This window comes from Musa acuminata, chromosome BXJ3-6 (assembly GCF_036884655.1).
Source record: "Musa acuminata AAA Group cultivar baxijiao chromosome BXJ3-6, Cavendish_Baxijiao_AAA, whole genome shotgun sequence".
NCBI classification, from domain to species: domain Eukaryota; kingdom Viridiplantae; phylum Streptophyta; class Magnoliopsida; order Zingiberales; family Musaceae; genus Musa; species Musa acuminata.
In genome coordinates, this window is record NC_088354.1 from 41,232,201 (window position 1) to 41,293,148 (window position 60,948).

The 60,948-nt window shown below is 38.3% G+C and overlaps 8 protein-coding genes across 17 annotated transcripts; 4 read left to right on the top strand and 4 right to left on the bottom strand.

The window, feature by feature from the left end:
* Positions 1 to 5,775: 5,775 nt before the first annotated feature.
* Positions 5,776 to 8,190, bottom strand: LOC135641535 (RING-H2 finger protein ATL46-like). Of its 2 annotated transcripts, XR_010497744.1 has the most exons (3): positions 7,872 to 8,190; positions 6,213 to 7,746; positions 5,776 to 6,087 (listed from the first exon to the last, which is right to left on the bottom strand). XR_010497744.1 is itself a non-coding variant. In XM_065156931.1 (2 exons), exon 2 carries the CDS (start codon positions 7,728 to 7,730, stop codon positions 6,582 to 6,584), a length of 1,149 nt encoding a protein of 382 aa, XP_065013003.1. In that variant the 5' UTR covers positions 7,731 to 7,746; positions 7,872 to 8,190; the 3' UTR covers positions 5,776 to 6,581. The 2 variants fall into 2 exon arrangements, 1 of the variants encoding a protein (XP_065013003.1); XM_065156931.1 differs by having other exon boundaries at positions 5,776 to 7,746.
* A 3,369-nt stretch (positions 8,191 to 11,559) lies between these two features.
* LOC103989983 (uncharacterized) lies at positions 11,560 to 15,515 on the top strand. Its single transcript, XM_009408969.3, has 4 exons — positions 11,560 to 11,987; positions 12,293 to 12,373; positions 13,241 to 13,380; positions 14,867 to 15,515. The coding sequence occupies exons 1-4, from the start codon at positions 11,661 to 11,663 to the stop codon at positions 15,120 to 15,122; spliced, it is 804 nt and encodes a 267-aa protein (XP_009407244.1). The 5' UTR covers positions 11,560 to 11,660; the 3' UTR covers positions 15,123 to 15,515.
* A 757-nt stretch (positions 15,516 to 16,272) lies between these two features.
* LOC103989982 (probable acyl-activating enzyme 17, peroxisomal) lies at positions 16,273 to 23,947 on the top strand. The gene is made up of 14 exons (XM_009408968.3): positions 16,273 to 16,585; positions 16,787 to 16,916; positions 17,022 to 17,272; positions 18,151 to 18,355; positions 19,243 to 19,283; positions 19,373 to 19,498; positions 19,988 to 20,061; positions 20,279 to 20,499; positions 22,138 to 22,232; positions 22,314 to 22,530; positions 22,978 to 23,103; positions 23,173 to 23,271; positions 23,348 to 23,560; positions 23,655 to 23,947. Exons 1-14 carry the CDS (start codon positions 16,329 to 16,331, stop codon positions 23,754 to 23,756), a joined length of 2,157 nt encoding a protein of 718 aa, XP_009407243.2. The 5' UTR covers positions 16,273 to 16,328; the 3' UTR covers positions 23,757 to 23,947.
* Positions 23,948 to 25,811: 1,864 nt separating this feature from the next.
* Positions 25,812 to 28,307, bottom strand: LOC135640469 (pentatricopeptide repeat-containing protein At3g24000, mitochondrial-like). Its single transcript, XM_065154931.1, has one exon. The coding sequence runs from the start codon at positions 28,286 to 28,288 to the stop codon at positions 26,303 to 26,305; it is 1,986 nt and encodes a 661-aa protein (XP_065011003.1). The 5' UTR covers positions 28,289 to 28,307; the 3' UTR covers positions 25,812 to 26,302.
* Positions 28,308 to 28,506: 199 nt separating this feature from the next.
* Positions 28,507 to 29,594, top strand: LOC103990238 (NDR1/HIN1-like protein 6). The gene has a single exon (XM_009409315.3). The coding sequence runs from the start codon at positions 28,633 to 28,635 to the stop codon at positions 29,404 to 29,406; it is 774 nt and encodes a 257-aa protein (XP_009407590.2). The 5' UTR covers positions 28,507 to 28,632; the 3' UTR covers positions 29,407 to 29,594.
* Positions 29,595 to 31,743: 2,149 nt separating this feature from the next.
* LOC135581645 (uncharacterized) lies at positions 31,744 to 37,336 on the top strand. Of its 4 annotated transcripts, none has more exons than XM_065154979.1 (4): positions 31,744 to 32,923; positions 34,400 to 35,118; positions 35,402 to 35,871; positions 36,932 to 37,336. In XM_065154979.1, exons 2-4 carry the CDS (start codon positions 34,483 to 34,485, stop codon positions 37,038 to 37,040), a joined length of 1,215 nt encoding a protein of 404 aa, XP_065011051.1. In that variant the 5' UTR covers positions 31,744 to 32,923; positions 34,400 to 34,482; the 3' UTR covers positions 37,041 to 37,336. The 4 variants fall into 4 exon arrangements, with proteins under 4 accessions (XP_065011051.1, XP_065011052.1, XP_065011053.1 ...); XM_065154980.1 differs by having other exon boundaries at positions 31,744 to 31,978; XM_065154981.1 differs by having other exon boundaries at positions 31,744 to 31,974.
* A 639-nt stretch (positions 37,337 to 37,975) lies between these two features.
* LOC103989978 (transcription factor BIM2) lies at positions 37,976 to 46,519 on the bottom strand. Of its 3 annotated transcripts, XM_065155413.1 has the most exons (12): positions 46,382 to 46,519; positions 45,851 to 46,280; positions 45,460 to 45,707; positions 45,249 to 45,376; positions 44,829 to 44,940; positions 42,563 to 42,632; positions 42,370 to 42,465; positions 40,447 to 40,485; positions 40,090 to 40,303; positions 39,847 to 39,991; positions 39,087 to 39,225; positions 37,976 to 38,362 (listed from the first exon to the last, which is right to left on the bottom strand). In XM_065155413.1, exons 4-12 carry the CDS (start codon positions 45,343 to 45,345, stop codon positions 38,255 to 38,257), a joined length of 1,020 nt encoding a protein of 339 aa, XP_065011485.1. In that variant the 5' UTR covers positions 45,346 to 45,376; positions 45,460 to 45,707; positions 45,851 to 46,280; positions 46,382 to 46,519; the 3' UTR covers positions 37,976 to 38,254. The 3 variants fall into 3 exon arrangements, with proteins under 3 accessions (XP_065011485.1, XP_065011487.1, XP_065011486.1); XM_065155415.1 differs by lacking the exon at positions 40,447 to 40,485; XM_065155414.1 differs by having other exon boundaries at positions 45,249 to 45,380; positions 45,460 to 46,280.
* Positions 46,520 to 46,605: 86 nt separating this feature from the next.
* LOC135640711 (arginine--tRNA ligase, chloroplastic/mitochondrial-like) lies at positions 46,606 to 60,127 on the bottom strand. Of its 4 annotated transcripts, XM_065155410.1 has the most exons (19): positions 60,006 to 60,127; positions 59,347 to 59,468; positions 58,218 to 58,348; positions 57,886 to 57,961; positions 57,611 to 57,712; positions 57,313 to 57,528; positions 54,922 to 55,002; positions 54,097 to 54,180; positions 53,789 to 53,893; positions 52,866 to 53,044; positions 50,392 to 50,476; positions 50,002 to 50,203; positions 49,775 to 49,844; positions 49,313 to 49,382; positions 48,612 to 48,701; positions 48,431 to 48,499; positions 47,228 to 47,326; positions 46,739 to 46,891; positions 46,606 to 46,643 (listed from the first exon to the last, which is right to left on the bottom strand). In XM_065155410.1, the coding sequence occupies exons 1-18, from the start codon at positions 60,097 to 60,099 to the stop codon at positions 46,781 to 46,783; spliced, it is 1,986 nt and encodes a 661-aa protein (XP_065011482.1). In that variant the 5' UTR covers positions 60,100 to 60,127; the 3' UTR covers positions 46,606 to 46,643; positions 46,739 to 46,780. The 4 variants fall into 4 exon arrangements, with proteins under 4 accessions (XP_065011482.1, XP_065011481.1, XP_065011483.1 ...); XM_065155409.1 differs by having other exon boundaries at positions 46,606 to 46,891; XM_065155411.1 differs by having other exon boundaries at positions 46,606 to 46,891; positions 59,347 to 59,472; positions 60,006 to 60,117.
* Positions 60,128 to 60,948: the final 821 nt, after the last annotated feature.

Here is a 60,948-nt window from a genome sequence, read left to right on the forward strand (position 1 = left end):
ATCATCAGAACATGGCTGATTGTGATTGTAGAGCTAACAATATTCATGTTGTTTTGTAGAGTTATCTCCCAAGGATGGATAACCTTACCTACTAATTTTGCTAGAATTATGAGGATTTTTTGGTACATGTAATAATGGAAAACTCTTTTAATACATATTAGAAATAGATATCGATTTGATCCGATCCACTTTTTGAATATTATTATATCACGAGTAAAATCTTTGAAATTGTTGGACGATATTTTGAAATAATTCTTTCCTCGAGTGAGTTATGAGTATCTCTTATAAAATTAATATCAAAGGCATGTGAAACGGGACATCGGTGTGTAAGGCATATAAAATTAAGTAGTTTTTACGTATGTAAGATAATAATTATATCACATATGTCCTTTTTTTTCTCAAAACAAAAAACTCCAAAAAAAATACATACATATAAACATATCAATCAAATCATCAACATATCATGTCGATATCATATTTTATTATATTAAATGAGACCTCTTGGTTTAGATAAAATAATATCAAATAATTACATGAAAAACATTATAGAGGTCGCCAAGTGATTCAATTAAAATCTGCTGTGATTGGACTCATAAAATTATCATTATACTATAAATGACTAAGATTAGTAATGACTAAAATTCTCAGTATATTAACTCGTTGAATTTGACTCACCGAGTTGCATTACACATATCATATAGTTCAGATCACAATGTCGGTCAAATCTAAGTCAAATATGGGTTTAGATTTTGGTCCGATGATCTAATTGGTGATTCGATCTTATTATTACTCAATTAGATTTCATATAACCTCGAATTGGGGTAATCATTGCATTATCACCAAATAATACCTATAAATATTCGATACTTTTCATCGTAAATAATGTTTAGGATGCGAAACAAATACAATTAGATTTTGGACCGGATCGGACTTTGGGAACGTTTCGGGTTGTCGGATCGAATCGTTGCCAATTGGATCCGGGTCTAGCAGGGTCAAATATCCGAATCTAGCGCGTCCATGGCTCTGCGGACGGGAAAGGAGGAGGCGCGAGCGAGCGACGAAGCGATCGAGGGGTTCATCGCCTCATCACCGTCATCGGATCTCTTCGGTTCATGCGTGGAGAAGATGGGCGCCGCTGATGCGGAGATCGAGGAGTTGTTGGACCGGAAGAAGTCGGTCAAGAACCCTCTCGTCCCCGTTGGTACATCTTCCCCCTTTTTATTTCCTTTCTCGAGTCCAAATCCTCCATCTTGTCTTAGCGTCAAAGGATCTGGTTTGAGGGTCGCGTCGATTGTTTCTATTAAAGGATTAACACAAATTGTGGACGATTCATGGTCAAGGACAGGTTCTTTTGGTGGTTTAGTTGGGTATAGCTTTCTTTTGGGGAAGAAGAGAACCTCTTTTTCGAACTAGAAAGTAATGCGCTAATGCTGCTGCGAAATCGTGACGGTATATGTTTCTCTATTATATTTCTGGGATTGATTGAGTGGTATAGAGTTATTGGTGCAGCTTGGGGCTCAAAATTTAGGTTTTGCTGTCATGAACGGATTGGATTGGGAATTTGACGTTTAAGCCTAGTTCTTTGACGTTTAGTGAAACGTGTCATTGGTTTTGTTTTGATATTTTTCTTTTTGGTTCAAATTTGCAGAGGACTTTATGTATGATTGTCAATTTGGTTCAAATTTTGAGTGCTGCTAGTGTGTGAATGGTTGCCCTGTTGGACTAATTCGGTTAGTAAATCAGTCATACTGGTGCCGCGAAATTAGAATGACAGTTTTGTTGAAAGAGGAGGTGAATTGTTATCAGTCGCTACCAATTTTGTTGAAATGGGAAATGAATTGTTATCAGCTGCCCTTATTACTGAATTGGTGATTGCAAAAGTACTATTCGATTGAGTGAGCCTTCAAGCAAATTGATGTCTATATGATCTCAGAGAATGTAATTGCTTTTTGAGATATATCTTCTATACATCCCGAAACACCCATTGTCGTTCTTTCCCAACGAGTGAGGTTTGTGTCAGACCGTTTTCATTCTCATTTGTGCAGCTTTTATATTATTCTCTCCCAATTTTGGCTCTTAGATTTTTTTATGTGCCGGCTTACTAGACTAGTAATCCCAAAAGGAAATGTTCATCAACTTTTGATCTGTTACCGTTCAGCCCCCGCTCATATTATAATTCATTTCTGAATCTCTTGTGTCCAAAGCAGACAACCATCTGAAGTCTAATTAAGATTCTGCTCAAAGTGATCACATGTTAAGAAAACTATTTCAAGTAATTCTTGCCTAACTAGAAAAAAGGCCTTCGAATCAACTGCAGTCATTTTATGTTTCCAACTTTCCATAAGTTTCCATTATCGATAATGCTGCAATTTTTTCCAGGGATAACTCTTTAATATCAGAGACAAAACCTTTTAACATTTATCAGAGAAAGAAGTACTTCATGTATGTCTGAATTGTTTTCGTGATATTCGTATTTCATCATTTAATATCACCAGAAAACATAAGAGTATATTCTCATAAATTTTCATTTATGGACATCGTTGCTTCAGATAGAACAATCAGAATCAAGGCAAATTGTATTATCAATATGGTATATCTTCAAACTGAGAACATGTACTAAAAAAGAAAGGTCTATCAGTTGATGGATGATTTTCAGGCCTGGTGTTGGAAATGTTTCCTAGGGGCTAGCCTCGTGTCCTATTATAATCTCTTACTTTAAATCTTGCATCTGATTTTCTGAGCTTACTACCCTATGCACTATGTGATAATAAAAAATTGTCTTATATCAGATATAGACTACGACATGAGAATATGTAATCATTAATTATCTACAGAATGTACCTCTTGATTATTCCTAACCTGGGGCTTGGCCTATAGTTTATATTTGTGTTATGACAAAAATTGTATCAGATGATTAATTATTTATGGCATGTGGCTCACATTAGGATTTACTGAATTTTCAATATGATGAAGATAGGTACCATGAAAGGACGGCGTTTCATAATGCCTCTGGATGTGGCAGTTTTTGCTGGCCTCCAACTTACATGAAAAAAATTTCTGGTTATATGAGGGCTTAATTCTAGGTACACCTCAATGAAGCATGCACTTGACAGTTAATCTGAAGATTTACTATTTTTTATTATATTGTGTAGCAAATCATATGATGTCTTATTCAGATCAAACCAGACAATATATCAACTTTAATTGGGTTTTTAGCATAGGCAAATCAATTGAGAAGGTTGATTTAGTTTCCCAAGTTTTGTACTTTGGTAACGAATTTGTTTAAACTATGTGGTGGATTCTTATAAAGAGACAATTTTGTAAGGTTTTATGAGCATATTTATGGATCACAACATTTCACTATTTTTTTAACTCAATTTTGGACAAGTATCAAATTTCTTGGTCTGAATAACTTATTCTCTTAGGATATCTTTATTAGTGGTTATGCAGAACATGATTCATAACGGTTCACAAGATAGTTAAAAGGTTCGAGTGAGCTCTACCTGATCTAATAATATCAAGTAGAACAAGGCATTAAATTATTTGGAAGGTTGTCACCTTTAAGATATGTCTACTACTCCATCCCGATGGTTCCATCCGTCAATTTCCCTATTTGCAGTTTTCTGACACTGGAACTTGGTAATGGCTGTTAAAATATGTAAGTAGATTTGCCTACTTTCTTTTGGTAACAGTGTTGCATTAATTTTAAGTACCAAATAGGAGTTAATAATGTTAATGCTCTCAGTATTTCCTTACATTCAAATTGATCGATGAAGTTCTCAGGTGCACTTATTACTGCTGGTGTACTTACGGCGGGTCTAATTAGCTTCAGGCAAGGAAATTCCCAGCTGGGTCAGAAGCTGATGAGGGCTCGTGTTGTAGTTCAAGGTGCAACAGTTGCATTGATGGTTGGCAGTGCTTACTACTATGGCGAACACTTTAGGGGCTCTAAGAATGAAAAATAGATGATCTTGCATATTCACCCCCAAATATTTGTTCCCGGAGCATTATCTCTAGCTAAGAATATTATTTTGCGTGAGACGTCCCGTTAACCAGGCCAACTGCAATAGTTAATCGCCAACGAAAATCAGTAGTCCTTTAGTTTTTGCCAAGTTTCTTTGTATTTGAATTAATAAATATTCTTCCAGCAATTTTACATAGGATTTTCCAATGTGCTCATCAAATTTGCTGTTCTCTAACATACGTTGCACAAAGAAGGAATCAATCCATGCTATTTTTTGTTTTGTCCACTGCTTTTTTGTTGGATCATGCCAAAGAAAATTGAAGATTCTGCAAAATAGGCAAAGGAAGTGATAAAGTAGAAAGGATGGAAAAGGACTTGTCCATTAAATGAAATGGAGTCACACCTTGGTCGTGGCCAAATCCATGTTGGGTGGTCCTCCAATTTCTCTGCTCATTTCTTTGGAGTTGACTACAAGTAGCAGGATAGGCAGTGTCCTTTCAGCTGGGTAACAACTCTTCTTTTGGTGTAAAGTGATCAGTTCCAGTTTTTGTTGTGGCAATCTTGTGAAGCCTTGAGTCAGAAATAAAAGATAAAGCTAGTCCCTTGTTGCTTGATTTGTCTCATCCATCATGATTTTTATTCTCCAATTTCCATCTTTCTCTCCTTACTGTTCCCAATTTTCCCCTGCAAATTCTTTGTTTTCATGTGGTTTCATGACACTTTCTTTTGACTAAGATTAGCATCATCATGTACAGACTTTTTATTCATACTCAAACAAGAAATTGAAACTAAAGTCATCATGTCTCATCCATCATGATTTTTATTCTCCAATTTCCATCTTTCTCTCCTTACTGTTCCCAAATTCCCCTGCAAATTCTTGGTTTTTCTGTGGTTTCATGACTCTTTCTTTTGACTAAGATTAGCATCATCATGTACAGACTTTTTATTCATTCTCAAACAAGAAATTGAAACTAAAGTCATCTCAAGGACTTGAACATTTTCTGTGAATCTTTATCATGCAACTTCTGAGATCAGGGGTCTTTCTTCCTTTCATGGTTGCCATTTGCTCTCTAGAATTGCACACAGATGTGGACATTTTACTGTATCTTCTCTTCCACATTACCAACTTAAATTATGGTTTGATAATATTGAAACAAGTCAAAGATTTATAGATATTATGTTAGATGATCTTAGGCTACAAATTGGAAAACTAATTCTTTCAGCCATCTAATGGCTACAATGTCTCCTGTAAGTCTGAGGTTGAAGACCTGCATCAGTTGTACAAAATCTGTATAATTTGGTGGAAAATCTTGTACCAAATGTGTTTGCTTATTTCCAAGTTATGCTATGGTGCTGGTTAATTGAAGTTGGGTAATGAATAGGAATAAAGACTAAATTCCAAGGGAGCACCATGTCATCCTCAGTACAAAACCACATGGTCATTCATTAGAATTAATGCATTCACTGGCTTGTATAATGATTTTGCCTCTCTGCCACTGTGACAGTAAACTAACTTAGCAAGTTGTACAGATCCAAGTTCAAAAAAACTTGGTCTTTCTTTTCTCTCACAGTGTGACCCATGATGGGCAGTCCTTTAGACATACTACTGCCACAGATAACAATGTGTATTTCTGCAGATCATGATGAAAGCTGTATTCATAGAAATTAAATGTTTGCTGTTATACTACATCTTCATTTTCTTTGATGGAATAGATGTTATTATTCTTCTGATGTCAAGCACAATCATTTTTGTTTAACTTTTTGAAAGAACTAGAGGGGAACACCCCCTGAAAGCTAGATGTTAAGCACAATTGATGTAGAATTCATGTTTGCCAGTAGAAATCAAACCATAGAACTTAGTCTTTCAAGCCTTATACAAGAAATGTTTTGCTTAGAGATACAAAGTACCAAAACAATATATATATATATATATATATATATATATATAATACTCAGAGTGTGGCTTTGCTCCATGTGACCTTTTCCACACAGCAGAGGTTATTGACAGGAACAGCTGTTTTCAGTGTCTTCCAAAGCCTGTACTCAACACAAAGCCAGAGGGCTATAACAGTGGCCAAATGCGCAGATGCTGCTCTCATCAACAGAATCCACTCCCCATCATCCTATAAGCAGAGACAACAAGAACTATCTCATAAATGACCAACTTACAGTAGAAGACCTTTGGATAATCCTAAGCTGAGGTTTATGACTAAGCATCTTTGGAACTTTCAGGGGATTGGGAACCTACAGGATCACAAGATGACATCAAGTTTTCTCCACAGGTTGGGCCCTGTCAGTGCTCTCTGACTTCCTAGTTGAAGCTTGAAACATAGGAAAGCTCAAGGCAAGTAGATGATAATTTTCTTGTTCTCTTCTGAGCTGAAACTGTAGGCAATGCCCATCTAAATCTTCATCAGAACATGTGAAAGCACAACACAGGGCAAGTAGATGCTTGATGTGTGTTTCTTGGATCTTCTACTCGTCAACTATCTCCCGAACGTACCTTCTAACATCAGCAGTGGAATGAATCAGGTGCATGTCGAAGGAGCACGCCAAGATTTGCAGTAGATGAAATGGAAGAGAAGCAAGAGAGAGATGGTCTTGAAGGAGCCATGCTTCATGCATCCTCCAAATCTGGCCATAGCCATGGCAAGCCCCCATCAAAAGCAGCAGCAGCATCTGCACATGTAGGAGGAAACTTGCCCCTCCTCTCAGACCATTGCCAGATCTTTGACACAGAGAAGCTCTCATCTCTGTAGCCAACGCCCAACCTCATCCCCTCATTGCTCACAGCTTCCCCACTGTACCCTGTTCCTCTGTCGTCTCCGTTCCTTGCGGTGCCAGAAAGAGTCACTTGGAGGTTGGAGTCAGCGACCACATACTGATACGAGCCCATGGAGAAGCAGCGCCTGGCATCCAAATTGCTGCTGCTGGTCTCCCCCACTTCTCTCCTCACGCTCTCGACGTCGATGCCGATGCCATCATCATTGACGTCGATGTCGACATCGACGCTGAGGTCTCCATCACTCAGGTTCTTGAACTTACCCAGCCTCACAGGGAACACCCTCTTCTCCGCCGCAATGTCATCTCCGTCGGCATCCCGGGGAGCCGAGAATCCCTCCTCCTCCCCCTCTTCCTCCCTCGGGTCGTCGAGATCAAACATGGGATTCTCCACCGTCAGCCCCTGCAGGAATATGGCTCCCCGGCAGAGCGGGCAGGTGGAGTTGGAGAGCAGCCACGCGTCGATGCAGTTGAGGTGGAATGCGTGGCCGCACCCCGGCAACAGTCGAAGCTTGTCTTCCGGGGCGAACTCGGATAAGCAGACAGCGCAGTCGAACGGGTCCTTGGAGCCAAGGATCTCCTTGTAGAGGAACAGCGGTAGCGCGTCGATGAAGGCCTGGTCCAGGCCGGAGTCATGGAGGTGGAACAGCTGCTGGAGCTGGCGTTGGAGGGAACCGGAGCCACCGGAGAGATCGGCGGCGCGGCGGCGCGCATTGGAGTGCGGGGAAGATGAGGTGGCGGCGGAGGAAGGGCGCTTCCTGATGAGGAACCTCACCAAGAGATGGAGGAGGCCGGAGACGAAGAAGATGAGTGCGAGAATGACTATGGTGAAGAGGGCTGCTGGGCTTATCCTGCTGCTTGCGGAGGATGCTGTTGGCGGAGCTTGGGATGACGGGAATGGGAATGAGTCCCTTCTCAAGATGCTAAGACCAGGAGGAGGATGAGCTCCGTGCCTGTTCTTGCCATGGGAGAGAAGCCAAGCCATCTCCTTCCTTGGTGATCTGAGACAAAAACCCAAGTCATCTGAAGACAAAATCACGACTAGTCCAATTCCAGATCACTTGCAAGTCATCAACGAGGAAGGGAGAGCATCTCCAAGGTTCAAGCTCACAACAAGATCACATACCAGAAACCGAAGAGGAAAGCTTGGGAGCTCACAACTACACACCCAATCCCTCACCATGCGTGCCTCCCTTCCCCAGGAGCAGCATGGAAGAGGAACGAAGACCTCCACTTGCCTGTTCTCGGGAGTGTTCTCCACCTCAGCGGTGGATATTCCTTGGATTTGATGGGTTTGGTGTTAGCTCTCTGGATCTACTCTCAGCTACCCTTCTTCTTCTTCTTCTTGTTCATGTGCCAACACAGACGTACCATTTGTTAAAGAAAGAAAGAAAGAATGTGCACACCCATGGCCATGGCCATGGTGGTGGGTTTTGTAGTTGAAATTAGATGAGAACAAAAAGCAGTCTTGTCCACTAAAAAGCCTTCGGTTCTACACCTCATAACCCCTGCGCTACTTATCAGACTACCCTTGTCCCATTAGCTTCACCCTTCTCTCTAGCTTCCAAAACACTCTCTGGTGCAAATCATTTTTGTGGACATCATCAAATGCTGATCCACCATTATTCTCATGTTCTTGACCCATCTGCTGGAGAGGTAAAATGTCTGCAAGCTGATGCCACCATGGATGGAATAGAATTTAGATTCACCAGTTTCAAAACCATCTCATCTCAGCTGCCTAAGGAAGAAAGTAGGATTTGTGGCTGAAGGTACAGTTGTTGGCCAAGTAATTGAGAAGCATTTTCTACAAGTAAAATTATCTACCTATCACTTATATCGATCGGATTGATATCCTCTCCTCAGTTCAGAAGAAAAGAAAAAGAAATCTAACTGATCAATTATTTAGACATCAAATCTTACTGATAAAAGTAAAATCTAGCATAAGATGTTCTAAAAAGAAATGAGGAAAATACTTGCAGTCTATTTCTTTTGGAATTCTGATATTAAGAACTGAAAAATCAAAATAAATGCATGAAAATGTACCACAAACAGTACCTTAAAGATGTCAGAGATTTTAATTTGCCAGCAATTAGTTTAGCACTACAGGTACACATAAATGTGGAAAATGCCAACACAGAAATCTGGCACACAAGTCTCGAAATAGATGTTGGGGAATTAATCCATCATATAGCTCGATCGTCGATTGCTAATAGGAGATGGATGATATGCCTTTGCTCCAGAAAGAAGCTGAAAAGACAAGGGTTCCTTTTTCTGTGCAAGGAATAGTTAGCTACAGTGGTGACCTGAAAAGAAGAGAGGCTTTGTCTCTACGAGAAATACTCCAAAGTTAGCAGTGCCCTTTTGCTACAGTAATATTTTGTATTATATATATATATATATATGAGCGATTTTTTTAATACATATATATTAAATATTGCCTAATCGATATTTTTAATTTTTTCTTAAATATTATCTCTAATTTAAAAAATATTTAAACTGTCTCTCAAAACTTTTTTACTTGTTGCAGTATTTTGGTCTGCTATAATGTTTTTAATATGTTATAATATTTTAAAATTTATTTTAAAAATATTATAAATAATCTAAATAATTTTTAATCTCAATCAAACTATCTATATACTTAAAAAATATAATATTACAATGATCTATGAGTAATGATAATCAAAGAGGGTGTCATTTTTTGATAACATTTATATTTTTTTTAATGTATTAGTAAAATACCATAAATACTATTGAAAAATATTATAAACTTGTAAAATGACTGAAAACTAGTAAAAAAACAGGCGAAATTCTTTTAGAGGTATTTTATTTTTTTTAATTAAATGTATTGCTTAGAAAAAAAATAAAAGATAGAGTATCATACCTAAAATATGGATATTTTCTGAAAAAAATCACTCTATATATTTCAATACTTACTCCAAAATAACTTTTGAATATTTTATTTGAGAAAAAGTAGGTTTGTGAAGACAAATAACAGATTTAGCTATAAGATATAATAAGATAATTGATATATTAATTTTGTTTGGTTCAAATCATTAACTAAAATGTTAAAGTTGAAATTAATAATATTATATACATTAGATTTTTATAAGTCAATGATAGTCTTACTCTACTTCTAATCTATGATTGAATTAATGAATTATAATCTTTTCCACTTAGAGCTTAATCTTATATGAAGGCTCAACAGAATTCAGATCATAATACATGTGAGATATAACCTAACGATGATTGAACGTTATGATGTATCCTATAATTTTATATGTCATTTCTTTCTCGTCCTATAACGATTCGATCATATGGGAGATGGGATAACGATTCGATCTATATCATCAATCAAAATACTTAAGTTAATATTCATCCTAACTCATTTCTATTATAGAATTAAATTGAAGTGTCACAGTAACTCTTAATAACAAAATGTTTAAAAAAATCATCTAAATGAAATTGATGTTATATTACCGCTACTGGTTGAACAACTACAAATTACCAAGAAGTGCACACTTTCAGGTTGAGTATAAAATTATGGAAGAACTCTGTTTTAAATATGATTGTTTTACTGACAAATCCAAATGGTGGTATTTAAGGGTCTCCATCATCACTTCTGTCACAAATATGTAACAAGGTCAATAGGTTCAGCTTCTCAATGCATCAACTCATCGACAACAAAGTATAACATTTATAATCCTATAATCATTTAGAGAAGAGTAGAGATGTGCAGTAAATATTTTTATGAAGGAGGACAAGATGGAAACAGATTGACTGTGACCAAAGAACAAACATGAGCTGGATATGCATATTATATTACATAGGCATGTCCCATTTGACAGACACTGAAGAAAAAGTAAGAGTTGCTGTAAGTTTTGGCATGCAAATAGCAAGGAGCAGAAGTTTTAGTCTCATGAACACAATGTCCTGCATAAATTTGTGTTTTATCTGACTGTTGGAGAAACATGCATGTATAATATGAGCTTTGAAGTCTACTTTTTGTTGTCTTCAAACTCTATACAGGGATGAATCTTGAACAGGGACATGATGTGATCTACTCCAGGCATCAATAGCAAGTGTGTTACTGGATAACATGTGGTGCTTAAGCTTGACCTCCATTACTAAGAGTTAACTGGGGGCTCTACTCTTGAACTAGCACTCAGAGGCTGTATGCATGTTGTAAGCATATTCTCTTCTGTTCTTTAATTTGCTATTTTTTATATGTTATCATCATATGTATTATCTTAAATGTATATTCTTTATTTTTTTAATTTGTCTTGATTTTATATTTATATTTTCTCTATAATTGCCACTATCATAATATTTGATTTTAAATGTCTGTGTTTTTTATGTTATACATTCTGACATCTCTATTGTTCTAGTTTTACATGAGTTATATTTGAATCAAACTATAGAATAAATAAAAAATTTAATGATTATTGTCCAAATAAATTTATTTGTATGGATTGATATCAAACATCTGTAATTTAAACTATGGTTTTTTTTACAACTTATCCCCAAAAAAAATCAATTTTCAATCCACAAATTTTAATACATCAGTTTTAGGCTAATGGGTGTTGGTCAACAATATCAACTTCTTTTTTTTCCCATTTATATGACTTGAATACCTTAAATAAAAATGCTTCTTTCTAGCCCTGTTCTTACCTTCCTTTTCATTACCCTGCAGATGTGGCCCCAAAAACGCTGTCGTAGGCCATGTTAATATATCCAATCACAAGGCAGGTAGGTTATTCGAGTGCCAGTCAAACAGGTAAGAAGAGTGTTTCTCTGTCTTTAAAGCCATAGCCATCGCGGCCGTCGGCACCGAGGGAGAGGGGGAGAGAGAGGGAGACAGGCGCGGAGGGGCGAAAGTGAAGGAGGAGGGCGAGAGAGAGAGAGAGAGAGAGAGAGGATGCCGGGGCCGGGGGCGCACACGATGTACGCGTTGGGGGTTGGGGCAGGGCTGATGCGCCTCTCCCGAGGCCGCTTCGGGCCCCACCACTGCGTTGTCTACGCCGCCAACGCCTTCCTCGGCCCCGACCTTGGCTCCTTCGCCGAATGGCTCGCCTCCTGCATCTCCTCCTCTTCCGGCCTCGGCCACTCCCTCGGGTCCCTTGCGATGGACCTTGTCCACCACCCCTTCTACTACCCCATGCTGCTCGGTCTCCCCCTCTCCTTCTTCTATGCCTGGCTCTCCGCTCTCCTCCTTCGCAAAGGCATCCTCGATCCCGCCTCCGGGGTCAGTTCTCTTGTCACTTCTCCGACTTCGCTCCTGCTGCGTCGTTTTCTTTCTTTCTTTTTTCTCCCCCAAAAAACACTCGATTTTGTGCATCTATCAAGACTTCGTGGAGCTTAAATCTTGAGAAAACATGCTTCTTGTTTAGATTTGTTGTTCTGATCAGATGAGTTCGATCTGGTAGTTTTCTTCCTTTATTTTGTTTTTTCTTGCGGGAGTTTTTGATGGGGTTGCAACTTGTGCTTGCCAACAATTACTTGCTTCGTCAATTATTAGGATCGAATTGAATTGGATTTGGATGAACTCAGGTCTCGTTGAGCAAGATGCAGTGCTTCTTGTTGTTATCGGCTGGTTCCCTGTCGCATTTCTTCTTGGATCACTTGTTCGAGGTGAGCATTATACTTCTTTCGAATTTAGCGTAGTGCTTCCTATTTGGATCTTTAATTAGTGGGACGATCTCGAGAAATACATGATCTTGCAGGTATAAATCGATCTCATGCTACATATTTTAGGTCGATAGTTTTCCTTTACTCAGAGGATTTTTTCTCCAGATTCTTTATAGTATATGATCATTTCAGCACTGCATTTGAGTCAGCGTAAGAAAGAAAATATTCCAGCAAAACTGCCTAGTGATTGCATTATTGATGGTGTAAACATTTAGAGCCACCTTACAGTAATTAGTAATGGAGTACTTTACACTCGTTTGGATCAGAGACATTGTTATGTTCTGGATCAGCTGATTTTGGCAGTCAATGCTTTACTGTACAAAATTTGAGTTCAACTATTATTGTTTACAGAATCCATTATATAATTTGCCCACAACTATTGTTGACATATAAGTCAAATGATGTTCAATATTATACACTTTTAGACTGATCACATTTGTGCCTCCTCCTGTAAATAGAACTTTGAGTGTTACTTTGCACTCTTGCATCTTCAGATGTATTTAGTTATCTTCATCAAAATCTTGTGGTCCCATGTGCATGTAGAGTTGTTGTCAAGAACCATTTTGAAGGGGCATGAACAACACAAACTTAAACTGACGCTTTCTAAATCGATTTGTGCTTGGAATGCTCAATCAATTGTACTGGCAAAAACAAAAAGCTACATCTCTGGAAAATCTATATTTGAAAGAATTTGAGTCTGAAATAAGCTTTATCATTCTTATAAGTTTTGTTTACTTTCCCCTATACAAGTGACAACCTTTAAATTATTTAAACTAGGTTTGCTGACTGTGTTACTTATCATCTTCACAGGAGAATGGCCATTCAACAATGTATACCTGGATATTGAGCACAGGCTGGTGGAAGAACTCTGCTCCTATCAATCCAGATGCTGTAGTCGTGGTTGGACTTTTATGCACTTCTTTGTTTGTGGGCTTTGTGTATATCAACAGGTAATTATTAAGAGGACTATATATATGAAGTCATAGAACTTATACCTAGATCAAAGGACTGCATTCTAAGTTAATTTTAGGATTGTAATTGGATGATTGTTTGTGCAATTATTTGTTTCTGCACTTCATGAAACCAGTGATGGTGGTTCACAGCAATTTTCAGGTAATCCAGTAGGCCCATCATCCTTTGACTGATTGCTAAGGCATCTTGAACTCTAGTAGCAAATTGGACGTGGCCAGTTGGAAGTTTGGCTTGATGAGTTTGTCCGACAACATTTCATGGTAGCATTTTATTCATCATGCAGAATAAAGCAAAATACATGAGCACGTGCAATACACTACCATGTTAGCACTTTCTCCCTGTCGTTTTGTTGCTTATTCATAGTCAAGAAGACGCCCCGATAGAACCATGAATCACTTGCATAGAAAAGTTAGTCCAAGATTTCAAGATCTAGCACTAAGGAAATTAAAAGGTAGCTTGGCGTGAAATGGACGAGCATTGATATGGTACGTTCTTGACATTTGATGTGTTCTCAAGAGTACAAAAAATAAGCAATAAATTCCTGCAATTCTACACATTGTCACATTCAAAAATTTCAAACAACAAAGGCAACACTTTATGTTTGCATTAATGTCATGAAAAAGAAATTGCCACTTCACATACCAAATTTGGACAGTGTATATGCAAAGTTTTAAACACAAGTACCTCTGAAGAATACTTAACATTTGTGATTAAGTTTAGAGTTATTAGACCACTAAAAAACAATATTGCTCTCTGCACATTCACTTTGTCTTTTTGATGTAAACTCTATGTATCTGTTTCGTGATCCTTATGAATCTGGCTTACTAGGTGCCACTGCTAGTTTCAGAATTCAGATGACACTCTATTTTTTGGTTTGTTTGAGCAACTAATGCTTCTGAATTGAATAATCTCAGTTTGTCTCCTTTCTTTATTGGTCCTACGGGCTTGACAAAAATCTTCAAGGCATCTAGGGCCTTTACAGAAGAGATTAGGATTATGTTGAATGTATGAAATGATTCTCCTGTGGTTACTTCTGACTTTATTAGTTTCTATTGAAGAAAATTCAATGCCATTTGCAGATAACTAATAACTGGAATTTCCAGTCTGTTACATTTTCTTGAACATACTGGCGGCTATTGGTTGACCATGATGCAATACTGTTATCTATCCATCCAGCTTCATGGTCAAGCATAATGTCCAATCCTCTGTGACCACGAACACATTCCACGGCCTTCAGCTTTCCATTTGAATCTGTCAAATGCGAGAAATGAATAGTGTACTATAAGATACAAAGACAATGAGTAAACAAAAGAATCTGAGTTGAGAAAATCCTTTTTCCAGTAAATGGGAATTCTCTCCTGGATTGTTGATTGTTATTGTTACTGAATTAAGTCCCTTTTACTTTGTTTCTTGTACAATTATTCATCATTGACACCACAATGGGTCTTGTTGTTTGCTTTGCAGACTGAAAAATGGAAAATCCATCATCAAGAGATCAGATCAATCCTTGAGACTTGTCCTGATCATCGCGACCTTGTACTGCACTTGGTGTGTCAGTCAAATATACTGGCGAAACCCTCCCCAACCAGCGGTAGGGGAAGAAGCAGATCTCGGGGTTCTTGTTTTCCTGGCTCTCTACTTCTTTCTCCCACATGCCTTGTGTTTACTGTCAATGAACCAGAGAGACTACATCGACACAGCAGATCAACTGCCACTCTAGTGGCCGCATCAGCTCAACATTCACAACCAGGAAGAAGCCATGAGGATTTTGAAAGCATCAAAACTAGAACTATACAGGATATATCTTGTTCTGCTGCAACTGTATAATAAATAAGATTGATGGTGGAGGATTGGAAGGTTGGTTGATCTCAGGAATAAGATTGTCCTTTTTTCACATCGTAGCAGGAGGTGGCACTTGGCAATTATTAGCATAGTTATCCTTTGTAATTGATTTTTTACAGAGCTAATGGTGGATCCAAATGGTCCGGACATTACAACGTCGGTAGTATCGTTGTTGATTTTTGTAATTGGACTTGTATCTTTTCGTACATTTATGTTGTGAACAGAAGCTCTTCCCAATGATCAGTGATAGATGTTTGAATTTCCCATTCCACATTGAAAAGATGTTGGTAGAAATCATTGAATCTGAAAATAAAATCGAAGTCAGAAGTAGTCCTGATTATGGTTCTAGAAATCAATAACCTTCGATGTTGATTTTGGTTTTGCAAAAATTGAAATTGAAATTAAATCGATTTCAGGTGGTTTTGATCGGGTTCTAGAATTGGATTCCAACAATTCCAATATTTGATTCTAGTTTTGATTTTCGATTGATAAAAATAATTACTTCATTAACATTCAAACACATCATTAGATTGTATATATATATATATATATATATATATATATATATATATATATATATATATATATATCATTCAAAATCATTGATTTGGATTTGATGGTCAAGGTTAATCATCAAAGTAAAAAAATATAATTATTTTTTAAAAATATAGAAAGAACAAAACCTATAAATAAAATATAAAACCTTAAAAAACATTATTTTGTATTAACATATAATAAGACAGAAAAAAAACAAGTATTCGTCCGGACCCCACCAGCAGGAGTGGTGTTTTACATATGAGGGTGAGGGTGAGGGTGAGGGTGAGGGTGAGAAGCGGGCTGGCGTGCGGGAGTTATCGCCCAACACTTACCAACCCGTCTCATCGACTCACTGGGTTCGTAGGTAACGTGTTCCTCCTCATCCAAGTAACTAATGCAGTCCCCTAAACTGTAGCCACCGACGCGTCGACACACCAAACGGTGGGACAGGTTACACCGGAAAAAGATATGTTCCCTTCTTTCGATGCAGCCCACCGCCCTCCGGAATAAAAACTCGAATGGGGGGAGGAGAGCAGATCGGCAGACGATGGCATACCGGGCGTTGGAGGACATCACGGTCGAGGAGATCGGGGCCGCCGGTGTGCCTCCGGACGAGGCGGAGAGGCTCCACGCATGCCTCCGGCGGATTCTCCTGGAGAGCGGGAGCTCCGGCCCGGAGGCGTGGGACGCCATCTCCAAGCGCCTCTTGAGTCCTGATCTCCCGTTTCCTCTTCATCAGATGATGTACTATGGGTGCTACGTGGGCTTCGATTCCGAACCCCCTCCTGCTTGGATTCCGAACGAGTAACGTGTCTTCCACTCTTTTCTTGAATCGCAGTCTTTTTGGTCCCGATTTATAGGAGAATTTGTCTTTTATTCTGGGGATGGCATTACATCATTTGAGTCAAAGCTTAAGAAAAAGTTCTCGTTGATATAAATCCTGGTCGATTCCTGTGCAGTTATTGTCATGGGAGTACTGACGAATTATTGAATTTGGATTACCAGAGAGTGTGCAGCTTCAACAAATACTGGACGGCTGTTACAGAGGCGTGGAAAGGAGTTACTTGGATCGAGATACAAGGATCCAATATCAAGTTTTACAGACTTTCAGGAATTTTCCGTGGAAAATCCAGAGGTATTGCTGAAAGGAACTGCTGGTGTTCATTGCGTGCTTTATTACTTAAGTGGATTCTAAGTTTGTTTTGAATTAGTTGTTTCTGTATGTTGTTTGGATTCATAGGCTTATTGGAAGATGATTTTCGAAGAGATGGGTATTTCGTTTTCGGTGCCACCATCATGTATTTTACGTGACCATGACTCTTATCCTGGGGGCCAGTGGATGCCAGGGGCTCATCTAAATGCTGCCAGCTTATGCTTGAGCTTGAATGATAAGAGAGGCCTTGATGATGTTGTGATTTTGTGGAGAGATGAAGGAGATGATTCTTTGCCTGTTCATACCATGACACTAAAGGAACTGAGAACTCAAGTCTGGTACAAATTTTGTTGTTATTATTATTTTTCACTTTTGTATGGAGTTGTAATTAACCTCAGGATAATGGCGCATTGGCACATATGCATAATAATAATGTTCAAGTTTTACCTGATAGCGTTCTTTTTACTGCAGGTTGTTTAGTTTTCCTACAAAAATAATGTTCTCTTGTTTGGTAAAGTCCATCCGAAAGGCCTATTACTTTGTTAAGGGAAAGGAATGTTGAGTTGTTTTGAAGTTCTGATCACCCCTTAGAACTCGGAATCCATCATGACATTGTACAAGTTCGTTGTGTGGTTCTGACACCAAAGTAAGTTGTTTGTAACAATATAACTATTGACATATGTGGAATAGAATGGACAAAAAAATATCTAGATCCAGATATCCTTGTGCTGGGCCACCCTTCTTGTTCTTGGATTGTTTTTGTGCTTATCCAGATCTAAGATCAAAGTTATTATGAAAAAGATCTTGCTAGATCCATCTTCATTGGTTGATTGGAAAAGACTAATTACTATGTTCTAATCATTTTTGAAAAGGACATCTATACTTGTTGCTGTTTGTACGTGTACAGAAGCATACTTCTCTTTTACTAGTTGATTTTTGGATGATTTCATAATCACATAATGATGTGATTTTCATGGCCTAGCTGCCGCCTAGATCCTAGTGGTTGTAAACACAACCGTCTAATTTTATTTTGAGCATTTGTTGCCTGCTTTTCTTTTGGTATATTGTTATGGATTATGTGTTTAAAGTTAAAATTGTCATAAAAAATGAGGGTGGAAATACACCTAAGCTGTCACTTCTAGATGAAATTGCAATTTTATGTTCTTATGAAAATATCTTTTTTGTGTCAAGTGATAAGTTGATTTTCATTTTGCAGGCTGGTAGCGAATGCACTTGATACGTTGAGTTTGCCCAAAGGATCTGCCATTGCAATAGATATGCAGATGACTGTAACTGCTGTTATCATCTACCTTGCTATTATTCTAGCAGGCTACGTGGTTGTGTCCATAGCAGATAGCTTTGCTCCTAATGAAATAGCAACAAGGCTCAAGATAGCAAATGCAAAAGCAATTTTCACCCAGGTTAAAATTTTATGTTTGTGAAATTTTCACCTGTATGTTTAATTTAACATTTGGGGGATTGGGTTGGTATTGTGTTTCATATTAGAATTCCGGATGTAGGTTTAGTGGGATTGGAACATTATTTACACACTTCAGTCAAAAATAACTAAGAAATGGAAAGAATAATAAAAAATAAAACTTCAAACAAAACCAAAAAGCTAATAAAAGGTAAAGTACAATTAAGAACCCTACTGGTAAATGATTAGGTTTAAGAACTAACTTTTGCACATCTCTTCTTTATCATCCTCATCTCTTCCCTGTTCTTTTCTTACTTTGGCAATTATTCATGCCTGACTGTAAAAGATAGGTTCGAACAATGAGCTTGTGGGAATTGTACAGTCACCTTTAACTATGGCAAATTCTGATCGGTTTTGGGACCCTGCACTACTAGACTCTGACAAATTGCACACTTGAGCAGAGTGTCCAACCAGACACAAACTGGAAAATTTTAGAGTTGGATCAACCGATTTATGAATCATGCTGGCTTTATTTTTGTTCCACAGAGTTACATAGTAGATAATAGTAGTATGTTGTCAGAACTCAGAACCACCTCAAAACTCGGAGAGATGATACATCTTTCAGAGTTTTCATTCAATCAGATTTACATACCAATATCTACAGAAAATATGTGTTAACTTCTAGTCTTGGACATAGGACAATGTCATATTTCCTTTTGCTTTCACAGTTATTTTTTAGCTTTATTTTTGTTCTTTTTTGACTTCTGAACAAAAGCGCTATTTCTGATTGCGCCATTGAATCAAAGTCATGCATCTAGTGAAATTCAGCTAGTAACATTCTAACTCTGCAGTGTTGAAAAAATCTTATTGAATTTGTAATTTTGGATTTAGGATTCTATTATTCGTGGTGAAAAGGAACTACCTCTATACAGGTGATGCTCACGATTCTTTTCAGAAGCAGTGTTGAGTACATGTAATAAGTCCTTAAGCCTTTCTAATTTTATAACATTGGCTCTTATAGTAAAGTTGTTGAGGCTCTTGCTCCGTTAGCGATCATCATCCCTACACAAGGTTCTACTATCATTAAGGGATTGCGTGCAAATGATATTTCTTGGCATGACTTCCTGGGAAGAGTTGAATATACTAAGTATGTGAACTTTTATATGTGCATTTTCTTCTCCGTTTGCTTACATGATTAGTTTGAGTTCTTTGATCTGTAATATCCAGAAGTGGATGCCTTATTCTTAGGAGTTAGGACAATGCATGATGCTCACGGATACATTATAGAAGCACGATGATCATAGGCATCTAACTGCACCAAGGTTATGGACTTGATTGACAAATTTCATATAAGCAAAGTTACAATTTAGAACTATATGTTTAACATAATGATACGTTTATTAGGAAAGAAAAGCATAGAGGAAAAATAATAGTATTTATGGAGTGTCATCAGTCACATTTTACCACATTCAGTTTGCTGGATTCTATTGTTTCTAATTGGAAAAAAGTTAGTGGATTTTTTTCCTTTTAGCTACCAAATAAAGTTGTAGTAAAATTACTATTGAAATTATTAGACCATAAAGTCAAAGCTTTTTGTTTTGTCAAACTATTATTTTATGTTTTTTCTTAATTGTAGAGACATTCCTTATGCTGCAGTCGAACAACCTATCGAGGCATTCACAAATATCCTCTTTTCATCAGGAACTACAGGTAATAATTTTGAACCTAAACATCTTGAACACCTAGTGCCTCTTTAACAAATTATCTTGTATTTGTCTTCAATTTTTTACAATGTTCGTAGTCACAATTCTTAAATAATTAAGCAAAGGTACTAAAAGGAGACACCCTTTTTTAATTGGACTGCTGTTTCTCAAAGAACTATATATAACTCAATATAACAGATATGTTAATTGTTGGTTTTGTTTAGGGGAGCCAAAAGCAATTCCATGGAGACATGCAACTCCTCTGAAGGCTGCTGCGGATGCATGGGCACATATGGATATACGTAAAGGTGATGTTGTTGCATGGCCTACTAATCTTGGTTGGATGATGGGTCCATGGCTTGTGTATGCCAGTTTAATTAATGGAGCTTCCATGGCTCTATATAATGGCATCCCTCTTGGCTCCGGATTTGCAAAATTTGTACAGGTATGATGAGCTTCATTTAAGTAGTTTTTTGTAGTAATATAAGTTAAAACTCCATCTAAGATACTTTGTTGAACCTGTTTTTAACTTGTAGGTATATTAAGTTAGTGTTATATAATTTCTCACAGTACACTGGATTTATTTGGGGAATAAAATCATGATATTCTTGTTCTATAAGAGTGATGAACAAATTGATCAGTAATTATGCATTCTTTTGTCATAACAGTTTGATGTAAATTGTCATTTTTTCATTTTCGGTGCACTTGAAAGAGCCATCTCTCAATTGACTTCAGAATGTTGGCTAGCACATTTTCATCTTCTAAGATCTTTCATATTTTCCTTTTACGAAATTATATATAAGGACTGACAGGACATGCTTTATCTTTTTCATCTTTGTTTATCCTGTAATAACTAAATTTGACAAGAAACAAGAAGAAAAAAATCTTTGGTAACTCTTTCATTAATATCTGAAGGATTACTATCATTAATTATTTTGTCTTATATCAAATTTCTTATAGTCCATCCCATGAAAGAAAAAACCTCTTTTATTTCTCCCTCATTTTTGCAAAGAGGAAAACAATGAAAAAATGTTTATTTTTTCGATGCTTTATAAATATCTTTTAACAAGGAAGACCAGAACATGTTTTTGTTTTGATAATAGTAGATGCAGATGAAAGTATGACAATGGGAGCAAGATGATTATAACTAAACCTAAATGTGGGATTAGGCACCTGTATATGCAGCAGTTGTTACTGTAGCCCCGGTAGTTGTTATTCTGGCAGTTTGATGATGTGATGCGTGGCTTGGTGGTTGACCAAAGTACTTTGCAGACTCTTGGAAGTCACTGGGTGGAGGTTTCAGGTGACCTGCAAGGGTGCCGCTCTTATGGAGGTGGTTGGCAGTATTGAAGAACAAATTTTTTTTTTCTACCTTGTCTCAAAGGATGTGCTGAAAATGTGCATTACCTTGGGGCAACAATTTCAAATGATAAAAATCTTCCAACCATTTGCAACTTCTGCACTGGATTTTTCTTTAGTTTCTAAAAAGCTATACGTATCAAAGTCTGTTACTTCCCATGAGATTTTAGTTTATCATCTAATTATTGCTCATAAACTGGATCATTGATCTTCTTTTGTGCTTGTATTGAAGTGCAATAAAACATGTTGATTTGAACAATAACAGTTCAAACTTTCATTTTTGACCTTTGTATCATGTCAAAAACTAAATCATACTTACCTTGATGTATCAAAATGCCACATGTTGCTGATGTTTATGCGGTCAAAGGATGAGAAAAAACTTATTTGTCCTAGTATACTTTTGTGCTAGATTAACAAAATCTCTGAATGGTGCGAGTTTATGTTTGCTTAATAGTCACAGGTTGGTTTGAGGATCTGTTTACTCGTTTGTCGCATGCTTGTAAGTATTCTTGTGATTTATCCATGGCGTGATTAATCGATGGTGGATACTATAAACAATTCACTAGAAGGAAACCAATAACTTGTTGCATTCTTTTAGTAGGCATGATTACTTTCTTTGATCTGTTTAATTGCCCAGTAATAATTTTATTTCATGAAATATGGAGCTTCAATAATTTCTTCCATAGTTCAGAAATGTAGACTAACAGTTCTCCAACCCGTCTAGGATGCCAGGGTAACAATGCTTGGTGTCGTTCCAAGTATTGTGCGAGCATGGAAGAACACAAATTGTACCATGGGTCTCAATTGGTCAGAGATTCGGTAATAATATCAATTTTGGAAGGTTGTTTTACTGCATCCTTTTGACTCTGGGAGTGATAAATATAATTTACTTGTGTGTAGTTGCTTTAGCTCCACTGGAGAGGCATCCAGTGTGGATGATTACCTATGGCTCATGGGAAGAGCTTACTACAAGCCAGTGATCGAATATTGTGGTGGTACAGAAATTGGAGGTGGATTTGTTACTGGGTCACTGTTGCAGCCTCAGGCATTGGCTGCATTCAGCACACCTGCAATGGGTTGCAAGTTATTTATCCTTGACAGTGATGGAAATCCACTTGTAAGTACTCTGCTCCAACTATTTTTTGCAAGGTCATATTATCACAATATGCCATCTAAAATTTTAAGCAAAAAATTCTATGTGAAACACAGTCCATAAAGATTTGATGCCATGCAGTAAGTCGTGCAAAGTGGGTTCCATCATCTCATTTGTTGTAGAAACAATATTCAACATGTATCCTGAGATACTTGGTAGCGAAAAGCTTCATCTGCTCAACTCTTTGCATCTGAAGTATCATCAAAGTTATAGATGTCTATTGGAATATCTTAGTGGGGATAATGAATTGTAATATATATATATATTGTAATATATATATATATATATATATATATATATATATATATATATATATATATATATATATATATATAAAGCGACTAGCAAAGTTCATCCATCGAACTTGTCGAGAATATATGTAATGGATTGTTTTCGCTTTTTGAATCACAGCCGGAAACTGCTGCTGGGATTGGTGAGTTAGCTCTCAATCCAACAATGTTCGGAGCATCAGTAACATTATTAAATGCTGATCATTACGATGTCTACTTTAAGGGCATGCCAGTTCTCAATGGAAAGGTAAGCCTTTTACCTACACTCAGTGGTCTTCCATTGAGTTCATAGGTCTAATCAGGCTTGGACATGCAGCTACTTCGAAGACATGGAGATGAATTCGAGCGGACTGCTAGTGGATATTACAAGGCACATGGTCGTACAGACGACACAATGAATCTTGGTGGCATTAAGGTACACATCAGCAACGACACATTTCGGTCTTAAGACAAACAAACTAATCCATGTTAGTTAATCCATCAATGCTCAGGTAAGTTCTGTCGAGATCGAACGGATCTGTAACAGCGTCAGTAGTTCTATCCTTGAGACAGCTGCAATCGGGGTCCCTCCATCTACCGGTGGCCCTGAGCAATTAGTCATGGCTGTCATTTTTAAAGATCAAAGCTTTTCGGAAGAAAATTTGGAAAAGTTAAGGTTGGCCTTCAATTCTGCACTACAGAAGAGACTGAATCCTCTATTCAAGGTACTTGCTTTCTTTTGTCTACATCATTTTTTTCTGAAGCATATTTATTCACCACTGCTGTAAGGCATGTATATATATTTTTACTTCATACAAGGTTTCATCTGTTGTGCCTGTGCCATCTCTTCCACGGACTGCTTCAAACAAGGTTATGAGAAGAGTTCTGCGGCAGCAATTCTCTAAACGTTCCAAGTTCTAGTATCATCAAACCCCTTTTGTTTTGTTTTAATACTAAATCCCTGAGAGCATGATTAGTGATTGATCTTTCTATTGAGTGGCTCTAGTAAGGGAGAATAAAGTAATGTTGGTGGATGTGAAAGACAAATATTGTCAACTGGACCACGTTATGAAGCAAACTTTTTCTCAGCTTATAAATCTATTTTGCCATCCTGTACTACACTAGTTAGTATCCATGGACGACTAGTGTACAACCCTGCTGCATATTCTTTGGTAATTGCTCAGCACATGTTAACAGGGATTCTCAAGTTTCCAATCCACAGCCTGTGTTACTATGACAAATCAACTGTGAGTCTCCATCCTCCCCATTCTTGGTCCTTGTTTAAAGCTGTCTCGCATATTTACTTGCCCTCTCTTGTCAAGCCTCCATCATCTGCAAAGATTAGAAGATAGCTGTCCTACATGCTATCAGACCATCCTGGCATTATGGTTTCTACCCCTTTCTCGGTGAGAGCTATCTACCGATGGCATGGTTTGTGGATTATAGTAGTCATGATGATATCCACATTTCTTTGGGATTGAACTAACTATATATTTAGCTAAAAATTAATGGACAACCATAATCATCCTCGTAACAAAAGGTCAACCAAGTCTAGAAGCATGAGGCTCAATTTCATTTAGAATTCACAGCAATTTCATTCATAAATAAAAGGGGATAAACTAGGATTTTATATATGTAAATAATGGAATCCGTCAGACTGAATTGACGGATAAAGACTCTCAAAGAAACTGTACTTGTTTTCAAATCACTCCGTTTCTAAAACTTACAAGACATGATATATATATATGTGACAGGCTTAAGAACAATCCTCAAGACAGTAATCTTAGAATTATGTGAAACGAATCTAAAATTCCCAACTTACTGAAAAACTAAGGGACCATCGTAAATACCTTAACTTCTCTTGATTAAAGGCATGGAGCCGCTCCTATGTCACTTTATTGCAGCATCTCGTTGCCACAATGGGACAGAGAAAAAGAAAACCTCAAAACTAAACAGCTAATTTGCTCGGATTAGCATATGACTCGGCCTTGATTCTTGGCCAGTAATCCAATGGCTCAACAGGGACACCGAATGATGCCAATATATAACCATGAAAATATATAACCATGAAAAAATATATAACCATGAAAAAATTGTTGAGAGCGACACAAAATCATGGAAATGTCAGCACGCAGCGTGTTCAACTCTAGCATTTTATCTCAGTGATAATTCATCAGATCTTTAACTATATGGCTTTCTTTTTTCTCCGGTGCCAACTTAAGTTACGATATCTACTACGTATTTGCATAAACCTCTGAATACTAACATTACGTAGACTTGAATAATCCAAAGGCTTTTCAGATCAAAGGACTATTAGACCTAAACTCCTGCAAGTTCAAAATGACTAAGAAGAAGAAAAGCAGTTAAAGAACAATATAGAGGAAAAGGAAGCAAAAAAAGGGAAGAAACCAAGGATGACAAAATAATGGTCAACTTCAAGGAAATAATTAATCCCATCACTAAATTTTGTCACACATCTTACCGAGGAACAGCCCTTAAATCACAAGATATGCTCGGATGCAAATTTCTAAGAAGATGAGGAACCTGGGTTTATTTCTACAGGAAGACAGAAGAAGGAATGAATTTGCGAAATACCTGGATGTAGTAATATTCATGCACAGTTCTACCTTGGTTCTTGCTCATGGAAAACATGACATCGACAAGTATGCGTGCAGGCCTGTATTAGTCTTTCTTCTCAAAACCTTTACAAGTTGAAGCTGATCCCAGCATGCACTGAGATTTCATTGTTTTCCTAAAACCTTGCATGAGAGATTGAAAGAACTAATTGTTCTATACTTGTCATCAATGTTAAGCAACTGAAATAGCATCTTCTTAGAGAAAGTTTGTAACACATTCGAAACCTGATGGGCTAAAGAGTGATACACACGCCACATGCGAATCACTGTGATATTGACAGCCAACAAGATTGTTCCTCTAAAATGGAGTTTTTTGTGCATAAACTCTCGGGTAATCACATGAAGAATTGTTGAACAGACTATCTGGAAAGCCATGTAACAACTACGAAGTATACAAGAAAACAACCCAACCATATATCGACTGTATACAGGGCATGCACAATAAATCGTAAATATATGAGCTTAAGTAGCCTATCACATTGAGTTAAAAGGAGAACCAGTTGCTTACCCAATGTAAAATTTGGAGTAGTTTGGCACCTTCGGGCTGTACAACTCTAAGCTCCTCCTGGGGAGTGAAATTATGAGATTTTAATCTCCACATTTTGCTTGATAACTCCACTAAATTTATAGCCAGTTCAATCTTGCAAGCTGGAACAGGAAATAAGATCCCAAAGAACTTAAAACTCAATCGTCCTTGTTTCCTTGTTGCTTATGCATCATGTTGACCAAACCATGAGTCAAATGATAGTACTTTCTTCTAACTATTGAAGAGTACAAGATCCTTCTGTACTCCTCAACAATTTGATGCTTTGCACAGTAGTAGCTTTTGTATCACCAGTAATCACCACATGAACATGAACCTCCACTAAAATGATGAAACCGGTTTGTGTCTCTCACGATGATCTCCCTCTCCATTATCTTGGAAACATGTTTAATTGCAGAGTGACAATCTCCACACATCCTGATATTTTTCATGATACGGATGGGTGCCCCCGGAGGCATCTTGAGCAGTGCAAATGCAAGAGCAAGCTTCTCGCTATGGTACTGCAATTTTGCCTCCCTCTCATGTTCATCCACATATAAGAGCACGTAATTCGTATCTGGAACATATCCTGCCTCTTTAATCATTGCATCAATTTTCTCCCACATCTTATGTATCTCTTTTATTTGTGGATGGGAATCATCATTTGCTACAAACATGTGGACTGAGTTTTCCATCTCCACCCAGCTACAAGCAGGCTCTTTCTTCACTCCACCGTCTTTCATCATTTTCCTCACTTTGGCTGCATCAGTCCATCTACCAGTGGATGCATAGATGTTGTAAAGCAACACATGAGGGCCAGCATCATATGGGTCAAGTTCAAATACCCTTTCTGCAGCAAATTTCCCTAATTCTGCGTTCTTGTGCATCCTACAAGCACCAAGCAAAGCTCCCCAAACAGCAGCACTTGGTTGAACAGGCATTTCATTTATGAACTTCTGTGCCCGATCAAGAAGACCAGCTCGGCCAAGGAGATCGACAATTGTAACATAATGCTCAATCTCCGGTTCCACCTTGTATCTCTTCATCATGTCAAAGTAGTACTGCCCTTCCTTCAATAACCCTCCATGACTGCAGGCATTGAGGATGCAAAGGAAAGTAATCTGGTTCGGCTGAACTCCAAGCTTCCGCATCTCTTCAAACCAGTGAATTGCTTCACTAACAAGCCCATGCTGCGCATATGCAGTAAGCATCGAATTCCAAGAAACAAGATCTTTCTTATCCACTCGATCAAATATTTTTCTGGCATCCCGAATGCTTCCTGACTTTGCATACATATCAAGAAGAGTATTACCCACGAAAGCAGTAAGCACCTGCCCACATTTGATCATTTGAGCATGAACCCATTTTCCTTGCTCTAGTGCACCAATACTAGCACAAGCACTAAAAATACTCGAGTAGGTGAAATGCGTGGCCTCAAACCCACTCCTCTGCATTTCCCAAAACATTTTCATAGCTGTCTTGCAATCTTCTCTCCTCGCATATCCTGCTATCAATGCATTCCATGACACCTCATTCTTTGAGTCCAGCTGATCAAACACCAAGCAGGCTTCTTCCATCCTTCCATGACGAGCGTACATGTCCAGTATTGCGCTTCCTACATAGACATCCGGACTACAACCGCATTTCACACTCAAAGCATGGACCTCTTCACAATGTCCGTTCCTGGAAGCAGCTCCGCAAGCCTTGAAGAGGCTGCCGAAGGTGAATGCATTAGGTACCAACCTGAGCCGAAGCATCCTCGGAAGCATCTCCACAGCTTCATTTGGTCTATCATTCTGGGCGTAGCCCGTGATGAGGGCGGTCCATGTAACCATGTCCCTTGCGGGCATTTCGTCGAACGCCTTCCGCGCGTCATCCAAGCTGCCGCATTTACAGTACATGTTGACGATCGAATTCTGGAGGAAGATATCAGACTTGAATTCAGATCGCATTAAGTGGGCATGTACGAGTCTGCCCTCCTTGAGTTTCTTGAATTGGGTGCATCTCTTGACAAGGTCGGAGTAGAGGTCGGCGGAGGGCTCGAGGGAGCCGGCGTCGATGAGGTCGAGCACGAGGAGGCCGGACTCGGCGGTCGGGCTTTTGAGAAGCAGATCTTTGTCCCGAATGACGGAAGGGAAACGGAGGCGACCGGCTTCGGGTTCGGAAGAGTCGGCGGAGTCATCGACGAGGGAGGCGGCTGCGGTGGTGAAGTGAGAGGAGACGAAACGAAGAAGGATTGGTCTCCTAACCAAAGCGGCAGAGATCGAATCGAGAGGGGAGAGAAGCTTCTTCATGGATTCCAAGTTGGATGAAGTTGTGAGCGTTGGAGAAAGGAGAGCCTATATATATATATATATATATATATATATATATATATAAATAAATATATATATATATATATATATATCCCAAACAATAAAAAGGGTTCAATTTGTAACCGTCCCGATTCAAAGTGAACTATGGTCGGGTTTCCTCGGGAGCTCCTCCCTCTTTATCCAATCCCTTCCTCTCCAGACAAGTGTAGAGCCCCTCTTTTTCTTAGTTCCTTCCTACTAAATTAACCTCCCAAAGACGACTCTTCCCTTCTCCCTCGCTACCTCCTTTCCTCCTCTTCCATGGAGTTGCACCACAAGGCACCATGACCCACACCTTGGACATCCCACCCCCACCTTTCGTCGGCCATCGAGATCCCCTCGATGGCCCCAAGTACGTCATGCTCTCCGAGAACAACTCCGTCCCCGGCGGTCCCCAGCACCCGCCCCTCCGTCCTCCCCCCTACCGCCGCTCCCTCCACGCTTACCTCTCCCAACGTCGCTCCACCAAGACAGGCAACTGCTGCCGCAGCTGTCTCTGCTGTTTCTGCTGCTTCCTCCTCGTCTTCATCGTCCTCGTCGCTGCACTGTTGCTCTACCTACGCTTCACCTTCGATCCCCAAGTCCCCTCCTACAAGGTCGAACACTTCGACGTCGAGGCTTTCGACATTCAACCCGGCAACTCGATTGTCTCGATGAAGTTCGCGATCACGGTGCGCGCCGTGAACCCGAACAAGAAGATCGGGATACGGTACCGGGAGGGGAGCTCGGTGCTGATAGGCTACAAAGGGGCGAGGCTGGGCTCCGGGCGGCTGCCCATTTTCTACCAGCGGCCACGGAACACGACGAAGATGGTGGTGGCTATCAAGGGGCGGAGTAAGGTCGGGGCTGCGCGGCAATCGGCGCTTTTCGGCAATGAGCAGGCGGGGGATGTGCCGCTGCATGTGTCCGTGAAGGCTCCGCTGGGGCTTGCCGTTGGGCAGACGGAGCTCGTCAAGGTGAAGGTGCACATCGACTGCACGTTGGTGGTGGACAGTTTGGCGCCCGGGAAGAAGGTGACCATCAAGTCAACCGACTACAACGTGGATGTGAAACTCTAGATTTTTGGAGTTTAATCATGCTGTAGTAGTGTACTACTATCTTCCTTCATCGTCTTCTTCTTTTGATGAGTGTGTATAGTTGTTCCTCTGATGACATGATTCAGAATCATTGAGTTGTACTTGACCTATTCTGAAGGATGTGCTGCAACTTATTTTGGAAGGCTCATTTCTTTGTCTTCAATTACATACATGTGCAGTCTGCAAGAAAGTATACTGTCCTGCGAACTTTCCTTTGATCAACTCTAGGATCTATCTTTTCAAGATAAAGCAGAGGCAAATGCATGCTCCTGATAGGATACACAATTTTTTCCCTTGCTATGAATGAACAGAGAACATCAGGATTACAAAGTTTCCAAAGAGAGTGCTTCATTGGATCCTGCAGGCTGTTGAGATCCATGTTTTTATTTTCTTGTATGTAAATCTTGCATTATGGTCTCTCTTTGTAGCATATTTATTAATCATGTATGGGTGAGAATCTAATTATATAGTATTCTCAAACTCCTCTGTGAAAGGTTGGCAGCGTCATCTGAGCATCTTCCACTTCAACACAACTACTGTAGACTTACCTGCTGTTGGATAGTGCTGCACTTGCTTTCCACAGTACCTTGTTAGATGCATTATGGTCTATGCATGTAATTGTGGTTATGTTCTACTCTGAAGGATAGGGTTTGTCCATCACTACAAACTGTGAGTTTGCTTCTTTCTTTCTCTCTTTCATTTTTCTGTGGCATGTGTGAAGTTCTTCAATATAATCAAAATGTGAAAAAAGGCTCTGAAGAGTACAACTGTGACCTCAATATAGGCATGTATATTGGTATCAGTGGCAGAGACAATCTACACAGCAAGCAAGTAAACGACACCGACTGCAGACATCAGGAAGCATACTCTAACAGTGTCATGCTTCCATTCTCTTCTACCTCCACACACACTGCTGAGGATTCACTGTTCGGTCGATGAAAGCGGCACCATCCTTGGAACTATGCAAGGATGACTCGGCCCCTCCAGCCAAGCGCAGCATTCGCATGCCTTACCCAAGCCTGAACCTTCCTGCCTCCTTCCTCCTGTCTCTGCTCTCTCTTCTTTATGGTAATTAAGAAGCTCTGGCCTGAGCGCACCAATGCAATAGATGTAGCCGGCGGCTTGCGGCGGCACGCATGGTCGTCATGCAGCTGCACGCATTCTCATGCTTAGCGGCCGTGCTTAGCTCTTGAATTGGATTCAAATGCTTAGGACTTCCTTTGACAACATGATGTTAGTATGTACACCCAACCTTAGTTGAGTGGAGACTGGTATCACAGACACTGTGGCTGCACAACCCAGTCTACTGCGTCCAGCCTTCTTGAATTGCTCCCACGACATGCCTTGACCCTCGCTTCCTCTCCTCCAAGTCGAAGAAGGATCCTAAGCCAAAAACTGAGATCGGGAGCCAGGTTCGTCCATCGCCTGAGCTCATAGGAGAGCCAACACCTGATAAGGGGACTACTGGTTAAGGAGCCACAGCACAGGCTAGCATACAAGCGTGGGGGCGACAGAGATAAAGCAGCATCCGTTCGTTGAGGGTATGAATTAGGCACTGATACGATGTGCGAGTAGAAATCCCAAGCCCTGTGGCATCAACAAGAGAAAAAGGCTTCACTTGGCATCAACCGGAGAAGTTCTGATAACTATCTCGAATTCGATCTCTTTCTAGTGATTCAGCTGCAAAGCTGTTCCTTAATGGAGATGGTAGCTGATGTCTTGCTGAAAGCTTTTCTTAGGAAGACTAAAGGTTTCTTGTCGATATGCTTCCCACACCATTACGCATGTGGAAAGAGGAAGAAGGAAACATGCATGAAAGTGTTACTGATGAGGTCCAGGAACGAACGACAAAGACTCGGGAGCGGCCCAGTCGTGAAGGGGTTACGATTCCGAGTCGCCGATGCGGTCCATGTACGTAAGGACCGGAATTCTTCGTCATCAAGACGTCAGACTGATGTGCCACCTCCGCGTGTCCTCCCGAGGATTGCAAGTGGAATCGGTACGGCGGGGTTGCACCGGATCTCCACGCGTGCGCGATCATTGGCTAATTGACCCCCGCCAAAATTGCAGCAGATCCCACTCCATCTCGGGGCGCTAAACCCGTTACTGGTGGGCCCAATCCGGATGCCGAAGAGGCCTTTAAACGACCACGCCAAGATTCCCTCTGTAGAGCAAGACAGGAAACGCCAAAGGGCCACTCGCAAGGATGGCGGGCCTCACCTCGTATTTGAGATAGCTCGCACGACCATCGTTCCAGCAGACGGTGTTCCCTGTCTTGGTAATGAAAGCTGAAATAGCGGGAGAGATCACTTTACAGTGCCAACACCCAATGACACAGTTCTTGCAGCTCCCACCGGAGAAAAGATTTGGTACTTGTTCTTGACTTGAATCGAAAGAATTCCTATCTTTCCTCCTCTTCTTGTCTTTTCCCAATCCTTGACACGATGTGAATCGGTTCGCATGATGTGTTATGAGACACTGCGGCGGGTCTCGATCGAGGGGAACGGAGGGAGACAGCCGGAGATCTGTAGGCACTGATACGTTCAAGCTGTAGGTAATCCTGATTCATCGGTCTTGTCACGAATGTTCACCTCAACCTCTTTTCCACATCATCATATCCATCTCTTCGAGCGGCATCGATCGATCGAATATGTTTCAAATTCTCTCGAACGGATTCGCGTGAAACTTGTGGAAAGATTAGAGCTTCTTCGGGAAGCGTACTTTTGAATGGTGTTTTTTTGTTCCTTTTCCTATTCATCTTTTCGTTGGTTATCGAACCGAGTTTTGGAATTTATATACGCTGTGAGGTCTCGCTGGAAATTGACGGCAATGTGAAGGATCATGACGCTTTTTTCTCGATCAAACATAGGTTTTCTCTCTCCTGCGCAAAAAGAAGATTCCATTCCCATCATTTGATTGAAATTTTCCATAGAAATCGAGAACCGTTACTTGGATTTCGCCAGAAACCGAGCACATGATTCTTTTCATTTAGTTTTCTTGCTTATTTCAAGAAAGGCATCATTCCGGAGTAATTACTGGCTTATTTCGCCCCCCCCAACCCTAATCCTGTAGCTCCAACTTCCCAACCAAGGGTTGGATGAGACGTCGGGATCTCATCCGTCTTTTAATTAAATTGGGCATTCAATGCTCGCATCTGCTGTCTCTTGTGGTAGTTATGGTGGATCCTTGGCTATTTCAGTGGAATATTAAATGCCCTCTCGCATTTGACTTTAATTATGATTAAGGAAGCGCCTTACCGTCTGAGAGATTAATTTAATCTCCCAATCTCTGTATAGCATAAAAGAAAAGAAAAGGAAAACCTTTTCTTTCATTCTTCCCACTTCTAAAGTGATCCAAGTTTTCCGTTGGTTCCATTTCACGCTGTTATTTTGGTACTGTAGTATGTAGGTGACCATTTCTTTAATTCTGCTCTATCTACCATCTTCAAGCTTTGTTCTTGTGCTCAGAGACAGGAGAAAGGAGCTGAAAGGACTCAAGGGTAAATCCTTCATCTATTTGATTTTTGTTGCTTTCTGTTCCTTGTTATGAAAGACGTTGTGTTTTTTTTTTTTTATTATCATAGTACATCTTCTTTCTGTGAATTTTGACTTTTGGTTGGGATTTGATGTGGTTCTGAAGATGGCAACAAAAATCTCTATGGCCTTTCGAATTCTGAAATACAGTTTTTGTAGTTCTCTGTGAAAGGAATAATAAGGTTGTATTGAAACTATGGCATCTAGCGATGGAAAAAGAAATAAAACATACAAAGAGGAGATTTTGAGCACTTTAGTTTTCTTCTTTGGGTGTGAACTTTCATTCTGTTCTCTAGTTCTGCCATTAGGTCGATTCTTTGAGCACATTAGTTCTTTGGGTGTGAACTTTCTTCTTTGAGTCTTTATGGACCATATTTATCTCCATTTTGGGTACGGATGTTAGCTCATGTTTTAATTGAGTGTCTGATTATTAACCAAATGCATGACCTGTGGTGTCTCTTTTTTAAGACACTATAATCATTTTTCCCTGGGTTGATTTCTAGGATTCTATCATCCAGCTTATAATAGAGTATGAAATTTTATGTGCAATATTTGAGAAGCACACCTTGTAGTTCGCAACCAACCCTTTTTGAACTAGAAACCATCAAATTAAGTATTTTAGTTCATTCCTTAAATTCGATGAGCTGCTTTTTTTTTCTGGCATCAAACGACCTGGTATTTTTTTCATGTTGCTTATGTGTTTTTCAGGAGTATATTCTTCTTAGCACCCTTCTGCAAGTAATTTGTTTCATTAGGTTCACATCCTCGTACAAAAGAAATGGAGAGAATTGTTTCATCATGATGGACATGCATGATATTTTCGCTGGACTTCTCTTTTATATCAACTTGCTTAACATGCCTAAAATTTGTAAATCTGTATCATAAGGGGTATATAAATTAATCGTGTCATTTGGGAAAAGAGGTTATTCCATGTCTAACAAGTCAAATATTTCAGACATCTACACTGAAAATGATTTCGTTTATAATTGATGCAATATTTTTCTGATGAATTAGCATCTCAGTCCTTTTTCAAGAAAGGTAATAGTGGTATTTCCTTATTGTGACATTAAAATTTTGTTTTCTGCCCATGCTTATCTTGGCCCGGATTTCAACACTAGGGTGCTGGAGTTGATGACATATTGATATGTAACTGTATATCTGCTTGATTTATTACTGATTTTATCATAATTTCGTTTTATAATATTCACAAAATAAGTTACACTCGTTTTAACATGATTGCAAGTGAAAAAAGTAAAAGTTTTTGGATGGTTCTTTTTTTGTCCAGGTAACTTATTTGTGTTTAAAGTTTCAATGGATTCCGACTGACAATACACTCGGTATCTTTCATTAAATAGATCGTGATGCAGTAATTTGCAACTCTTGTATTAAGCACTCTAATCTCTTCCTAAACTTGAAGATTATCATTTTGTTCATGATTGCAGAGTTTTAATCGCTCTATTACCCTACATCTCTGAGTCATGAGCTTACTCCCAAATTCTCAGAACATAGTGAGAAACAGCTGAACATGTTGAAGTTAGATGCTGTAACTACAGAGAAAGGGGAAAATGATCTTGCAGAATTAATAGATAGAAAACCATATCAAGATATAGAATCGTCTCTTCCCTATCATATCAGCAAGGATGCTTCAGTGATTCAAAACCAAAATGGGAATAAACCTATGCCATCTGCATCAGATGATCTTCGTGCTGAAATCCAGAATATTGAGCTATATGCAGATAAGGCCGCGACTGGTGTCTGTCAAACTGTGAAAGACATATGCATGGATGAAAGTTTACCACATAAAAAGATTCTGTTAGAAAGCAGTGACACCACCGAGGAGAGTTTAGCTGGCATCAAACCATCAGCAACAAATACAGATGATAATCCAAGTGGACGACTTACAGAATGTGTGACTCTAATTATGCAGGATCTACACATAGCTTCTGTTGTTGCTAAGGATGCTGCGGACCAATATTCACTTTGTAGCTTAGTTGAACTTGAAGACAAGCAGAAGGCAGATGTGCATATTACAAAACATTTATCTGACCATAATATCAGTTTTCAGCCATTGCTTTCTACCGGAGATTTTGACATGGTTCCTCGTCAATTGGATACAAACAAATTCAATCGACTGCATATTTTCCAGAAAAATACTGGACAGGTACTGAATTAACATGATGTTTTTTCAATCACTTGACTAGTCCTGTACCAGAAGAAGTAAAAGTCAATCGGTTTTTTCCACCACTAAGCTTGTTGTACTTCAAATTGGAATGCCGAATAATAGTCATTTTTCAACATTGCTATACAAATTTTCTTCGAGCATTTTTGTTTTAATTGTAACCCTTATTTCTCTTGCATATATCGACAAATATATTGAACATGTTCGATGAAATTCGGTTATGATATTAACTGTTGCTTTTAAATGGTTTGTGACTTTGTGGCAGGTTAAACATGATGAAGTATGCTCAACAACTCTGGCTTCATCAAGCATCACCACTGATTCTAAGGAAACCAGTGGGTTGGTGAAAAATTATACCAGTGTTACGTCACTGGGTAGTCTGAAAGGTGGCTGCTCCACTGCTGAAGTTGAGCCATCAGATGTGGGAGGTGAGAAGGAAGGAGGAGGAAATGTTTCTCCTTTCTTCAATCCTGGAGCAACGACAAACAAAGAAATAGAGGAGAACAGTGGTAATACTGATAGTGAATCTTTCATAGATGCCCAAAATTGTTTTGCAGGTGAAGAGATGGTTTTTGATGGTGTCACGTCTTCTTCACGATGTTCGTGTTGTCACAAGAACGCTGGAGACCCAAGTTCCTCTGGTCCAAAATCATCCTCAGGGCACATTGTATTTTCTGGTAATATTTCTCTTCGATCGGATAGCACCACCAGCACTCGCTCCTTTGCCTTTCCGATGTAAGTCCATGTCTCATAGTTCATATTTCTAATTTTCTACATGCATCGTATGCTTAGCTGATTTTGTCCAGTACGGTAAGGTGGATTTGCTATCTAGTTGTTATTGATAGTATATAAGTTTGGTCCTTTTATCAGACAATTTGAATAAGTAAACGCACCAAGTAGTTCATTTAAGATTTCATAATATAGAATATTTGATGAGTATGTGAATGTACACCTGCTTATTATGAATGATCCTCCTCCATTTCTTCCAGAAATCCATTCTAGGATGGCGTTTGCGATAAGTTATCATAAGCTTGTGTGCTTTGTATGTTTCCCACAGGCTGTAATTTTTTTTGATCTTGTTACTGGTGCCTCCAATTGCTTTTTTCCAGCCTTACGATGATAGAAGACCTGTCAATATGGACAAATATAATGCCCTTGTAACACGTAGGAAGAGATGCATAAACACTTACCAAATATCTTATTTCCTGTGTCAACTAACTCGGAAGTTATATTCTTCTAATTGTCTATGCCAGAAATCTCCATGCAAATTTCTCAGAAATCTCCAATTGGAAGTTATATTCTTCCAATTGGCAGACATCATGTAAGTTTAATGTATTTGGAAAAGTTAGCAACATATAGCTAGTAATTATCATTGCATATTTCAGTCATTTTACACCTCAAGGAACCTTTGGTTTACCTTACAATCTCTTATAATATATACACACACATATATATATATATATATATTCAAGGTTCGCCGTACCGTACCGGCGTTTCGACCCGCGCTCGGTACGGTACGGGTGTACCGACCGGTATACCGAGGTGTACCGAGCGGTACACCCGGGTGTGCCGAGCACTGTAGTGCTACAGTGCTACAGTACTGCAGTGATACAAGTGCTACAGTGCTACAGTACTGCTACAGTACCGGAACGGTAAGAGGCGGTCCGTGTACCGAAAGTCTGTCGGACCGGTACGTACCGCCCGTACCGGGCGGTACTGTTCGGTACGGCAAACCATGTATATATTATATATGAATAATAGCCTGAATTACCCAGCACTTGTATCTCTAACGCAGATTACAACCGGATTGGAATTCCAGCCCAGTGAAAATGGCTAAAGCAGACAGCAGGCATTTGAAAAAGCACCGGTTTTGGAGGTCAGGAATTTTATGTTGTAAATTCTGAAGATAATATGCCTGACCCTCTCTTCTTTTTATTACGTGCCTCGCAAAAGTTTACATTTCCATTGTCATAAAAATCAGCCATGGGTTTCTTTTTGGCCCCCGCGATCCTGCTGCTTGTTTTTATACACTCGAGGCAGGTTAGGAGGAAGAATGTTGCGCTTTGGATTGTGGTTTGAATTGTGTAACGTAACCAAAATATTCTTGTCTGTCTGTCAAAGAAAGCAAGTAATGGTTCTCTTTATATATATATATGTATCTGCAAAGAATTAAGCGTGGAGGATTCGAGTAATGGTTCTCTTTCGTTTTGTTCCTTGTTGCACATTGGGAGCATCTTCTTTGTTCTTATCATTCGATATGAATTACGTGATGAATGGTTATGAATCACCGGAGCAAAAGTTTGATTTATTTTTCCCCTGATCTGTTACCAGATTCGTCATGTGCTACAAAAGAAACAAGTTTTGGTTAAAAGAAGGGCTATCAGAAATGAGTTTGGATAGTGGCACACACATGCTTCGATTATATTTCGATGAAGATCAATGTTTTGGATTAGTCATATGGGATGATTTCGGATGAAATTATTGTCGTTCTGTTGTTCATAAACACACTTTGACCTAATAGTTCCACTCTCTGTGATCTGTTTTCAAGGGACAAGAAAGCTTGTCTACAACTTGTGTGTGTATAAATGTGCTAACATCCCTGTCCAATTCCAACTGTCTTCCTCCCTACTTTCTTTACCCCTGCAATATCTTCACTTCCCTCACTTGGTGCATCCGTTTTCAGCGCAGGAGGTTTTTGACATTAGGTAAACATGTTTATTCCACATACAGCACGAGTGTCCGAGAGAAGACAATAGAACGAAAAAGACAGGAGGCACAGTCCCAAGTCTAATGGTCCACAGATGAGAATGCATAGAGATTCCAGTATAGGAAGGAGGAATGAAAGAAAGGAAAACATTCTCCACATCCAGAAATTGTGGATACACTACCAATGAGATGGAATTATCTGTGGTTAATTTACAACAGAAATTCTTGGAGAATACAAACCTTAATGAAAGGAAGCCTATAAATGAAACACAGCTTAATATGGCGATGGAAGCCTCTTCACAGGATATAGTACTTGAATGATGTTAATATGCCAACGGTAAGACCTCGAAGGATGATCAGAATATACATTCATCTCAAGGGTTCATCAATGTACTGACAAACAAAGGAAGCACTAGTTATCTGCTTTGTGTCTCTTGGTTGCTTGTGAAGATTCTTCACTGATGTTCCCCATCATGGAGTGACCACCTGCTTGATTCGTTGGTGCAGGGTCATCTGGATTCTGCAACGATCAGGAGAAAAAGTAGGACACAAGGCAATTTATGAGAAAAAGGTACAAAGAAAAACAAAAAGAATGATCGCTAGAAGACTCTAAGAACCGCAAGTATTATTGATTTTATATGTTTGTACATGCTACCTCGGCAAAGGGTAATTAATAAACATATGCCCAGTACATGCAGGAATGGATTAGAATATCCACTGCAAGATGAACATATAAACCAAGGCCCAAAGGCAAAGCTAGTACCTAATTTTTCCAAAAAGGAAAAGAAGAGGCTTGTAACTAATGCAAGGAACCCAAGACTTTAATGGAGAGATATTATCACACTAGTATCAAATCGTAATACAATGATTGAACTCTTTAACTTCAAATTCTTTTAGTAGCTAATTCAGAAATAGACAAAGTTACTGAAACTCCAAGGGTTAAGTTGAAATGGAAAATGGAGGTTATATCAAACCTGAAAACCTATTATTTAATATTTTTTTGAAAAATAAAACAGTTGTCTGATGACTTATAAGACATTTAAGTAACGTAATATATAAAGTAACACAAAGACAGATAATTTGCACTTGATGTAAAAGGTTATGGTAGGCTCTTTGACTAGACAAAAATAAAAAGGACTGGAACAATGTCACAATCCACTATTTCAACAATATACAGAAGATTGATTACCAAGGAGCAGATCAGAATTACATATACTACTATTTACAATAAAAGAGCAGTGTACCTTGGAGTTGGACAATGCAGAAGTGGCACCAGTTCTCTTATTAGTTGCACGCTTACCAAGATTGATCTGTACAGAAATACTGGCTTGAGACAGATCAACGCCAGAACTTTGCAATGATTGAGTTAGTGCCGTCAAAAGCCTGTTCGACAACAAAATTCATAGTTAGTGAGGTTCATAAACCAAATCAAGTTTAACAAGCTTGCAAAAACTGGACAAAGAAACATATATTTCAAAAAAAAAATCAAATGGCCGGTTTGAGTGCCATTCATACAAAGTAAGTCACGGGAGGAAGGGGAAAACAAAAATCTAAGTACACACAAAATAACATATATCTGCAAATGTTAAGAAATCCTCAACATGAGAATTAGAAGATGAGTAAAACGAAACAGAAGATCAGGTAACAGATCAACTTAACAATACTAATATCATCCACAAATGTCACTCTGGATTTCTAAAGCACAACATGGTGTTATGCTTGTTCAAGTTGGTTAGATTCTCCAATTATAAATCTAGTAGCAAAGAGCAAAATTTGTTAAAAGAAAGGATAGAAGGAAAGGAAAGCAAGAATGGCTGCCAAATATTAATAAAATGATGCATAGAGACGGAAATGAGCATATGCAAGCATCTTCCTGTTAAGAAAATTCTAAACAGAGAGATAATTAAAATTAAAACATAGCAGCACAATGAAAACAGATATCATTGCAATTTCTAAAGACTTATACTACATTAGCGATTAATCTAATAATTATATGGCACACACCCCTGCGAGTAGGTGGCAGATGCATTAATTGTGCCCTCATCGATTATCAACTCTTCATGCTCATTCAAGATCTCATTATTTACAGCACAATCAGCAGGGCTGGATGCTCCTAACCAATGTGACTGAGCCTGAGATGGCATACTATCTGCATATGAAGTCAATTTCTGTTGTGACTTAGCAACACCAATTACCTTCATAAAAGAAAATCAAGTTTGGCCAGGAAAAAGGTTGCGACCAACTTACTGGCAAAACCTGTAGCAGTTTCCATTATCTTATAGGAAAGACCAGCTGTCGCATCTGATTCTGTCGGATTCTGTGCATTTGAGAGCATTACAGGTGCAACTGGAATGTTACTCTCATCGAACTGTCCAGAGAAGGCAGATGCAGGAGGAGCAGAACCATTTCTTATGACTGGAGAAGGGTCAGATAGACCATCTACAGGGATTTGATTGTTATTCTGTTGAAGGAGAAAAAAGAAGGGGTTTTGGGTAGGTAGAAAAATTAAACTCTTTGCAAAGAATAATATCACCATAAGAGCTTCCTAAAGACAAAGAAGCACAAAATGTGCATTTATATTCAAGTTCTCTAAATGGCAGGCACCTGTGCATTTTTCCAAAAAGACCTGTAATAGACTTTTACCTGCCAAAGAAGAATAAGAAACAACAAACCAAAAAATAAGTAGAGTCCCTCTACCCGCATAAGTAATCAAGATTTCAAAATTAATTTGGACCCATCTAAAAGAATAACAAATAATTTGGGCCCAGCTAAAACCACTCCCAATAGTCACAAATCAGTTAGACCAAGGTAAAGACCAAAAGATAACCTAATGGTTGTGAGCAGTGTTTTGTTGACTGTGATAGATATAAAAGTAAGGTATATGAGCTATTTCAGTGAAATATGCACTCACTATGCAAATATTAGTCAGCAAAGGATTCCATTAAAACACAGATGTAGATGCAGAAAAGCAGAATTCTGTGAGACCTTTGGGGTTTCATGCTTTACAAAGACTCAATAAGACTAACAACCATGTTCACATGTTTTCCATGATAAAACAAGTATAAAGTTTACGAGCTTATTCATAACAAGGATTGTCATATCTTAGTACAAAAGCGTGCTGATGCCTCTTAGGTATCTAACAATTCCGTACCGTCCCATGCAGATCAACATGCACTTGCATCGGCAAACCAGCTTAGTCATACGTTGGCACCTCCAGCATGAGCTGGCATAGCAACTGTCCCATGCGAATGTGTCATTCGCATGTGAATCCCAAATTACAACTAATAATTAATGGCAAACTGATTAAAACATAAAATGAATTTGCCCATAGCTCATGGAATCTCGTGATTTGGATACCAAGGTTCAAGTCATTAAAACAGCTTGCAGGGGTAACACTACTTAAACTGACCCCACTAGATCCTACATTAGTGCATCTTTTTTGCCAGGCTGCCTTCTTTACATAGAATCTATTGCGAGAGTTTATTTTGAATAAGGTCATTCATTTGTATGTTTTTTGACCAATATCTTAGTAATTTATGTTAGCTGACTCAGTTCACAGAAGAATAGAGTAACAAATTTCAATTCCATGCAAAGATCAATCTTTCCTTTGTGCTCCAACAATGTCTTCCTTCTTAGGCAAAATTTCACATCTATCAATCCAAAGTCAATGGGTTTTGGTGTTTTATATTTTTTTATATATTTCTTGAACTCAAACGAACTAACCAACCACGATTTCAAATGATTAGCCTGAGTTGTTGGATTGATCTCAATGGTAATAACACTTAGTGAGGATCTTAATATTTCAAGGGACACATATGCTATATTTAAACTTGTAATGACAACTATGCTATTTCCAAACTTTGGATGGATAAATATGTAAAACCTCTTCATTTTATTTCACAACTATTGAAAGGCTTTATATAACAAATTCAAGAACCATACATTAAGCTGCAAGAAATTTGTCTAAACGATATAAGTGAGTCTAGGTAGATTCCAAGACCATAGTACCATCCAGGGTCTGCAGTACCGAACTGTACCGCCCGGTATGGGCGGTACGTACCGGTCCGACAGGTTGCCGGTATGCGGACCGCCTGTTACCGGTCCGAGTGCACTGTAGTAGTGCTACAGTACTCGGTACACCTGGGTGTACCGCTCGGTATACCGTACCATACCGGTACCGAGCCCAGGTCGAAATACTGGTACGGTACGGTATTGCGAACCTTGGTACCATCAATAGGAAATATTTTCGGTAGCAAAATCAACAGGTCCAGGTAGTTTCCGTATTCTAAACAATTTATTGTACCAATAGCTTACTAGCAGCGATGACCTTGTCTAAAGCAGAATTTTGCTAAAAAAGATACATAAGCAAATACTTATGACATTAAAGAAAAGATGGATGCAATAATTTAGGCACTATTGCTACAAAAGGGATATAAGACACTGAATTCCAACACCAATTATATTCTTTGAGAAAACTTGCATATATAGTCATGCACATATATAAGACAAAGCTTCACAAATAATTACCCAAGGCATTAACTTGGCATTATCCTGATTCCATCCTGGGTAAGAAGACTCAGACTTTTGAGCTTTCTCTTGTAAAAACCGGATGTATTCAATGACCTGATACATGTTGAAAGCAAAACCATAAATGCCAAAAAAACTTGATCGATGAAGAAAAAAAGACAATGTAATTATGCATTATCCGCATGGTATATGCCTCCAAAAGGAATGATGCTTTATCTCTCTTCTGATCGCTATGAGGTATGAGTTCCCTAAGTATCTGAAATCTGCAAGTACAAGAAAATTCAAATACAAAATATCAATCTACAAAAAAGGCAATACTAATCTGCATAGCATAGCAAAATGCGCCATAGAATATCTTGTCGTAAATGAGACATTAAAGTTAGCAACATCACATATAACTATATATGGAAAAGTAAATAGGAAGGAAATTTGTGAAATAAAGAATTTTTCTTTGACCACTCAACTGAAAGAAGTTTGCTCAACTCTCCAGATTGATGGAACTTGACCCTCCTAACAGGTCAGGGCTTTCTCCAATTTGAAAAAAAAGACAGATCTCACAACCTATCAAGAACCAACTATATAATTAAGCTACTAATCTAAAGCAACTTACATTGCATAAGAGAATCGATAACATCCAAGTGTGGCCTTTGGACCTTACAAGTTCTTTTGGAAGAAAGCTATTTGATTCAACTTCCAAAATCTTACTAAAATAAGACTTTAGAACTCTCAGAGTATGAATACTTTTAGCAAAATAACTTCTCGACATGCACTAAACACATTTTGGATCTCTTAGACGCAAAATTCACTTGAAAATATACTCTAAAAATGTCCTAAAATGTATACTAGAAATACTAACAAAAAATCAGTCCAGACATTACAAAGGTAGTAAAATACAATGACATCTTATTCTAGTCGAGAAAGGACTCGTGTTGAGCAGTTCTTATCTTGGTCTTCTAGGATTGCTTGTAAAGTCTCATTCATTTCCAAAAAGGTTTATCATTGTAAAAAGATGTTTGCTCCAATTTGAAAACAGAATAACTGTTCTCTCCCACTTCATCTATGAATTCTTTTTGGTCTGGGAACTTGCATTGTAAGATCTCAAAAAAATCAATCTATCACCAATCCAATTCTAGTAGGAATAAACCGATGTCATCCAGGGCTTCATCTTGTTGATCTTGGCTCCAATAGGGCTAGGGCGTCATGAGGATAGTAAGTTACTAGAATGCTGGACTTGTTCCCTTCTTCTTCTTTTCTTATGATGTAACAAAATTCTTTAATTTCAATGTTGGGATCCAAACAATAGCACGCATTGATTTCCTTCTCTTTCTGATTTATCAATTTTCAATACTACGGACTTGCTTCATTGCAGAATGAAGACTATTTATGCTCCAACTAATTACTCCACTGTGAAGTTTTAATTCATTCCAATTAGTATAGGACGCTATGGACTCTTTAATCATCAAAACAAACTTCATGGCATCAAACAAACAAGAATTTGCAAAAAGCTTGACGTAATTAGTAATTGAAAGTTCTATAACCCTGGAGAAAGCTGGGGAAAAAAACTTCTCCATGTGGGCGGGTTCTATGCGGCTGATAATTGAACCATATCTTCATATTGCATGTTTTATTGTAAAAGGACTCCAACCACAGGAGTTCCAAGGACCAGGCAACCAAAATTCGACCTTCTTCTTTAGACCCTGTTTAACCAATCAACAACCAAGGGGTAGTCCATCTATTGTTTTCTAGGTCTGATAGTGTTGATGTTGGGTCATGCAAAGTGTCATGTTCACACCTCACGGCCACCAATGCCTCTCCATAACTGTCAGGACCATGAGTTCCTTGACACTACTGGTAAGCAGATCATGTCTTCTATTGGAACAAGAAAGATAAGACCAGTGCCACTACAACCAATCTCTTAACCTTCTTTCTTTTCCTCATCAGATCTCACCCTGTCACATCTTTCAGTGCTTCCTTCCTTGTCAGTTCCTCACCTGAGGGAGTCTTTCTTCTGGTCAATTGTCCAGCTAACTCCTCCACAGAAAGAAAGGCCCAGTACCATATGGCTCCCTCTCCGCAAACCATTCCATTTCCCAGACATAAACTGATACTTGCAATTCTTATCATGTAAGCCAAATGTAGTCACATACTTGCCATTCTTAGTAGTAACTTCATTTTGTTTGTTTCCAGAAGATCTCAAAGTACATTATGGCTTAAGTTTATTATTATCATGCTAAGTCAAAGGAGTAAACAAGTTCACAAAGCAATAGGTCTTATACTACTTTCACTTGAGCAGTATACTAAATAAAACATTGCAATAAGGAGAACCAGGATAGGAAACTACATCGAGTATTGAACAAACAGTTCAATCAAAATTTCTAGAAGAATGGAATTGAGCAGAAACACGAAAAACATAATGCAGAATTGGACATTGTGCAAATGTTATGGTATCATCAACTTGCCTGTCATTGATTTTGTTTCTTCTCCGCTGCTCCATGGCCGAATGCTTTGATTTAGGGGTAGCGGGCAGCTCATCAGTGCCGCTTCCCTTTCCATCCACCCTAGTAGTCAAATCTGCTATCCATGAACAAGGCAAGCATAAATAGTATAACATGAAATTGCAGAATTTCATCGCTGTACGGACAAGCTAAATTGCTACCACTAAAAACACCCAACAAAATGGGAGTTTTCAAGATGAAATTTCTCCTTCACAATTACTCAAGATGTCATCTTGATCAGACAACCAACGAATAGGTTTCCACATAATGTGCCGGCGCAGTTTAGGCACGCCAAATACGGTGCAGCGGAGAGCAGCCGACCGGGAGAAAACAAATCAGAGAACCGTGATAAAGAAGCGAGGAACCGAAGGGAAAAGGAACCACCTCTGTGGAAGGAGGAACCATCTCTCTTCCCGAACTCCTGATCATCGTCGTCATCTTCGTCAAAGCCCCTGCTGGATCTCGACGCAGCGGTCTCCATGGATCGGTCCTTCTCCGGAGCCCAGCGGTTCCTGTCTGAAAAACGTTAAGCCACTCCCACGGTTCCCAGGAGCCGAGAGGGAAGAAATTAAAGGACAAGAAAAAGAAGATGGACCTGACAACGGAGGCGGTGGAGCGGCCAAGGAGGAAAGAGGTGGCCGGCCACTGCGCTGCGGAGTAAAAAAGAAACACCGAGGAGAGCTCGGAGGGGAAGACCACGCCCTATATAATTAATTCTCTTCCAAAAGACATAATTAGAGTTCCAAAAATCATCCATTTTGCATCTCAATCCTTGGTAGTATAAGATATTTCCAAGAACAACCCTTGTGCTTTAGCCATCCATCCCGGTTATTTTGGCTCCAGCTTTCGAAACATTGGAGAAACGACGCATATAAGAAATGATAATATGTGATGAGAACATATAATTAAATTGAGATGCAATTAACCAAAAGATATTGGTGGAGTATTGTTGTTTTGGGTTTCATGTTCGTTGGGATTCTGGTCACCTTTCAGGGGCTGAAGTGAAAAAATAGCTCCATCCACAACGTCTTGCTAACTATCGCCGATATGTAAGTTTCTGACTCGTGTGTATATTATTTTCTGGAGCGGATTTTGCGTGGGCCTTTCGATTTGGTTTTGGATGGCAACTCTGAGGTCCGAAACGATTTCGTTTCGTGATCTTTATGTACGCAACCTTTACGGCCTTCGTTCTGTACTCCGGTCGCCGTTTGGCAACCGATGAATCGGGGCCCATGTCGCACTGTGGTGTCTCTTTATCTTTCTCGGGTAACAACGCAGATCATGTCGGCCTGGGTAACTTAAAAATTTTCTACATATTTTTGGGTGGTGAGGAGCCTCTGCGTCAGCTCGTGGGCCGCGTGCGTCCTCACGTGTCGATCACATGGATCTCATGTGACACCCACAACCACCAGAGCCCTTGTCATGGAATAAATATGTTCATCAGGATTTTATTGACCTTAAATAAAGCTAATAACTAGTGTAATTAGAAAATAAATAAATTAATTAAAGATAGGTACCTGCAACATCTACATGGCATCCATTTTCCAATTGTTACGCCAACAATCTGCATGTGTTGGTTCCATTGGCTAACCGAGGTGTGTGTGTCTAGTTGCCAAGACCACAAGCATCCACCGGCCCTTCCCGAGGTTCACAGTCTGTTGAATCCTAATAAATAAAGCCATGACCAGCCCCACAATTGAGATGACCGACATGATTTGCCAAGATAATTGCAATACAAGTATCAAGCAAGGTAACAGTATGACGATGCTTTGGTTTCTCCTATAAATAAAACAGTACATCATTAATGCATTTACCATTAGTACTGAATTCATTTCACTTGGTAATAAAATGACAAATGGATTCATTTTTGAGACCTCAGCCAACGACTACAACTGATACTCGAAACTGACAGTCTTTCATATCCTGTAAACAGGGGTGATTCCGAGAAGATGGAAACACTTCCTCATGACGACTGCGGTTGCCTCGCATAACAACAACCTGCTTGCTTCTTCCGGGGACCCATTCACCTGCCACGCACCAAAGTACATACAGTTCAAATAACTTCTTAAGAATGGTTGTTATGTTACTGTGCTTCTATACTAGTGAAGCTAGATTCAATATTCTTTAGGGAAGGCAAGCAAACCAACTTATTGTGTTCAGAAGTATGATCGAGTGAAACAAAATACACATTCATTCAAAATTTCATATAATATACAAGCGAGATCTTGGTTTGCCTAAAAGTTCAACTATACAACTGCATTTTCAGTATAGATTACCATTCAACTTAGTAGAGCTATGCAGAGGGATTGCAGAGATTCACAAAGAAAAAATGGATGCAGGCTAGCATACAACAGGAAACAAACCTGACAGCTGGTGTAGAACCTCGTGAACATCTCAGACAAATTGTATAGGTACTCGCACAAAACATTTGGAAGCAGATTGGAACAAGCCTCCTCGACTATCTGAAATTCATTGAATGACATTTGCATTTATCAGAGATCAAAACAAACAAAATGTATGATGTATATCGATCAATATCAAAACCAAACAACGCAAACCAATATAACTGTTCTCATGAAATTTTACAAGCAAGAGGCATGTGGTGAATGAGGATATATTCATACATTAGTAGCAACAAGAGTATATTGAAGTGGCAACATTAACGGTTGAGTGTTTGGCACTTCTTTCTCCATTTATCATATACCGATACTGTATTGTTGCCATCATATGTCATAATGATAAACCAACCAATATGTACTGATCTAACGGTCAACCAAGTTTTGCCCACTTTGGTGCAGTACCAGACAATAAAGAAAGTTTTAATTAGCAAGCCCTCAAATTAATTGTCAAGTGTTTGGCACTTTTTTTCACATTTATGACATAGCATTGTGGTTCGATCACTATACCACAGGTACTATGGTAAAACCAATGAGTGAAAAACAGGCTGTAACGGTCTTTACAGACCAGTATTTATCAATCTGATGGTCATCAGGAACATGAACCAGGCAATTTTTGTCCAATTCGGTGCAATAAACCAATGAGTAAGAAACAGGTTGTATCGGTCTGTACAGACTAGTATTTATCAATCTGATGGCCATCTGGAACATGAACCAGGCAATTTTTGTCCAATTTGGTCCGATACTGACCTTACTAGATGATACATTTACTGGACTGGATTTTTCGGACAGTGAGCTAACCACAGAGAGCTGTAACAGACGGTCAGTCCACCCCTTGGTAACTGAGCTTGGGTTCCTTTCTTCCCATTTCTCACCCCAGTCCATACACTATATAGACTGGGGCTGCACAGTCCATACATTTAAAGGTCTCTATACTTGTCCAAGATTTTAATCCTTGCATAAAAGTACACAACTTTGTCATTTCACTAGCTTTAAAGGTTCCAATAAATTTGTAGAATAGTATTTAAGATCTAATGTCACCACAATATAATGAAGAAAACACTCTATGCACATTTATTTGATGCAACAACTGAAACAAAATATGAAAAACCAAAACTCCCAGCCAAGTAACAAGATAATTATTTGATATACAAACAGACTCTTTCATACCTCTGCAAATTGAATAAGATGAAGTCCCAAGGCACGCTCATCAGGATGACCCAGCACAATGGCTTCCAACTGCACAAAAGAAGATTTATGTGAGAAAGATATTCTGAGTGAACAAGAAAAGTGAACAACGGAAGCACTTGCAACCCCAATTTGTTTCTCCCTTCAAAAGTAATTGACTTACATTCTTTAACTCTTCTATCTCTTTACCCGATTTCTTGATAATGGAACATATCCGAGCATGTGCATACAATAGATAAACAGCGGTATTTCCCTGCTCAAACAATAATAGAAAATACAAGATATAAGTAAAATTTGCTTCAAAAAGAGTGGAACATGGTTCGGATCCACTCAGTAAGTTAAGGACTTGGGTATATTTTCTATTAGAAGAGAATTAAACATTACTTGTATGTGCTGTTATTTATTACAGCCACAATATACAAATGACATCATGTATAATGATAAAGGAGCAAATGTTCCTTCTTCTAATTATAATCCAACCAAATTCCATAAATAGGGGGCTAAGGTAATACATAGTTTATTACTGGCCCATTACTGACCAGATGCATCCTTCTTAGATGAATATTATATCTTGGAATGCTAACTGATAGATTTAGAAAACTAAAGAGGAAAGGAACTTGGTAGAAACTATATCCAAATCTACAAAGACACACCCCTAAATTGATAAGTTTTGAATAAACTAAAGCTTACACTTTTAATACAGTAAACAAATAACACAAAAATGTCCGCAAAAATAACAGGAAAAAAACACTTTAAACCTCCCAGCCTATACTCAAATAAAACCCTAACTAAACCTAGTCGACCATAAGGCATCACTTGGATGTATTTCCAAAATAACCATAGGTATCAAAAATATCAACAGACCTTGTCATTTAGCATCTGATCAAAACTAAATGTGTAATTAGTCAGACGATTGTTCTTCAGATCTGCATATCTGTTCAAAAAAATGAAATAGACAGTTAATAGCATAGTATAATACATCAATGATTCAAACAGGATTAGAAATCTTATACATGTGTTTAAAAAAAACAAACACCTCAGCATTTTAAATGAATTGTTCTCTAAGAAAAGTATGAAAAGTTAATCTATTTCACCTAATAAAGGAAAATATCCATGATGTATCACATTTAATGATAATACTATGTTTTCAAGGGTGCACATAATAACAGTTAGCATGTACAGGAAGTACTCATTTCAAATTAAACTAAGGTTCAGTGATGAGACTAAGAAAGAGAATCAGAGATCGTAGGGCGACAGCATTACCAATATCATTTTCCTTTTGATATTATGGAGCTAAAGTACCAACTCAAAGTTCTAAATACTTACTTGACAGCACCATATCCAATTGCCTCAGCAGTGCTATCAAGCTCATCATCTTTCCAGTCTTTAATTTTACCTATGTCAACAGTATCCCAATAGATTGATTGAATTAGAGAACTGAAATTTTTTGACAAAAATAACCGATGATAGGATGCTCAGACAAAATGAGAATATTAAATGTTCACAAATGTAGAATAAATAGGCCAAAAGGAACAACCAGAGCATTAGCATACCATTATCCTCAAGACGCTTCTTCAGTTCAGCTTTACTGCGACTTTTAGCTTCATCAAGTAACTCTACCAGTCGAACAACTTCAGAGCTACGTGTTCGAAAGCGCTTTCCATCTGATCCAAGAACTAGACCAAATCCCACATGACTTGTTTTTGGATATATATTTTTAGCAGGATCTGGAAGCCAACGAACTGTTCTAGCAGCCTGAAATAAAATAATGTGGCACCTATTATGGAAAATCATATATTTAGTAATAATCAATTGGATATCAGATTATCTGCAGCACAGAAAGCCAACAAATTATTCACAGAGTTGACCCACAAAACAAATCCCAACAAGTAAATTATCAACAGAATTGGTGTACGCTAAGATCTATCACACAGAATACATACAGTGAAAAACATATCGAAATGCTGCTGCTGACCAACATCAGTTACATATATAATCCACTCTGCCTTCTCCACATTTAACCGGTACCTTCAAAGTTTATGGTTTATGAGACAAGTAAATAATCAATGATAAGCATTTACAAAATTGAACAACACAACATCATCATCAACAAAAAACAGTAATGCCCCGACAAGCAGTTACAAAATGACCTATTAGTGTAATTCTACACCAAAAGAAAGAATTTACCCTTTAAAAGAATAAAAAATATGTATGAGACAGAAAATAGATTATACTGCAACTTCAGGTTATAGTAAAAAGCAACTATAAAAAAAATCTCTGACAGTCCTTAAGAAGTTACAATGGTACACAAATAAGCATTACATAAAAAATTTTTTGATGGTTTTTTATTTCTTTACAATAGCAAACCTTCATGATTATCAATTTCAATAAAAGAAAAAAATGTGATGTTTCAAAATTTAATGGTACCCAATTTCAATAATCCCAGGTATCATCTGCTCATTGAGAAAGACAATAGAAGGGACAGACACCACTTACTCTCCTCTATGTTCCTGGTTGCAGACGTAACAACCAGCATATATTCCGGGACCCATGTGTTGTCACGAAAATCATTAAAAAAAAGGGTACAAGCTTAAGTGCTTCAAGAAAAAAAAAGGCTAGCCAAAAAAGTTGGCACTCGTTGAAAAAGAAATAAATCACAAAGAAATTCAATGTGTAACAAGAGTCCAACATAATCAATGTGTAACAATGCCATAAAACATTTCAGGACCAACAAACCCATTCATAAAAAAAAAGAAGAGATCCAACGGTTAAAATCTAAAAGCCAATATCCAACAAGTATACAAGGAATTTCAGGGGTTGGAAAAGCAGAATTCCATGAAACAAATCAGTTAATCAGCTTTTCCCAAAATAAAAAACTGGGAACAGCAAATATGTATGAATTCCAACTGATGGATGCTAAAAAAAAAAGAAAAAAGTGGAGTACCAAATTCAGTAATTCACAACAAAAAAGTATAGAAATTAGTCCATGTCCTGAAGTGAAAACACCTTGGACACAATTACAATCTAACTTTCATAGAACTCATCATAAGTTCCTAGCAGGAGAGTCAGAATTAGACGAATTCTCACCATGACATATGAGAATGTACTGATAAGATCAACTAAAGGTTGAAGGGGCAATCATCTTAACATGCATTTCATTTCTAGGCACCAGGAGCTTCGGGCGAGCGCCTGGGTTAAACTAGGTGACCAAACTAGCGTTTGAGGTCTGGTTCGATCTCCGATGCTTTAGTTGGTTCAATCGAACCAACTAAAGCATTGATATCAGCGTGACTTCCCCAACCCTAACCTTGCTCGCTGTTCACGCTACTACCGCCGCTGCCGCTGCTGTCGTCGTCACTCTCGCTGCCACTGCTACCACTCCCGCTCCCACTGTTGCCATTCCTGCTGCCGCTGCTACCGTTGCCACTGTCTTCTCTCGCCGCTTCCGCTCCCGCTCCCACTGCTTGCTACTACTGTCGCCACTATCTCCGCTCGCCGCTTCCGCTCCCGCTGCTCGCTGTTGCTGGTGCCACTGTCGCCGCTTGCCGCTCTCGCTGCTGCCGCTGCCACTATCGTCGCTCGCAGCTGCCGCTCCCACTCTTCTCAGTCAACACCCTCGAACTTTCGACTCTTCCCTTACACTGCTGCTCGCTGTTGCTGGTGCCACTGTCGCCGCTTGCCGCTCTCGCTGTTGCCGCTGCCACTATCGTCGCTCGCAGCTGCCGCTCCCACTCTTCTCAGTCAACACCCTCGAAGTTTCGACTCTTCCCTTACACTTTTCTCCTCTTTCGATAGTATACTGTTAACAATATAGTATACAGTATACTGTATACTAGTAATAGTATTTGTATTTATTAGATTAATTTAATAATATATTTTTATTTAAAATTTAAATAATTATATTATATATTTTTATATTTTAGCGCCGCACTTTGCTCGGGCGAGTGCCTAGCGCCTCGGGCGTTTTTGGACCTTGGCGCTTAACGCCTTTTATACCGCCAGGTACGGGCAGTATGTACCCCTCCAACGACATTCCGGTAAGAGGACCACCCGCTACCGGATGGAACGTGCTACAGTGCTACACTATAGCACTGCTACATTACTACAGTACGAGGAAAAAATATTTAAAACCACTCGGTACGCCCTGGTGTACCAAGCGATACACGGTACCATACCATACCATACCAAGCCAACCTCGAAACATCGATACGATATATATATATATATATATATATATATATATATATATATATATATATATATATATATATATAGAGAGAGAGAGAGAGAGAGAGAGAGAGAGAGAGAGAAGCTAACTCAGTCAAAGTTAACATTAAAGATCTAGAAGCATTTTGGAACATTCTCAAATCTCAAGAGCATTTTGTCAGACAAGATAAACAAAATATTGCATACTAACCAAAGAGCAGCCAGATCAGTGGAGGCATAGTTGTATCCACCATCTCTCTTGATAACAATTAAAGGAATGTTATATCCTTTTATCTCCACCACACGAGCACCATCACTTTCCTTGATCAGTCCTTCCTTATTGAACTCCTCCAACACATCTGGAATGTAAGGGTTATAAAAGCTCTCGCCCTTCATAGAAAGAAACAGAATTTTCTGATGTTAGCTTATTTTACAAGTATGATACTTTAGATAAAATAAAAAAAAAACATCTTAGAGAAAATAGTAGACAACAGTAGAACCTTTGGTGACAACAAATGAAACAAGACCAATATAACATAAGAGAAAGAAGTCTCAGTCATAAGTAACTTTTCTGAAATTAAACATCAAAAAAGTAAATGCAATCATATAAATTCAGACTTATAGGTGTAGTGAAGAAAACAATGATTGAAGTTATAGAGAAGTTCTCCAGATTGACCAGCCTAAGGATAAGCCAAAGCATTCTTGCACATGCAATAGATCATTCAAAATCATTTAGTTTCATTCAAATTGAATAGTTTCAAGCAGAAATTCTGCCTAACCAGTAAGTTGGGAAATCCAATTCTCCCCAGATATAAGATAGAAGTGAGATTGGCAACAACAATCTCAAGCTTAATGGAGCTAAGGCATAGTTTTGCGTGCTGCAGCATATACAAGCACCGTATCAGACCAGCTCAGTACATATCTTGCCATGGATTTATTGAAAAAATAATAATAATAATTAGACATCATTTTCATAATTTTGTGCTGCCATTAACCATGAAGTTATTACTACATGCAACTATGCCAAATCAAGCCATGTTTAGTAAAATTATTACAATAGATGTCTGCGTAAAAGAAAATTCATAACTCTAATCGAAGCAAAAAAAATTTATGGCCGTGATAAAGTTATTATACCTTCTCCTCTAACTGGACCTGAAGGCGCTGATAAACCAGGTCAAACTCCTTCCTACTGATTTCACATATCTTTTTCCAAGCATGCCTATATTTGTCTTCCCCACTCTACAGTACAATAAATTAACAATCGAAAGATTACAACAGAAGGAAATGCACACCTGAAAAAAACTGTAAAGAATGCATCTCCAGCAACCCATTCGTTAGTAGACTAAACATAATGACATACATATTCATCCACATAAATCAACAAAAAGGCATACTGTTGTATGAATATTCATCCCCGCAGGTAAAAAATGTGTAATACTCACCTGCAGCCTAACAACTGCTTGTTGTGCCCTTGCCATGAAAGCTGGTTCCTGATCAAACCTAAGCTTTGATGCCTTATAGAATGCCTGTAAGTGCCACAAAATGAAGTTAGATTGCAACAAATAAGAAAATCACTCAGATGATTCTGACTGAAATGGTCAAAGTTTGATCTTTTGCTTATTTTGCATAGCGTAATGCAAGTTGAAATGCACTTATTAGTCAATGCTTGTAGACAGCAATAAACAGATGATTTCATGTGTAAACATTAAAATGTATTTTCTTTTATTTCCGGAACAAAAGGCATATTCTTTGTTTGCTATGACGACCAAATAGACAGATGATTCAACTTAAAAGACATCCTATTATGACTTAAACATCCTATAATGACTTAAACTTGGCAAAGTGTGTCAAATGCAATCTACACAAGAATAAACTTGAACAAGGTAGGTTCGTCAGAAAAACTTGCAGTTGAACCAAAAATAATCTATCAAAAAAAAATATTTTTTCCCATTTGGACCAAAAACAAGTTATCATATACACAGCCTAGCATTATGCTAGTTATGAGGTACTTACAAAATCCAGCCCACTCATGATATTTATGTTTAATCCGTAAGGCATGCCTACATGTAGATAAACTGTGTTATTTTCAAATTTCAACCAAAAGAATTAAGTTATATTCCATATGTGTGCATTTGGAAATTAATAAGTTTTTTAAGCATGGTGCACCTTAACTTTAAAAGCATGAGACCATACAGATAAATCAAAAGTTTATTTATTATATTAAGTACATAAGAAATGATTTAGCATTTAATTAAATTCTAGCCAACCTGAAGATCTCCAATAGCTTGATCCCCAGCATCCTCCCAATCAGGGAATTGATCAAACAAATGTTCGATTAACATGCCAAACTGTAGAACATAAACAATTTCAGTCAAATAATCACAATCAAATATAAAATAAAAAGAAAATTAGTAGGAAAATCAAATCACATAAGCAATATTCAAGCAATGTGCCAAAAACATGCCATCCCTGACAGCACAAAGGTAACGCATCCTTGTCATGCCATACACGCCTAGGCACGATGCAGGATTCGTACCCACACAAGGTTTACACAGACATACACCAGTCCACTGTCTGTGCACCAACACAGAAATCCTTAATTAAAAGATTTGTAGGACAACCCACAGTGCACTATTTACATTCTACACTATATTCATGTTCAAAATGACAAACATTGATGAAATTACTATTACACAAAGATGCAATTAAGCAACCAAGCACTTTAAAAAAAAAATCTAAGAGAATTATCATGCATTCACCAAATATGTCATGTAAAATAATGTTCTGTAACAATCTAAATACATGTATATGCATATGTGATTATATAAATAAGTATTAAATAAGGCCTATGAGGCCTTCATGTCCATTTGAAGCAGCAAACCATATATCTGGCTGCATACATCTATGTGATTCTCGTATACATGCAAAATGTAATTGTAGATGGCATATGAAATTCGCAAAAGCAAGATATGCGATCACATATGCGGTCTATGTTTCCACCTCATTGTTACTATTTCTATTTTCTATGTTATGTTAACATAATCAGACATAAAGAACTAGAGTATTTACTTATAACCAAAATAACATATTAATGAGTATACTCATGTCATAAGTTCTTGATTTGGACTAGCATATATTTATCAATTTACTTCTTGAATATGTTTTTCTTATTTCTACTTCATTATATTTAAAAAAATTAAAAATGAACTGCATTGATGTCACCAAATGCACAAATATAATGACATATGGACAAAGTTGTGGCACATGTGTAGTGTGGTTCCTCAACTGTTCACAGAATAAAGGTGCCTAGGAGGCATGCAGATGGAATTTCAGGTATCGGGTCCATGTGACAGATACACACAGATACACCTGACATGTCTACATCAGACAGCCACACATGATGGGAAGAAGAGGAGAGGTAGCAGTCCCAGCTATCTTCCAACCATTCCTACAGCCAGAGGAGAAGCTTATTAGAGACCAGAATCCTCACTGTTGCAGAACTTCAAAGGGAAATTCCGTGCCATGGGAAGAAGAGAGAAAGATCGATAGAGAGAGGGAGAGAGAGTCTTTTTTGAAAGTGTCTTTGAAGGACATTGAGCAATGCATCTTTGGTGCAGATGAGATGATGAAGGTGACATTCATAGTGAAGATGAGAGAGAGAAAGGGAGATGCATGATAAGTGACTGCATGATCCATCAATGCAGGACTTCAGGAGTAAAGCCCCTCCAACTGTACTTTTGAATACATCAGTGACCAGTTGCTTCCTCATAAAGATCAGATTACTGATCAATTATGATAACAACTAGTTCTCACATGATAACATCTCATCCATCCACCGCTATGGGTTCAGATTCATTTATTGCACCGGTTTATACGAAAACTGGTTGCAAAATGTATATGATTTACCATCATATTTCAGATATATTTGGCTACAGCATTCATATATAAAATTCTCATAATATATAACAAAATAATTTTTAAATTGCAGTTTTCATATTTTTGCATCTTACTTTCTCAAGATTTTCAATATCAGAATGTGTTCCAGTGCTTCATAAATAGGCACTTTAAAACATCACAACTCCCTCGTTGGAAGCCCAAAAGCAACTTGTTTTTGCATACGATGAACTTGTATACTTTCAAAATAAGATGTTAGTTTACAATAGTAAACTTAGCAAAAGGTAGCATTTAGTTTGCAAATATTGGATACTGTGGAGTTACATTACGAATCTCAACAAAGGAAAAAAGACCCATTTGATCGAGACACCTAGTTTAGCATAGAACATGAGAAGGCAGAGATGGTGCATAAGGTTTTCTAAGAGGAACTCGAACTTAGAAGCTCTAGTCAACTATTTAAATCATAATCTGATGCTGGTCCCAGTAACAAATCAAACCAGTACGACAGCAGTTACTAGGCAGTTTACTGTCTTACATTGTCCGCTAGTAGGAAAAAGAGAAAACAAAATATAATATCAATCAGTGCCAGTAGTCTCCTTGGCTGGACTGGGAAAAACCAGTTTTTACCAAGTGGCAGAACCAGAATTTGATTCCTTGGTTCTAGCATATGTAAAAGATGGAGAAATCAGATATCATACTTAAAAGAAGAAATTCCAATAAATCTAGATAACCATACAAGTAGATAATAAGTTTAAAATGTTCACCTGTGTACCCCAGTCACCAACATGGTTCCGTCTAAGGACTTCAACATTTGAGAACTCCAGCATGCGAGAAAGAGTATCACCGATTATGGTGGACCTTAAGTGACCAACATGCATTTCTTTTGCAATATTGGGTGATGAAAAGTCCACCACTGCCCTAGTAACTGAAAGTATTGGCGCCCATTCTTCAATACCATTTACCAACATGTTATGAATATGCTGCACAAATAAAAACTATGCCTAATATGGCAGCAGAAAGATATGGAGTCAAAAATACAAAACCATTGGATGTTTCTTTAACCTTAGATATCCATTTGTTTGACAAAGTTATATTGACAAATCCAGGTCCTGCAACAGAGGTAGATTCAATAACTTCAGACCGAGGAAGATTTTTGGCAATCGCCTGAAAAAGAAAATCATAGTTAATCATACTGCCATAGTAACCACAGGAAAAAGTATGGTAAGTAAAAGCAACATTATGGCAGCCATCTGAATTGGCTTTCTGTTAATTGAAACTAGCATATTAAACTTTATTATACATGAGATGATGCTGTCAGAAAATACAAGTTAAAATACCTGGCCAATGGAATTGGGATTTTTGAACTCTGTCGGTTTTCCCTTCAATTGTGACCAGAGGCCCATCGCATTATTACTGCAATAGAAGTGTTATAGTTAACTTCAATGACAAAAGCAAAACCAAAGCAAAGAGTTGACAGATAACAATCACAATCACAAAGCGATATAAAAGCAAAAAGATGACAAGAAAACAAATGAACTCTTATTATAATAGCTAATGGCTCAAAGGACAACCAATCCTATAAACACTTTGTCATATACAGAACAATAGGAATAAAGAGATAATGAAATGTAGAGTATCTAATTACTAAAACATACAATAAGAACAATACCATTGATAGTCACCAAATTTTGCTTGACAAGCTGCAACCAGGGGCTCAATTTCATATGGAAATAGAGCTTGAAGGGATTCTTTCAATAATCTTGACAGTTGTTGTTTGACACTTCCAATCCGATCTCTATCCTGAGTCAGATATATTCAAATTTAGTTCCACCAAACAATCTATAGAATCCACTTTCTTATAGAAAATATATTTATTCTTATTTAGCAGAATGTCCTCATATACCATAAGCAGATCATCCCAACTTGGCCTAGTCATAAATGTCAAACAACCTTCAGAACATGAAAGTGCATACCTTGTGGTCAGAAAAGATCAAACTGACCATGCAATGATTTCACATTTGTTGGCCTAGTCATAAATGTCAAACAACCTTCAGAACATGAAAATGCATACCTTGTGGTCAGAAAAGATCAAACTGACCATGCAATGATTTCACATTTGTTTCTACGATCTCTAAAAAGGCAAACACAAAAAGAAAGACAAATAATTAAAAAAAATGCAATCTACATGTGCCGTTTACTTGGTCCAAGTTAAAAAATAAATATGCATGCACATAATTCAAGCCCTTGACCGTTTTATTTTGTGCCATGAACATATAGAAGTATGTGATGTGATGTGAACCATGGTGTCGCAAGGAAAGCAAGTAAATATCTAGAACAGAAAGGTGATCATTTGAGGCAAACATGCAAAGCTAACCAACAACCAAAACCAGCATCAGCTATATTGAATTCCAATATTCAAGTTCATCTACTACATTGGTTGATACACTATGTCTCCAAACTCGAGTAAGAGCCACATAGTACTTTCCAAGAAAAACTCATAGTAACCTATCCTACAGATCCATGACTCATATTTCACCAAATTAAAAATTTTCAAGTTGTTTGCAGTGAGTTTATGCTAATCAGGCAGTGCATTTTCATCAAACAAACACGTCTGCAACAAACAACAGTTCTGCACAATCAACGCTTAGATTCCAGCTAGAGAAATACATCACCACAAAGAAAGATAAACATATTCATGGCGAAATCCAGAATCAAATGAAGCCATCTTTCTTTCACCTAAGGACCGGAAGAAATTTATCTAAACGCTAACAACTGGATGGCGCAAATCATTCACTCACAGTTCTTGTTGTGGGCACTTCCGGAAGGGCAGTCGTGGACACGGATGTCCCGTCACTCATGGCTGCGGCGTGCACCCTCGTCCTCGTCGAAACAAGTCTCCTACAGGCTGCTCCAAAATAACCTGCCTAGTTTCACAATCCCCACACCATAACAATCCAAGAACACCGAAAATCATCAAAGCATCCAAAAAAAAAAAAACAAGAACCAAGAAAAGGAATAAAAAACCAATCAATTTGCCGGAATCCAAGAACCGAGAAGACCAGGCCGAACAACAAATTTCAGAAATTACAAAAAGGAATAAAGAATCTTGCACTAAAACACAAAAATCACAATCAATGCGAACGGAAATGCATCTAGGAAAGGAACAAAGAACCAATAATTCGCTGGATTCCAAGAACCAAAAACACCAAGCTGACAGAACAATTGATAAATTTAAAGAAGTGGAAGAATCTTGCACCAAAATCGCATCAAAGGCATCAAGCATTTACCCCAAACAAAAATGAAAAGAAGAGACGAATTCTCCAAGCGTCGAACCCTAAACTTCATTAGCGGCGTGGTACTGGCGAAGATAGATAGATAGAGAGAGAGAGAGAGAGAGAGAGAGAGAGAGAGAGAGAGAGAGAGAGAGAGAGAGAGAGCGGATGAGGTGAGAACTAACCGGAGAAGGGCGTCGTTGTAATGGGGCGGCGGCGGCGGAGGGAGTCGAAGCGAGCAGAAGCAGAAGCAGGAGGAAAGGCGACTACTACTGCCATCTCTGCTTTTGGTAGCGGATTAAATACGCGTGCGTCACACTGGTATTGTAGGGTTTCTAGGTCCGTGCGAATCACATGGTTAGCCGACTTGGGACGCGTGCGAGCCACCGAAAAAAAAAATAAATAAATAAGAAAAATAAGGAAAGAAAATCCATATCGGATCAAAATCCGAGACTCGGATCCGAGAGACATAAGGGAAAAGAAAAGAATATGAAAAGAAACAAAGGATGAAATCTTCAATTTAGATTTCCTAGTAGCTTTAATATATTAACCAAATCAACTAAAAGAGAGATGGAGATCTATTTTGCTCACCTCTTTTTAAAATCCATTAACCTACTTTAAAGAATATAAATTGTAAATGTGCAAAATATCAAGTATTAAATCAAACATAGTACTATGTTATGTTCATTTTGGATCATGTTTAAATCTCGATGAGGATGTCAACCTAAGTATAAAATATAATGATATTGAATCATTACTAAACTAGGTCTTATGTGTATCGTATCATTTGATTCTAAATTTTATTTGAAGATCGATAAAAGATATATTATACATCTATCGAAATTTAATAAATATTTTATAAAAAATGTTAAGGTAAAAAATTGACCTATGGATTATTCTTGTTAAGGTAACATTTGGATAGGTTAATTATAGATTATTCTTGTAATTAGCTATCCTTAGCATTTGGAATTCTTATCGTATGAGAGTAAAATATTTAATCATATTTTTTCTCGTACCATCGACTTTACTAATAAAAATATCGTAGGATTTATCACTAAATATATGTTGACTCGATCTCACTTTGGTTTATCATCGAGCATGTGCGATATTTCTTCAACAGAATTGACG

Excerpts from the sequence above, each read along its gene's own strand:
- LOC103990238 (XM_009409315.3), top strand. The coding sequence starts at position 28,633 with ATGACCCACACCTTGGACATCCCACCCCCACCTTTCGTCGGCCATCGA.
- LOC103989978 (XM_065155413.1), bottom strand. The coding sequence starts at position 45,345 with ATGGAGACCGCTGCGTCGAGATCCAGCAGGGGCTTTGACGAAGATGAC. Across the intron at positions 44,941-45,248 it reads TGGTTCCTCCTTCCACAGAG|ATTTGACTACTAGGGTGGAT; the intron begins GTGGTTCCTTTT and ends CATGGATAGCAG. Across the intron at positions 38,363-39,086 it reads CTGCATTGTCCAACTCCAAG|AATCCAGATGACCCTGCACC; the intron begins GTACACTGCTCT and ends TGATCGTTGCAG.
- LOC135640469 (XM_065154931.1), bottom strand. The coding sequence starts at position 28,288 with ATGAAGAAGCTTCTCTCCCCTCTCGATTCGATCTCTGCCGCTTTGGTT.
- LOC135640711 (XM_065155410.1), bottom strand. The coding sequence starts at position 60,099 with ATGGCAGTAGTAGTCGCCTTTCCTCCTGCTTCTGCTTCTGCTCGCTTC. Across the intron at positions 59,469-60,005 it reads TACAACGACGCCCTTCTCCG|GTTATTTTGGAGCAGCCTGT; the intron begins GTTAGTTCTCAC and ends GAAACTAGGCAG. Across the intron at positions 50,204-50,391 it reads ATTTCGATATGTTTTTCACT|GCTGCTAGAACAGTTCGTTG; the intron begins GTATGTATTCTG and ends ATTTTATTTCAG.
- LOC103989983 (XM_009408969.3), top strand. The coding sequence starts at position 11,661 with ATGCCGGGGCCGGGGGCGCACACGATGTACGCGTTGGGGGTTGGGGCA. Across the intron at positions 11,988-12,292 it reads TCCTCGATCCCGCCTCCGGG|GTCTCGTTGAGCAAGATGCA; the intron begins GTCAGTTCTCTT and ends GGATGAACTCAG. Across the intron at positions 13,381-14,866 it reads GGCTTTGTGTATATCAACAG|ACTGAAAAATGGAAAATCCA; the intron begins GTAATTATTAAG and ends TTTGCTTTGCAG.
- LOC135641535 (XM_065156931.1), bottom strand. The coding sequence starts at position 7,730 with ATGGCTTGGCTTCTCTCCCATGGCAAGAACAGGCACGGAGCTCATCCT.
- LOC135581645 (XM_065154979.1), top strand. The coding sequence starts at position 34,483 with ATGTTGAAGTTAGATGCTGTAACTACAGAGAAAGGGGAAAATGATCTT. Across the intron at positions 35,119-35,401 it reads TCCAGAAAAATACTGGACAG|GTTAAACATGATGAAGTATG; the intron begins GTACTGAATTAA and ends ACTTTGTGGCAG. Across the intron at positions 35,872-36,931 it reads CGCTCCTTTGCCTTTCCGAT|ATTACAACCGGATTGGAATT; the intron begins GTAAGTCCATGT and ends TCTCTAACGCAG.
- LOC103989982 (XM_009408968.3), top strand. The coding sequence starts at position 16,329 with ATGGCATACCGGGCGTTGGAGGACATCACGGTCGAGGAGATCGGGGCC. Across the intron at positions 16,917-17,021 it reads TTTCCGTGGAAAATCCAGAG|GCTTATTGGAAGATGATTTT; the intron begins GTATTGCTGAAA and ends TTGGATTCATAG. Across the intron at positions 20,500-22,137 it reads GATTTGCAAAATTTGTACAG|GATGCCAGGGTAACAATGCT; the intron begins GTATGATGAGCT and ends CAACCCGTCTAG.